Genomic DNA, 72,089 nt, shown 5'->3' with positions numbered 1-72,089 from the left:
TGGAGGTGGGCGTTGAGGATCTTAAAAGTCATGTAAGAAAGAAGAAATGACCATCAATAGTTCCCAAGGGGAAGACTGGAAATAGATCTTAGTGCATCAGCTTTTCCCACACATTCAAAACCCACATGAAAATGGGAACCCACGCAGTAAAAGCCCTTATGAGCTTGTGCACCACTTAAAAATTTAAACAGTCCTCTAATGGAAAAAGATAACCTATTAAAGGCAAGAATGCCCATCCAACAACGTAATGTTCACACTGCTCAGACTGTTGCACCTCTCTATTTTCCTATTAAAGTCCTTCCTGCTTTTTTCTTTTTGTGTACCAGCAACTGAAAAGCCTAACAAAGGTGTTGTTTCCTAGGAGATACCTCAGTTTCCTTGCTTGCCTGTACCTAGGGAACTGGGAGGCACACAGATATGACTGCTAGGCCATGGAGATGAAGTGCTAGCAGCTTGGCAAAACTAATGGGATCTGATCCACTGGCATTGTATTTCGTAACTCTTCAGTCCTTTGTCATTTGCACATACTAATCCAGCTTTCCACTTCCAATGTGGGCAGCTCTCTTCTTCAAACTTTCCTCTGATTAGCATCACCTCAAGGTTAACCATGGACCAACCACTATAAAGAAACTTCTGGAAGGACAAAATCCACACCTCTTTTTATCCTGAGAATCCCCTGAAGGAATGCAGTCCACAGCAAGGGCATACACTGCTGCTAGAGAGTAGTTGCCCTCATTCTGGTGAAATGTGGCTTGAGAGACAGTGGGAACACTCATCCCAGCTGAATATTCAGGAGAGGATTTCTATGTGAGCACATCCACCTTTCATTCTGGAGGCAGGCTGAGAGGTCACAAATGGTGAGTTATTGTAGTTCAAGTGACGAGTGACTCCACCTTGGTGGAGAACCAGCACAGGACAATTGGGCCCATCCAACATTTCTCTGCCTCTGTTGAAACATGGGAGTCCCACAGTCCCTACATCACTCCTAGACACACTGTCTTGTGTACCTACCACCAGTTGTGATGCTTGTTAGGAGCTCCTGGGAATTTATACAATCCAGAAATCCAGCAGCAAATTATATCAGAAAAATCAATCTTGTTTTCTTCCAAGACAGTGACAAAGTTGCTTCAGTAAAAAGTTTTAGGAGCTGCAGACTCAGCATGAGACTGCACAGCTGAAAGCAGGAGCAGGAGTAGGGAGAACAAGGAGGAAGAGAATCTCTCCCATTCAATAGATATAAGTTGTTTGTAAGACTCAGACAAGACATGGAACTTCACCTTTGGCATCATAGATGTTTCCTCCCATCACTACAAAGGCATCCAAGCAGAGTGGTGATGAAGGAAGGGTAAAAATGCTTTGGAGTACTCTCACAGAAAAAGAGAAATGTGTATGAACAGAGTTGTCCAAACATTTTTGTGGAAGAAAATTGCAGGGTGAGTATTTTAGTAAAGAGGATATTTTAATCCTTTTCTCATTTTTTGGTCTTTTTTAAAAAATATCTGTTTACCATTAATCACAAACAAACATTTGGCGCAAAGAGTTGCCTTGTTAATGATTCAGTGCCTTGATTCTTCCAGTGATAGGAAGTACTGAAATTCAGTGTTTACAGTCTGGATAACAAGCTGTCGAACAGTAGCTGGGAAAACTCCTAACCTTTCAAGGGAGGAATAAAAAAGAGAAAGGAAAGGGGAGGGGGAAAAAGAAGAGAAATAAATAGATCATTATACAGCACAAAACCAGATCACAAACCTCATTCTTTTTTAGTTCTTTGCAGGTTCCTTTTCAAGTAAAAGACATGAGTTTTTAAAGGCCCGAAGCAGCACAGCTTTGCACTTCTGATAAAGACTTCTAAAAGACATTCAATTCCATGTGGCCCACAGCCTTTTCCTATGGGGAAGACATGAAATGGCTGTTGTGTTAGTGAACACTGCTCTCACAGCCAAAAATCTCCCCCTGTAACCAGGCACAGCTGGGTGTTTCCCCAGGAGCAGCGCCCCAGACCTCCTTTATACCAGTGCCATTGGTGAGGCATCGAAAACAAACAGCTGCTACCACCACAGCAGTGAAGTTCTCAGCCCTCCCATCTGGAAAACAGGCCTATGAGGGTAGAAATCACATCATTCAACAGTATACAGCTCCCCATACTCAGGAAAAAAAATCATCACGATAGCAGGTCAGAAACAGAGATGGGTAGCTAAAAGTTTCTTTCTGCGTACCTACTACATCATTGTATGATTTCCTCCTCTCATGGACCAAAGACGAGCTATGCAGCAGCACTCAAAGTGCCCAGAGTGGCCTGCAGGTATTTATTATTTACTGCAGTCTCAGGAGGTCCACACTAAAAGCAGCCTGGGGAAGCAGGCTATGTTTTATCCACCACATGACCCACTTTCCAGCAGCTCTGTCAAGCACTTCTGTCACCAGCGACAGGGATGACTAATGTTCAGTGAAGTAGGTGATGAGTTACGTGGAAGTAGCTTCCAGAGGAAATTAATTTCCACAGAGAGGCTCTGGCTACTTGAACTTTGTTTCAAAAAGGCCGTGCTTTATTGCAGTCTAAGTTAATGAAGAAAGGTAGCTGTCCGGCTGCTGCAGTCTGTGTTATCTCCCAGCCATCTTTCTTGCAGCAGCAGAAGCACTGGAATGTGAACAACCACTGAAATGAACTTCCATTTGCACTCATTTTAATGTTTATCTTCCTACTGCCACACCTACTGCACTACTATTACCATGGGAAATAATCAAACCTACTTTTAATACAATGCTGTGCATATGGCATCTCTGCCAAGACCATTCTTGAGCAGAGGAACAGATTGCAAAAAGTACCACATGCTCAGCCTTCTGCCTGGGAACTTAGGTAGGAGATAACATCTATATAATGCTCAGCACTCCTTAGGAGCACCCAATCTCAAAAAAACCCCTTCTTTTTTCCTGCTTTTTTTCTGCCAGACTACAATGAATCTCCCTCCAGGGTTTCCATGTCTCTTTGCTCTGTGCTTAACCTAGTCCTTGCATGCTGGAAGATTTTGGAGGCCCTCAGTTGAAACCTTGGTCCAGAGAGCAAGATAAAGATAGTATTAAGTGTATCAATCTGAAGAATGTGTTCTCCATACAACATCAATACCACAAAATGTATCCTAAAATTTAGGATAAATTACTTTGTGCACACCTGCGTACCTCAAGCTCTGCATTCACACCCAGGTAGGTTAGTGCTTCTAATAGGAATTACCTCAAACATGTCAATTACAACCTCTATTGGCTCTCAACATGTTCAAAAGTATGACTTTCTATATTTCAGTCATGTGGGATAATGTGGGAAAAATGCAAAAATAATCTTTTACTGTGCAGTGGCTGTTATTCCACACTGTTAATCTTGGCACAGAAAATCAGGCACACACAGCTCTGCTTGGGATCCTTTGCATGAACATTGCTGGAAAACACACTTTGGTGTGATCAGATCCTTCACAGTAGTTCTTCACCAAATGAGTTAAAGCACAGCACATGAGTTAAAGTAGACTTTGCAGGATGGAATTTTCTTATGGTATTTTACGTTGTTGTTTCAAAGGAAAAATGATGAAAATTTGAAGGTGCTTTAGTTTGCATTAGTTTACATTTAGTTTACATCCCTTTGAGGCCACATGTGTTCACAAAGAATCAGGTAAAAGCAGATACAAATTGTAAAAATAATTTTAAAAAGCAATGATCAAAAATACCAGAAATTGAGACATGTTTAGGCATATGCCTAGTCACAGGCCAGAACAAAAGGACAAAAATCTCCCACCTACCTTTTAGCTGGTCTAGGAAATGTTGGTACAAGACTAACAACTTCTCAGTCTTTATCTATCTTTACCTGCCTCTTTTACACAGTATTTTACATGTTTGGCTAGATACCATGGAGATGCACTTCATTACCTGAAAAGCTTCTCAAAAGTGCAATGGCAGGGGTTTCTGCAGTAAAAACCAAATGTGCAGCAGCTTTCCTTAACATTTCAAGATCCTCTTATCAGTATTAAACTCAGCCATGTCTGCTTCATTGAAGCACATACCCAGCCTTCTCACCAGTACTCCCTAGCTCTTAGCACTCAAAATTAATGACTCAGTTTCTCATCAGACTGCTGAAGAAATAAAGCAGGTTTTTTAAACAATTATGAATTCTTCAGATTTTTGATGTCGATGATTTTTGCTTCTCAAACGTTTCTTCGTGATCACCAGCACCATTATCTTACTTTTTAAAAACAGACACCTGAAGGTCACGTGAAATAATATTATTCTAGAAGTCCATGATATGTTATCAAAATATTTTTTTTATTTGTTAGCTTCACAAACTTTGTATGTAATCTAGAGCAAATAGACTGGACTAAGCAAAGGCAGTCCTTGTTTATTGTAGGGACAGGAGATAGTAGTGGGATGGCCTCAGGAGTAGGGAAAGCAGCAGGTAAGAGCAGAACTGTGACTTCACATGAGCAACCCATGGAGGTGCAGCGGATGAGCTGAACCTTTTGCAGCAGTGGCATGAGGTAAATAAACAATACACATGGTCCCCAGATTTCAACTGCAATGAAACTAAAAGCAACAGCCAGAAGCCACTAAGTGAAGGACAAAATTTTAATTGTCTTCTTTGAGTCTAAGTGGAGATGTAAACACAGACCTAGGTCTTGATGTCTCACAAAACACAGCAGATGCACACATAGTAAAACTCTGCTACAAAAAACTAACTTCAGACCTGGGGAAACCTCAGGGTAGTATTCTTCCAAGAATAAATTTATGACAAGTCATTTATTCCTGCTCTAAACTATTTTGGCTGCTAGAAAGCCAAAGGGCAGGGGAGAGCAGAACTTGTTTTATAAAACAAAGAGATGTTTTCCTTTTCCTTTCTACTTTTAACTAGAAACATTTGACCAGTGTCACTCAAAATAGGCTGTATTTAGTTCCAAGAAAAAGATCAAGTTAGATTTTCACTGGCAGCATAAATGATCTCAGAAAAATACATGAATGAAAAAAACAAATTAAAAACCTGAAAAGACACAGAGGACTAGAATCAAAATGCTGATGTCGCTTCAGCCTTCAAAGTTTTTTGCTTTCTTTCTGCGGGTGCATGTCAATTTTCTCACCATTTCACTGCAATTGTCATGAAGGTGGGATCTGTTTGTGGGAGAATGGTGTCATGGCAAAAATTATTTCTAAGAATTTTACATATGATGGGACAAGAGGTGCTATACTCCAGGTGTAATGGGCTGTAGTACTGCTGCCTGCCTTGTCCATCTACAGAACAGTGGTGGCAAGACAGCTCCAAAAAAACAGTGTGATTCCAGCTGGGAACTGTAACTAGGCAGGATGCTACAACAAAACAGCAGCCCAGAGTAGAGGAGGGAATGAAAACTGTACTCTTACCTAGGGTAGATCAGGGGGCCTTTTGTGTCAGAAGGAGGTGGAAGCCCACTGCATGCAGCAATGTGCATAGCCATCAGAAATGAACATATGTCCTAAAAATTAATCCCCTGTCATAATGAAACAAAGCAGAAGTTCTCGTGTGTTTCTCTGTGCTTATTTCCATAATCTTAACCACATTGCTGTCTTGTGCACCAACTCTCGTCTGCACAGTGGGAGCAGGTCACACAAATAAAATCCCTGACATTTTGCAGCTCCTTTTGAAAGTCTGCATCCATGCAGGGATTGTGACAGCTGCTGGACCAACAACCCTGAAGCAGCATGCTCCTGCAGGTTGGAGCAGCTGTGGCACAGTGGGCAGTGCTGTGTGTCCCCTCTGTGCCAGCCTGATGCAAAGGGACCACAGCAGGGGAGAGTCAGACTTAGAGCCAGTGCTTTAGCTTCTTTGCTGAAAGATGCCAAACTTACAGTCACCAATTAATTTTATTCAGGGTCTCTCACCTGGGGAGGGACAGGAGTCATCACCTCATGTCACCAGCTGGTGAGCAGGCACAGCAAATTTGTACCAGCAGTCAGGAAGTGCAAAGGCAGATTCTGCTCTCTGCTGCATGAGTAGAGGACAGCTCTGATCTGCAAAGCAGCCTCTGCCTGTCCCTCCAATTCAAGTAGTTCAGAGCCTTTTTTCCAAGGAGACAAATGTTTCATTTGCATTTCCCTTTCCCACGTCGGGAACTAGGAACAAATTGCTGACGGCAATCACACGGACTGTACATCATACAGCACTTCTGAAATCTACTTTTGTGTGTTTCACAATAAAAATACTATGAAAATCCACAGTGGCACAGGTCATCCTCTAAGTCACAGTATTCGCTAAGTGAAGAAAAACAGGCAAGGCCTATGGTTGTGTCATCTGACTGCATGCTGGAAGCTTCCTCAGTACTGTAATTGGTAACACTCGAGTTCTTTTACAAATTATTGAAACTGCTGAAATTAAACACATCTGCTAGCAAATATATAAGCTATTTTTGAAATCTCAGGGTATATTACACATGTAGAATATACCACCACTCTACTCCCGCCCTTCTTTGAAAGGTGGGTAAAGGAAAGGGTCAGACTTCCAGATGTAGCCATATAGTGAAGTCTTCACTTATCATGTACCAATCTCCTATTGCTTGATCTGCCTCCCTCAGCTAGGACCTCAAACATCTCCATGTATAAAACCCTGGATCAATCCCCAAACCTCTCTGCACCCAAGGGCCTGGAGGACCCCAGCCCTGCCACAGGTGTCACCCCAGGTGCTGCTTGCCCCTCTGAAAGCAGACAGCAGCCACACTTGGCTCTCCCCCACAGAAGACAGCTCCTGTCCTGGGCAGAAGAGCTACATATCAATGATTCGAATTCCCTGGAAGCCCAGAAGTAGCTTCTTGCCCACCTGGGGATTGGACAGCATTAACAATAGGCACAGACTGGTTTTTGTTTTGTTTTGTTTTTTTTATAAATGCACAGGTTTGAATCTTGCCGTCTTTTCATTTGCTTTCAACTCAAAAATTATCCCATTACTTTGAAAGCTAATGGAGAAACAGTGGAAAAGTGCAAATATCATACAACCCCTAACATCACCTGTGAGCAGTCAGTTGGAAAGGAATATGAGGAAAAGAGATGTTTTGGGCCTGAGAATTTGTGTCCAAGCAAGCTGTTTCCCAAAGGGCCCTTTGCATGCAAGTTTGAAAGGATAGGGCTGAAAATCAGCATAGGCAAAGGAATCTTTTTGTCAGAATAGTCCTTCATTCAGTTGTGGAAGACTAAAGATACACTTTTGTGACTTAATTTTCCTGAATACCATTTCACAGGAGGCCAAGCACCCTGCATTTTTAAGGAGATTTCATAGACTGTTGAGCTTAATATAATCTCCCACAAACGTTTATAGGGAGAGTTTTATTTAATACAGTCTGTGATCTGTCTAAACATCACCATGGTTTTAGGCTAACCAAACTCTGAGCTGATCTGGAAGTCGTGTGGGAGCTTTATTTGGTATACTAAAGTAGCACAGTTCAAAGTATGATTTTATTTGCAGTAGACTGCTGGGAATTAGAGATTAGTCATATGAGGATTTTAAGAGTCGTGTAGTTATTAGAGGTGGAATGAATGGCTTTTGTCTTGTAAAATGTCACCAAACTGTCTTGTTACTTCAAATTACAAGACTAAGTAGTTACATACTTAAATCTCCAAAGAAAGACTTGAATTTTTTGGGATGGGGATGGCAGAATAAAAGCACAGAAGGAGAAAAATCAAAAAGTATCTGCAAACAAAATTCCACACTATTCACTGTTCTTACAAGTAACTAGAAAAAATGGCACTATAGCTTCCAAATGTAATTTGCTCTCATGACCCTGTGTCAGGTTCATTCAGTTTACAAGTCTATTTCCTATTATTAATTGCCAGCCTTGAAAAATCCACTTGGGATCCACAAATCAAGTTGCATCTCTTTGTGCCTCCTAAATCACCAGTAATGAAGATTCTGCCCTTTGTAATTTACCTGTCAGTGCTTTGGAGATCCAGACTCAAATCCATCTTACTCCTGCAGTGCCTGCATGTGCTGGCTCTGGATCTTTTCTAAGGAAGCACTTTTGTTTCAACGTGGAGGAGACTAAGACAGACATTTCCCAGATTGCCTCACTTTTTTTCCTCTACTCTCTGCAAACAACCTCTGTGGGTTTTATGTATATTTCTGGGATGCTCAGAATATTTGCAAAAGATAGGTCTTAAAATATTGGAAAAGATAAACTAAGTGAAAAGTGAGGTGTGATTATCTCTTGCATTTCCCTGATGTATTTCTTGATGATTTCAGTAGAAATACAGGCAGAGGAGAAAAACAAAAAAGGATGGGGACAACTTGACCACTGTAGCAGAGTTTCAGTACACCCTGCATTCACTAGGTTTTATGTCATGGGCACACAGGAACACAGGTTTTTGAGACATCAAACTGCTGGACATTTTGCCACCAGTATCAACAGGGAGCACTTGTCCTATTTAGAAGTCCATCCTTCTTCACTTTCTAGACTTGGTATTGATTTAATTTGCCTGATCATGCAGTTTATTTAAGCTTGTACTTGTAGGAAAGTGATAGTCCTTTAGATTAGGAAGTGTCACTTGGTAGATTCACATATGGCAATTGCATGGTGAGTTGAAAAAGAAGCAATCAAGGGCTGTATGTGGGAGTTTCTGATTTGTGCCTTGGAGTTACTGCCTCTCTGCCAGGTATGAAGGCAGAGACAGAACAAACTCTTCTAGCAAAAATATCACTATTTTTGGCTTATCTCACATAACCAAGATCAGAGACCAATCATGATATCTTAAGCCAACTCTAGACCCAGCATATTTAGATCTGTGTTATTCTGCCTGCACTTCAGTTTCAGCAGGTAATCCTGCTGACCTAGAATAAATCTCCTGATGGGCAGAGGTAATCTGCATGCAGAAACTTTGTATTTACTCCCCCAAACATCAAACCAATTTGAAAGTCCATATAAACTTAAATTTTTTTGTCATACCACTTTGGGGGATGGAAAAATGCCAATGGTCCATGACTTCATTCCATTCATTGATCAAATTATTGGGATGGTGGAGCCAGGAGGAAGAAAATCACCTTGCAGACATTAAACAAATGTGACAGAAAGCTACAACCTGTTAAGAAAAGTTAGCTATATAAGACTTCAGCAAATATTAAATGTAGTTTATTCTCTACTGATGCAAGAGTCTCCTTGGAAAACTACCTTCTCCTTAGTATGTTGCTCGAAAGTGAACAGTATACAAGATATTTAAATAGTTGCAGGACTGAGGCCTCATATATACTCTTACCATCTTGGCTGTATTTAATTTTTTCCCAGCCCTTATTTCCAATTTACAGGGCTCTAAAATAGCCACTGTACTTGACTACGTAGAACAACACTTGTGTAACTTTAATCTCAGGAATTCCCAAAGCACCTGACTTAAAGAATGCAGGGGAAGTGTGTCAGGGCATCAACCTCTGACACACCATGGCAGTTTTCATTTTCTCAGTCTCTTCAAGCAGGTGGAGTTATGATCATACTCTTCCTCTGTGATAAAATACACCTCAACCAGTAGTGTTTTGGGTCTACACTGTGTAGAATTTGCAGCCACAAATAGAAACATCTTAGTACCTACAATATCCTTGTGGGTCGTCCAGCGATGCCACAAGCACTCCTAGAAGCACAAAGGATAATAATCTGTTATTCCTGCTTTGAATAACCCAGCCTTACTTTCTTGATTTCCCTTAATCATTGATGAACAAGCATCAAAGTAACCCATGTCCTTCTTTTAACTCTTTTTAAATATTTGGACTTGCCCATACACTGTGGCAGTGAGTTCCACAGCTTATCAGTCACTGAGACGAGACTTCTTCCTTGAAGACTTCCAAACCTATTCCTTCAGGGAATTGCACCACACCTTCTAACATTGTAGCAGCCCTTAGCAGTTCCTTACTCACCTTCTCCATGCAGACTGGAGACCTCCATGGCAGCCCTCCACCATCTCCCCACAGACTGGAGAATGTGACTTACTCTCATGCTATATAATCCACATCTATCATCCTTGCCCTTTCCTGCACATTTGCCAGTCCTACTGCATCCTATTTGAGATGGTGTGATCAGAACTGCGTAGATTTATGTAGGGACATAATAATGCTAGATCTCTATTCCTTCTCTGATCATGTCCTTCTATCATGAGGTCATGAGGGAACTGAAATGACAGGTTTTAAAATACAGAGGCAGTCTCTTCTGTACCCCAGCTGAAACAGCTTTTGGTTACAGGGGATCCAGGCTGTATTGGTGTATTGTATTTTATTGGTGGCTTCCTCTCAGATTACTGAGAGGAAGCCACCAATAAAAGCAAAAAAAAAACCCCAAATTAAATCAAATTAGGTATTCAGAGTAGAATTTATTTTGAAAGATAAGATACTGAGATTAAAAAAAAAAAAAGGAAAAGGTATGCAAGCTTTCCTAGCCCAGTGCTTTGGAGGAGTGAAAAAAAAAACGTAATTTATTTTCAAGCCATGTTTTGAAAAAGCGTCACTGAGGAAACCATAGCAGAAATTTAGGATATGTCTATGCTGCACAATGCTAATTTACCTAGCTGAGCTCTGTGCTAATGCAGCTATATTGCTTACTGTACTTACAGCTAAATAGTTTAGGACTCTCTCTGAAATCTGTTCATCAAATTGCACTATGCAATGGAGAAATACTTTTTTTAGCCTTCACCACTGCAGGGCACCTTGAAAAGCCAGGTGTTACACTACTGTGTCCTTTACACAAGTAGAAGAGTGTTTGTGCTACCCTTGCAGACTTAGCATATTAAACATACCTTGCAGAAAAACCACAGCCAAGACAACTCACATAGCTTAAAGGTGCCTAGACGAACCTGCTTACAAATTTCAACAGAGATGCTCTCAAGCACAAGGTTAAATCCAGGAATATGGGTCTTCTGCAGTAGTAGGGCCCAAGACCATTAACCCCCCCATTTCAATGAAAATCAGCCCTTCAGCAGAGCCTATAGAGGATGTTGTGCTATTGAGGTGACACTGCCACACACAAGTGGGTGTTTTACCTTGGATATAGCACCTGCCACACACTTAAATGCACCTTACTCTACACAGGCTCAAAACAGAACAGCTGGACTGTGTCTTGCTCAGTCAAAAACGTCCCTAGAACAGGGAGACCTATGGCTTTAACTCTGCTCTAGAGTTAAAGCTCTTTCTGTCCATAACAACACCAAGCTGTGCAGAGGTTGGTACTCACTGAGGGCCAAGGTCTTTTTCCAGAGAGGAGTCCCATGCTGTTACAGTCTTGTTGCTGCTTTTACCTACAGCCCTTAGCCACACACAAGCCCATAGGGGCAGCTCCACTGCCTTGTGTACAGATGTCTGGTGTTCCCCCAAGTCCACAGGGAACAAAAAATCCTCAGGGTGCCAAGCCCCCTCTGACAGCATGCAGCAACACTCAGCAGTGCTTGGAAGGGACAGACATAAACAATTCCAAGTAGCTCTTCACTGAAACAGGCACCAAGGAATCTCAGCTCCTGGACACCAGAGAAGCTATCTCCAAGTGCTGCTCTGGGAGAAATGCAGTACTAAATTAGCAGCTACCCATGAAACACGCAACTCACACGATGCCTGATGTATTTTTGGCCTGATGTCTGTCTGCCAGCACCCTTTAGTGAATTTTCTCCTTAGCTAATTTTAACCAGATTTGAAAGAAGGGCTGGACTATCACTGATAATTATATTTTATAAGTTTCAGGGATCTGACAGCTGAAGAGAGAGTTAAGACCAAAATTAGTTCTTTCTATCAAGGGAAAGCAGGCAAAATTCAGCCACTATATATTCTAGCAAGCCTGAGACAGCCAACGAACCCATACACATTTGATGGCAGAGTAGCATTGCTGGCATTTGCTCATGCCAGAACTGGTAGTTTTGCAGTAGTGTATGGTTTAGGACACAAACTCTTAAGTGTCCATGTTTAATTATATCTGATATTGTCATAATAGTTTCTATCATTTTGTTGAAGTATTTCTAATAGCAGAGCATCAACTGAAATTAGGCTCATTTGTGAGGGAGCAGTCAAAAATATCTATTTTATTGTAGGAAAAAAATGCAATTATAACACCTCAGAAATTACTTTTATTCCTCTTGAACAGCCTGTTGTTCAACTTTAATCTTGCAGTTACTAGAAAGTAAGATTGGACAGTGAAATTTGTATTTATTAGAAAAGAAACTCAAAGTATGTCAGCGCAATCTCCTGTTATATGTCAAATTAAGGGAAATTGTGTTTTGCCTCCAAATTAAAAAGAAAAACAATTCTTGGGGAATAAAAATGTCATTGTTCAAGGAAGAGCAATAAAGTATGAATGCTTTTCCTTCAGCTGGCTCTCTTTGTAAATGAGCAAGAACACAGAGGTCAATAAATTGTCATTACCCAAGCTTCATAAATCCTTAGTGGTTTGATTTTACCATGTAGTTTAGGTTACAAGACCTTATGAAGGGCCAAGAAAGATTCATTTGGAGTATTAATAGGCAAAGACGAGGTCTCCAAACTTTCGTGGTTGTTACTTGCAGTGTCAACACGGAAAAAGTTGCTTGTCTTGGAAACTGCTGGTTCTAAAACACAGCTCTCTGCACATGAAATCATTAACAGAAGCCTATGGCCACTGGGTAGAATTAGAGGGTTTACCTGTTCATTATCAAGCATAGCTTTGCCAGCAGATCAGTTGCAAAAGACAAACTAATTTCCTGTTCCTTTTTTGGTTAAAAGTAGGGCCAGGACAGATACAAATAGCAAACATCCCTGAAACCTGAAGCACAACACAGAAAAGAAAAAGCAGGAAAGTTGATTAGAACAGGAAGTAAAATATGACAACCTATGCACTAAGTTGCATGAATCTTACAGGGAGCTACCCAAAGACTGCAAATTGGTTCCTCTCGTAAGGATTCAGTCCCTATACCAAAGAACATGTTGAGCTGTAAAGGCTATATAGCAGCACAGTTTGAAAGGGGAAAACCAGAAAAAAAAAAAACCACAGAATGTCTAGTATGCACTACAAAATTAAAAGACTGCTGAAAAGCACTTTCTGCTTTGTGGAAACAAGTCTCAACTTATCTGAATTGTCTTGTAACTAAAGTGTGAAGGAAATGTGTCTGTTTGGGTACAACAACCTGAAAAAAATCTGGAAGTGTATATTCAATTAATTGTGAGTAAAATTTGGGCTTCTGCTTACCCTAACCTCCTTAAATTCGAAGCTTGTGTTACTTGCACACTTCAGATGATTTTTACTCCTTCACTCCCTTGGAGTGAAGTAAGCTCAGCATGTCAGGCCCTGTCTTACATGTTTCTTTCTGTACTGATCCCAAAACACAAGCCATATCTTGCTATCCTTGTCCAGCAGGACAAAGAGAGCCGCCTCTGTGGTAGTGTATAAATGTGAGAAAGCCACCATGACTGAGCTCTGAGCCAGACCAGGGTGACCATAGGAAAGCTGTTAATTAAGCACTGCATCTACCATGAATAGGCTGATGGAGGGCATCATTATCAAAAGGAAACATGCATCTCTTCAAACAAGCTGTTTCTTGTCCTTGCTTAGTTAACAAAGAAGCCATTTGAGTATGTCAGTTTAAGATTACTGTACACACTGCAAGTATGGGAAGTCCTTGAAAGCAGCAACAACTACAGACAGCATGTGATAGCATTCAGAGCACAGCTTTTACTGCTCCCATGCCTTTGTGAAGCTCTTGGTGACTTTGGATATTCTGAGCAGGGACACAGGAAGTCTATTAAGAAAGAATTATTAAATATTGATTTTTTTTTTTTTCCCTGGCATTGAGTATCAAGATAAATGCCAGAAATTCATCTGTCCTGTTGAAACTGACCCAGAAAAGGTGCTTCATCAAGTTCAAGTCCATGGAAAAGGAAACAGGGGCAATGATGCAAGAAACTTTTCTATCTTACCCTCATAGATCACTCATGAGAACCTATGAAAGTGGCCTGAATATTGAGATCACAACATCTGGCAGAAGGGACTTTGCAAGTGCTCAGGAATTTTGCTGATCCTACACCTTGCAGTTGTCTGTCTTCCCACAGAGTTCTGGCCATAATCTCTCAACCAGGAATTCCTCGGTCATACCCAGTAACCTGTACCATCTTTCCACTCATCTGCCATACACTGTCATTTACCCAAGTTGCAGCTGCTTCTACAAAGACTCAAAAGTAAAATATTTGCATCAGATCTCAGTCAGAAATCCTGAACTGTCTTCACTAACAGCTAATAAAGGAGTACCCTTCAGCAGTTTGTTTCATTCACACCAAATTAACAAAAACCCCCATGTTTCTTCCAGAGTTCAGCACTGGATTTTAAGGCCAGTGTGACTTTGTCCAGAACTGGAAGAGCTCCAGGGCTGAAGACAAGGAGGGTGCCAGCACTAGTGATGGCATTGAAGCTCAGCTGCAACTCGAACTAGGATACAGTCTTGCTGGCACCTCCAGTGCTACCAGATCCACTTTTCAGAGGGAAGGCTGGAGGAGATCTTAATGAGTTATTCAGGCCATAGTCTGGTTGTTCTCTGCTGACAGTGCAACACACTCCTTTGAGCTAGGGCTTCAGCTTACCGGTGTTTTTCCAGAAAATTGGGAACAACTGACCTCTTTGGAAGAGTAGCCCAAGGGGATTGTGAAGCTTTTGTCCTTGAGGATTTAAGGACCTGACGAAGTAAAACCCTTAGTAACCTGGTCTAACCTCACTCCCTATCCTATTTTCAGCTAGAGATGGGACTATAGATTTCCCAAATTCAATTCCAACCCGAATTGTCCTATAATTCTGGAAAAAACATAGAAAACTTGTGGATAAATAGTCTTCTGCAATTTTTTTCTCGCACAGAGTAAGAGATGATATTTTTTTCAAAGCTTAACTTATAGAAAAAATTCCTGTTTGCCTTGTGTCTTACTTAGAGTTGTTGTTATGGACTAAACAACATTTGGCTGATCCAAAGCATTGATCCTCATTTCAACCTCTTGAAACCTAAGCCAATTTCTCTGTTTTATTTTGAAGGTTGATATAGTGCTCATTGGCAGACTGTTTAGGCCTGGTGGCCTGAAACTTTAGAGGGGGGAAAAGAGGAGCTAGCTCATCAATTACATGATGAAAAGAGAAGAACCCTCTCTGACAAATTCCCCTTAGCAACATTTGCCAGAGGGAGAAGCTTTCCATGGGAATCTCTTGAGGAGCACAGGGAGATACCTGTAAAGCTCTTTGGCTGAGGTAAGCCTAATTTTTTGTGTGTTTTCATGTACATTTCAGTTTCTTCATTAAAGCAGATGTTTTCAGCTGGAGATGGGTCTTAAAGCCATTTTCACATACAGGAAGATAAAGGCAAAACCAAAGTTAATTGTGCATGGGATGAGGAGTGGAAGTTTGCACAGCTGTGGCAAATTGATCATGGTATGGACAATCTTGAGGGAGTTTTGTTTCTGAAAGGGATAAAAAGACACTTTCTTGGGAGAGTTTCTGATGCCCTACAAAAGCATAAGGATTGTGCAACACACTTGCTCAAACTCTTGAACAAAATCATGGAACCACAGAATAACAAGTACAAAAGAACTTCTGGAGGTCTTCTAGTCCCACTTCCAAAGATGAGATATCACAGTGTTTCTGAACAACTTCTTCCAGTGTTTGGCCATCTTATCTGTGAACATTTTCTTCTTTACATCCAGCTGTAATTTCACATGCTGTGACTTGTGTCTGTTGCCTCTTGTCCTTCCTCTGCTACACCAAAATCTAAACTATATTTGATGGTTCTCACAGTCCAAGTTTCCTTAAGAGATGGACATCAAGCAAAGACATCAGCTGGCAGAACATACAGTAACCATGTCTGGTGACAAAAGTGACTAATGGGTGACACAGAGAGGTGCAGCATCTACTTTTTAAGTAAAAAAGTGAAATCTGCTATATTTATTCTTTCATGCAAAGTCTGAACTTACTTAACTCATGGCTGAAGTACTGTAAAATCATAGTGTGAAATACTGGGAAATGTCAGCTATGCTGTGAGAAAACCTACCCTGAACCAAAATTTAGACACTACCTTAAATAGCAATTTCCATTGTAATTGTCCTCCCTTCACCAAGTTGCTCAAGGATGGCAAACATTCCTCTTTGTTCTCCTAGATCCTAATACAAGTTCATTAATTTGCTCTCCACTTTGGAAATTAACCAAATATTACTAAAAATGACCATTCAGGTACAATTTCTGTCACTTTCATTTGTAGCAAGTCATGTTTTGCCCTATGACTAGTCCTGTTTATTTCTGGGTTGACAGAAGTGGCAAATTCTGGCCCATAATATCTGTGTGCCTCAAAAATAGAGAATGGAAGAGAGACAGTGAGAAGAGATTAGAGTACCATGTATGCTCAGTAACCACCCACACATGCCCGCACCCCCACAGAAAAGAAGTCTCACTCTACAAAAAGTTATTAATTGTATTTTAAAGATCGACAGGGTAATTGAGCTGTTTTGGGGAAACTGACTACAGAATCAGTTTCATTCTGTCATTACATTTTGTCAAATTAAAAATCCAAGTATATATTTTTTTAAATCTATGAGGAAGCCCAATAACAACTATGATGGAGTCTAGGACACCCTCACATTCTTTTCCACACTGCCTGCTTTCATTGCATATCATGAATATTGGCATCAAGTTCCCATACATCTAACTTCCAGACATTATTCTCCTTTTACAAGCTGGCTTTCACTGAGCACTTTGTATTGTAGGGTATGAGCCTGAAAAAACATGAAGAGATAAGTCAAGTTTAAAGAGAATAAAACACAAACAAAAGCCTTCCAAAACATACTCATAAAAAGTAGAGATGAAGCACAGAGAGGTTTAAAGGGTTTAAAGATTTATTTTCCCAGACATATTAGTGAAGCGTCTGGCAGAATGGTGATTAAAGTTTGCAGTCACAAAATACATCTTGTCTAACTCTATTTTTTCAGCAAATGCCTTCACTGTGTTTGGGCCCTTTTGAGGGGACAAACCAAAGGACAGCTATGACATCGTACCTAGGAGAACTAGACCTCTCTGGGGGTTCTTCCAAAACATGCAATAATAGAAGACATACTGTACTTCTATACATACACAAGCAGATATGAATAGCAGAGTAGTGGGCTGTCCATACTCTACAGACTTCCAGTCTCTACAGACTTCACAAAATCTTAAAAAGAAAAGAACCCCAAAAAAACCCTACAGCAAAAAGCCTTCAGATCATTAAAATTAAAGCTAGTTCCAGGTAGTTTGGTGCTGTGGGCTAGTTTATATACTAAGAGTACACAGTAGACCTCTTTGAATAGCAGAGTCTAGACAGTGTCACTAGCACAAAACTCACTCAGTCTCAAAAATTTCCTACCTCTGTTCTGCACAGTGTATAGCAAGAGCTTCACACAAAGCAGAGCATTCAGGTTTGTAGGACCTGGCTGCTGCAGTGCAGCATCAGGTGGCCTGTTACATAGGCACAACACCGTGCCAGGCAAACTGCAATATTGACATATTAACATCAATATTGATATATTAAGATTGACAAGCTGAGATGAAAGAGTGAAAAGATGAGGAGTCTATCTCATTTTTCACTCAGAGGAATTGTGGAGCTTGGTTCCAAACTACCAGCTTTTCTCCTCTGCATATGTCAAGATGACCCCCTACTTCCCACACAGCTACCAAATTTTGTGTATTCACAACTTCCCTCCTTCACTCTAGCTCAGAAACAGCAGAAAATGATCCTGCATTAAATAAAGAGCAGGCAGATTTTGCAGCCGATCCCTCGGGTCTAGGCATCAGAGAGAGGTTTCTGAGTGTACAGAGATGGAGACAGCTTTCAGGTACACCCAGCCTTCTGTATCTGACATGGTCACAATAACCTTTGTTCCTTCAGGCTCCTTCAGACTCACCATCAACAGCACCAAAGGAGAGGGCTGAAGAAGCACGGATGGTTACAGGGCCCTGTTGGCTGGATTGTTTTTTAATTAGTGAAACACAGTGATCTACAGCCCTGGTTATTAGTGTGAGACTTCAACCACCATGAAATCCACACAATCCAGAAAATCCAGGAGTGCGATACTGTTTTACACTGGTGTAAACACAACCATTACAGAGGATGCCTTCCCACTGGCTTTTTGTCAGTCAGTAAGTGAGGAGGGAGACATTGCCATCAGCACATCTGCATCATGCAGCTGGGACATTCTGCTTGCAACTCCACCATCAACAGAGCAACATCCTCCCTCTCAGCTGCAGAGTAAACTACCTTTACACACCCCGCTGCCAACCTTGGTACTCTATCCCAGACTTTGATTTTTTCAGTTAGTTCAGCAATAAAACACCTAATGATGCTGGTGCCTGAATCATCATTGGTCTCTGAGACAAATAGCTTGGGTATCCCTCTGCAGAACGATTGCTCCAGGCTCTTTGCAGTCTCAAGCAGGCATTAACACAGGCATGTGTCCCCTGCACGCTGTGCCCTGCTTCCATTAGAATGTGTTCTAAAAAATTCCATTTTTTGCAGCAAGATAAACTAGTCTCGCCAGCTCCTCTGCTGCAAGTGCCTATTCTAAAGAGGGAGTCTCTGACTCCAGCAGAGCCTCCCTCCCAGAGGTGTGGCACTGCGGGAAGGAAAGGAAGACTGGGGATTGCACTTACAGTGAATGGGATTAGATGGCTGCTCTTGCTGTTTTATCGAAAGTGTCCCTTCTCCAAGCAACACTGATTAACATGGATATTTAAGTAGAATCAAGGTGAGATAAAGAGTATTGTATTAATACATATATGTATTCCTCCCTCTTCCAAACGTCAGCAGTCAGCATGCCTGATGAGAGATGCTGCAAAGAAATGATTTCAGGTTGAGTGCATCACATACTGACTCACTGCCATGAAGCTCTACACTTCAACAGAATTCCTGGTGAACAATGATGAAATATTCATCAGTTCATATTTGTAAATGGCCCAGCAACATACTGAGCAAATGACCTCCAACGAAGTGCCTCGCATTAAAATGGAACAGCAACCAGCTGAAATGAGGGAACTACAAACTATGCATGTGTTTTGTCAGCACAAACAAGCAGCAAACACAAACAGAAAGAAATCTAGTTGGACGCATCATCATCCTGACAGTGAGAAACAAATGAGAAGCCAGCCTGTTCGCTTCAGCAAGACCCACTGGTGGTGCTGCCTGTGGCAGGAGTGAATAGGGCAACCTGGGCTAAACATTACTTCCTGCCCTCTGTCACAAGCAGAAAGTGAACCAGGCAAGGCAGGAGGCTGCTTGTTCTCCCCACATGCTGGCCCTGATTGTTCACCACCTCAAGCACTGCTAGTCCTTAACAGCAGGTCTTGGTCCCTAAAGTGGAAAACACAAGCATATACCCTCCAGAGGAACTGGGAAGCCTGCCCCTCCCCAAGTTGATACGTGATGCTGGGCAGGAGCATCCCCACAGTTAGCATTTCTTGCCCTGCCTGCATGCTTTGATGGGAGCCCCTGTAGACAGCGAGCCAGGTTTGCAAGGGGGGCAGGCTGTGGGCATAGAGGTGCCACCCAGCACTGCTCTTTGTCTGGGGTGCTGGTAGCCAGTGCTGATTTAAGCAGCAGAAGGCTGGATTTTCTGTCCTGCTTTCAGCAGTCATCATTATTCAGGATGCGTGTTTTCCAGGGAGGTTGCCAGAGCTGCACTGCACCGCTTGTGATGGTTAATCCTTGTACGGGAAAGCTCCACAATGGAAACTGTGAGGAGAATGCAAAATAAATTAGGAAAACCTAGCAAGCCATCATCAGCCTTTACAAAACAGAGAGACACCCAGGCCTGGCCTCCCCCAGACCTTTTCCAAGGTACTTTCTTGAAACTGATCTTAAAAACCCATCTGGTGCTGCCCCAAGGTCTCACAGAGAGGTGAGCTCCCACCGCCAGAGCCAGGGGGGCGATGGAGCCCTTTTTTATCATTTATTTATTAATTAAATGCGCTGTGATAAGGCAGATCTACATGCAGGTCCACACACAGCTCCGCAGGCTCGCTGGGGCCTCGGCAGCCGGGAACTTGAACAAACAGCACCATCAGGTGGCTCTCCGGGAAATAGATGTGTGGAAGCACCCAGGGTATCTCCAGGCGGACCTGGCCATCCCTCCGCTCTCCTCTTCCAACCCTCCCAGGAGGGAGGGCCCACAGCCCCTCCTGGCAAAATCCAAGTCCAAAATTGTTAGAGAAAGCTCCAATGGCAGCAAGACACATCCATAAAAAGTGTTAAGGGAAAATTTTTTATCTGCTTCCTTTCCCCTGGCATGCAAGTCTTTTACGTAGTGTCCTTTCCATTGCTGTAGGCTGTGTGTATCCCAGCTCTAACTACATGGTTTAAATGACTCCTTTACAGGCCACCAGGCTTCCAGAGCACCTATCTGAGCATGGTACAAGGTTCAATTCCCTCCCTTAGCCTCTTCAATTTTTGAGGGCACTCTCAAATCAATGTTTTCACCTTGAAAATAGTTCCTGGTATACAACCCCCATTGGTGCACTGCTGGCATTCATCTCCCCCCAGCTGCACAGGGAAGGAGGAGGATGCCTCCTTCAGCCTCAGGCAGGTGCCCTTCCACCAGAGACTGCCTTTGAAATACTTGGCTCCTTCAGCCTGTTTGCTGCCTTCTCCTGTGGCTCACATATTTGGTCAGTGCAAAGTGGGAGCAAAGCCTTTCCCACTAACTTACCAGAGCAGCTTTGATCCCCTGAGTCACAGAGCAGATAGCACCCCAACACACATAAAGACAACAGATTCAGCTTCTAGAATCCAGACCTCAGCCATTTCACAAACTCTGCTCTCAGGCTCCAGCTTGTCACCTTTACCTATCCCCCTAAATAGAGAAGAGCAGTGGATAAGACAATCTGAAGGAAAGCAAAATGCTCTTGCACCCACAATGCTGCAGTGACTGCAGCCATACGTATTCTATTTCCATGATTACCGGAGGAGGGACCTATGCCATCAGTCTCAGCTGCTTTTCTCATACCTGGATTTTAGAAGATTTTTCTTTAGGTTGTTCTCTCTTCAGTGAATAATTAGATATTTCTAATGGTCTCCTAGCAGAACTAAGGTAGTTTAAATATTAATGCATATAAAGAATATGTTTAGTTGTTTGTATATTTATTTGTTTATGCATACATGTTCCTATAAGTAAATATATGTATGCCTTACATTTATATAAGACACAGAAATCAATAGGCACATAAGCACACACACAGTCACATTCACAAACCTAAAGGAAAATTATTCAAAAGTGTGGTTACTCAGTTCCTCTAGGAAACAGCTCAGTTCACAGTTTCAACCTTGAGTGCCCACAGTCTGAGCTTACAGCAACAGCTCTGAAAATCAGGACCTTCCATTGTTATGTTTGTGCTTATGCATACAGAAGGACCGATTTACATATCTAATTTCAGGCCTCTAATTTTCAAAACCTTGCGGCCTGAAGAGACAATCCAGTGTTTCCAGTTATACTGCCTCCAGGGGCACTTCTGCACAAAACACATCATCCAGTCACCTTGAAGGGATGTCAAAGCATTGCAAGTTGTTGACAGCCCATCTCAAAAAACCTCTGCTTTCTGTAATAAAGAGACCTCCCAATTCCCAAATATGCTCAATGCAATAAAATTTTTGAACATCCCATATAAAGTTGATAATAGAGCACCTATCACAAAAGACAAAAAAAGAAGAGGAAATGAGATTATATTTCCCATCATGACATCTGCATTAAGCTCAATAGCTGCTTATTTCTACTATAATTGTGCCAAAGTCATTTTGAATTTCATTTCGTTCATGCACCTTGCTCTGAAGCTGAGATATTTTGGGAAAAACAATGCACAAGACAGTACTTAAATTCAATGGCAACATCTCACCAGTTGCTACTAATGATGTCAGAGGAGGTCAGGTGGGCACAGAAGTAAGAATTGTCCCTACCTTTGTACACTTTTTGAGTGGCTAAATAGCACCCAGGAGAACTGAGGTCTTCCTAGGACAGCAGAAATACAGAACTAAGACAAAGGAATGTCTTTTTTCCTACCACCTTAATTCTCTTTACTTTCAGGCTCTCCCTCAGCCCTTGTCTTCTATTTTTCTGTAAAAGGAGAATGCAGTACTAGGGGAAGTCAGCTTGCAGCAGCACTGGATCATGGGAGAGCCTGCACAAGCCACCTCCAGGCACTTCTATAAGTACCTCTTTTCTACACTGGGCTGTCAGTTGTGCTGCTCTATTCTTGTAGAGCCATGGAGCAAGATGCTTGGGGTGGGTTTGTTGGCAGATCAGTAGGGAATCATAATATTCCTGCCAAATTCATTTTCTCATGTGACCTGAGCTTGACTTAGAACATGGATTTCCTACAGAGACAAGTTTGAGCAGTGCCAGGAATTTGAAAGCCAGGTGGTCTGCAAAGCTTCTCCCCAGGCTCTGAGATCCTATTTCCTCACGTCATTCTTTCCAGACAGCATGGAGTGCGGGCTGGGGTGCTCACAGCAAACTGAGTCCTCAAAACCAATGCAATTGCTCCTTCCACCACCATAATCCTCTGGAAGAGACTGTGACAGAAGTGGGAGGAAAGATAAGCACGTTTTCTGCTAGGAAACAGATTCAGACAGGCTTTGACCAAGAACGCTAGTGAAACTTTTCTCTGCCAGAGGAAACTCTAAAAAAAAAAAATCCCACTTTTTCATCTCAGCAACATCCAAATCTGGCTTAGCTAGTCCAAACTGTCATGTCCTTACTAAATCAGAAATCCTATATTTGCCTATTTGGAAGGGAAAGCTATCAGGCAAAGGCAGATAGCTTTCTTCAGAAAAGTCTATCCATAGGTTCACTGATCTTGTGGGACAAGAAGGTCCATATATTAATTTTAGATATCTGGCAATCTGCATACTAGAAATACCATATGGCTCCCATCCATACTGACTTCTATTAAGGAAACAAAAGCTAGAATGAGCTGGAAACTCTCCCAGATGATGATCTCTGAATATCCATTGAGAAAAAGCAGCCTACCTTAATATATTATTTACCCCATCCCTAAGAAACTCTCATTAAAAAAAATAATTTTGGCTCCCTGAAGAGGAACAATAGCAGTGTTACAATTGTAATGGGATGTCAGACCAGGACCTGGACCAAATATCACAGTCACAGAATGGTTAAGGCTGGAAGGCACCACTGGAGGTCATCTAGTCCAACCTTCCTGGTCAAGCATGACTCCCTACAGCACATTACTCAGGATTCTGTCCAGATGGCTTTTGAGTGTCTGCAGAGAGACTCCGCAGCTTTTCTGGGCAATTTGTTCTAGTAAAAAAAGTAAAGAAGTTCTTACTCATGTTCAGGTGAAACTTCCTGTATATCAGTTTCTGCCCATTGCCTCTGTCCTTGGCACCCCTGACGCTGCTTTTCTCACTGTTTTGTCTCAGCAGGAACCAGGAGTAATGCACGGATTACAGCTGTCTGCTTCTGGACTTCTTAATCTTGTACAGCTACAGAAGGATCCCTGACACAGAGCAGGGAGTCGCCGCATCATCCTAAAATGGCTCCTGTCATTCCCTCTAGAAACATTACAGAAGTGGCAATGGTCCACAACACATATAATCCCATATCTATAATTGCTGCCTTGTTGGCAAATTCCCGTCACAGATTGCACTCAGTTCTATCCCACCCTCACATCAGATGCAATCCACACCAGCCTGTGCCTGCTGGAGTGCCTGGCTGAGGGAGCAAGATGGAGAATAGCTCACTGCACTGGCACTCTTGGGAGACAGAGAACTCAGACTTTGGCAAGTCTGAACCCTGCACCTCAGCTGAAGCCACCCCTGTATCACCTCTGCTTCCTGTGGGCCAAGGAAGGGATGGATGTAGCGTGTCCTTCTCCTCCACTCTCCCACTCCCCCACTCCTTTCTATCCACCTTAGATGCAGTCGCAGCAGCCAAGCTCTCTACGCACAACGTGGAGGGAGTGATATCTCCCAAAGAAGCAGCATTTGAAAAAGCACAAGTCACTGAGAAAGCAACCTCCCTGTGGTCATTGTGCTGATGGGTAGGGGACACTCAGAAAATCTGTGTTTCTACAGTCAGAGAACAGCAGGATAAACTCAGGAATAGCTTTTCTGAGAGAAACTGCAAACTCCCTTAGCACATTTCTGGAAGAATGTAGCTGGGAGAGTGTCAGCAGAAGCTTTGAAATTCATTTGCATCAGACTCACAACTTTCTGGCAGTAGGCTGACCAGTCTGAAATTCACTCCTTAAATCCATGAGAATCCAGTTTAGTCTTTCTTCAGCTGTAGTTCCTCTGCCTCCTTTTTTAGTGTCCAAACAAATCCAACATCTCCACCCATCAGTCAGAAAGGAGAAGAGAAACACAGGTTAGGGAACATTCAGGTACCACAAGGGAACAAATGGCATAGTATGTCAATGAAATCCCAAATTATTGTCTAACTTAAGCCTTGCTTTCTTTCCTGGAAGGGCTGAGCTGCTTGTTCACAATGTCTGCTGCTGGTAAGATAATTCCACTTTCAATTGCTCTCCTTTTTACAGTTCTCTCTCTGAATTGGCACTTCTTTAGGTATCTCCCAGCACATGATTATGAGACCATTTTTAAAGATTGCACATCAGGCCTCTGTGGAAATCAATTAGATCATGTTAGGGAAGGAAGACTATCATTGCCAGGTGATCCAGAAGCACAAGAGTAGCTATTTTAGACATTTATCCCTGCTTGCAGATGGCTGTTCAATCCAAAACCCTGCTGAGTTGCCAAGTTCCCCAACATAATATTTGTGTGACTACGAAATTCCACCGCTGCACTGTGTGCATTGGCTGTAGATACCTGATACCCACAGATATCACTTCCTGCCCTGTTGGGTCACCTGCAAACAGAATTTGTCTGTAGAGCCAGGAACTCTGCTCCTTAGATCAAACATTAACTAGTCCTTGGCTGAGTCTGCTCTGTCACAAGGTCCCAGGGCGTATTATGAAAGGAGTGTCTGGACACCGCTGAGCATTTCCTAGGCAGGAAGCTGAGCTTATTCTACAGAGTCACTCCCCCATGAACACAGAGCAACCTGCCAAGATGGAGAAACATTTCTACCAGGAATGGAGAAACATTTCCACCAGAGTTGCAAAAATGGATGGATAGCACATGACTCAATGCAACTGTCCTGGTGTGCTGTTCCTTACTGCCTAACATGCACTGATCTGCATTGATCCAAAATTACGCTCCAGCACCTGAGTGTTGGCAAACAAATTCAGTCTGTCCAGGAGGGCCACTGGGTTTTGACAGAGGCCATTGATCCACTGTGATCCTGATTCAACACCAATTTAAACATATTGCCTGGCTGAAGACCCACTCACGAGCACTGTCATGAGGCAATGCATAAGAGACTGACTTCTGACATAATGACACCTGCCAAGTTCATGCTGAACCAAAGGCTGTTTCCATGTCTAATTGAAGATGCCTCACCAAAGCCATGCACTGAGAGGCAGTTCACAGAAGGGAGAACACACCAGTGTGAAACACCTTTTCTCACTCCTTTGAAGTTGAGGTTTCAAAGCTTCTCCCATTCTGAACTTTATCTGAACAGGACGTCACCTCTAAGGCAGATCAGAGCTCTTAGCCCAGGAGAAGTCCCCACGTTTTGAGCTCCAGCTCTCAAGAAGTAAAAAAGTCTGTTAACCTATACAGGCTATTCTGGATGTGGAGTGTTCTTCTAATTGCAGTGCTTGGTTCTGGTGCTGAGAAAATTCCTCTTCTGATAAGGCATATTTCCACAATATTGTAACAGCTCGTTCATAAGAAGCTTGGAATTCAGTGAAGTGGTATTTTCTAAGGAGAACAGTATCCACTAGAAAATTCCCACCCACCTCAAAACCTAACTCTGCAGCCATAATTCTGCACAGCTACAGAGACTGGTTGGTGGAACTGAGGAGAGGAGAGACAGAAATAAATGAATATTTTTTCCTTTGCACCAAAGCAGTTTTTGCCACTTTTATCCCGGCTATGATTTTGGAGCCCACATGATTCCAAGGCCAGAATTTCTTTTCAGCCTTAGACCACATACATTTGCATCATGAACATGCAATGTAAACCTCAAATAAATGTATATGTCATTGTCTCTGCTCTGCGTAACTAAGTCTGCTTTCTTCCTTCCCATTCCCTTATGTAAAGGTGCACACCGAGGACAAGTTGACAAAAATGACAATGCTAGTCCAAGAATAACATCCCAAACTTTCAGTCAATCCTACTTTTCATGGACATATATTCACCTTAGGCACATCACAAGCATGGCTGTCCTCTCCAGACAGCACCAGAACAAACTTATCCTACATTTTCTCCTTGCATGCAAACAAATGGCAGAGGGATAGTATAATAAAACTCGCCTTTCTGCTCTACGATCACAGAATGGTTTGGGGAAAGTTTGAAGTCATCCAGTGCAACCCCTTGCAATAGGCAGGTAGATTTTCAACAGAATCAGGTTGCTCAGAGCCAGATCTAACATGGCCTTGAATGTTTCCAGGCTCTTTGGGCAACCTGCTCCAGTGTTTAACCAACCTCATCATAAAAAACTTCTTCCTTATACTTAATCTAAATTTACTCTTACAGTTTCAAAGCAATAAATCTCATCTTATTCCTACAGACATTAATAAAAACCCTGCCCCCGTATTTCTTGTAAGCTCTCTTTAACTATTGAAAGTCTGCAATAAGATGTCCCTGGAACTTTTTCTTCTCCAGGCTGAATAAGCCCAACTCTGTCAGCCTTTCCTCACAGGAGAGGTATTCTATCCCACTAATAATTTCTGTGTCCCACCTCTGCAAATGAGGAACATAGCTGCTTCATGACAGCAGCCTAATTTCACCATGTTTCCATGACTGCCCACCAGTCCACTCCAGGAAAGACTAGTTTTTAACGAGAGGGAAAGGCTTTACACTGCATACCTCTATTACAGCTGCACAGCCTAAGGTGTGTATGTTGGTACAAGCACACTCCCTCTCCATTTGGCAGCAGATGAGCCAGGAAACTTTATCCTGTCGCACAGGCTGTAGAATCCAGATGGAGTCCTGAAAAGTTGTAACAACATGCAACTGAACATTTAATATAAATTATAAAGAGAAGAAAGTTCTTTCCTTTTCTCCATACTACTGACTACACCCTTTTCCTTAAAGCTTTAGTTCTAAAATGAGCTGTTAAAATTTAAAAAGTAGCTACCAGAGTAGTCTGCTACTACATAGTAGTAGTACTATAAAGTAGTATAAAGTAGTATAAAGTGAAATTTAAACCTGATGTGTATAAAACCATATAGACTTATCCTATATATTCCAAATAGCACCAGTGTTCCATGAAGAGCAGACAGTTCTGAAAAGCAGTTCAGTCCCAGGCAGCCACTAAGGGCTTGTACTGAGAGCATACCAGGACTCAGCAAAGCTCAGCTTTACGCTGGTTACAAAAATCAGAGAACATCAGCCCCATTTGCAAGTCCTGCTGGCATCAAATTTTGTCACTTTGCAACACTCTCAGCCCCTTGGTTTGGTCTTGGAGCACTTGAAAAGACCAGGGGTGACTGGAGTAGCTGGGTTCCCACCCCAGGTACTGGGTTGGCAGCTAAGGGCTGGTGGATCCCTGAAACTTTCATGCCCTACAGAAGGAAGAAGCCCTGAGGGCCTCAGGCTCCACTGTTCTCTGCTCCTGGCAGGGCTTACAAGGTGCATGAGTCTCATCAGGCACACTGCTGAGGGCATAGCACCTCAAACATCCCCAGCACGAGAAATCACAGAAAACAAAACTCAGGCACAGCTGGAAAGGGAGTGAGAGGGTAGCACATCAGCTTGTATTACATTTCTGGGTGCTGTTCTTTTTAAACTAAAATACTAAACACACTATTACAGGCACAGTAGGAAAATTTTACTTTTATTGAGAGAAAAGGTATCACCTTTGGAAAGTCTTGTCGCTTTGCTAAGAAATTTTCACTCATTGTCTTTGACTAGGAGGAGATCCATGCTGAGAAATATAATGCAGAAAGCTTTTGTTCAGAGTGAATTGCAAAAGAAAGGAAGATAAATCCGCGAAGCTTTTAATATGTAGTTTTCCCTCTGGCAACATTTCATTGTATGATACAGGCATGCAAAGATGCCAAAGGAAAGAAAGAAAGATTTTGGCTTGAAAGAAAGAACTTAAACTTTGGTTAGGACTCACCCGACACTGGACTTGCTCAATAGAGAAAAAAAAAATCCTTAAATAAAACAGGCTCTTAAGAGGAAACCCCACTGCTGAAGTGAAGCACTAGCCAGGTCTACATTTGAAAAAGTTTTGCAAACACAAGTACTTGGCTGGGAGGATAGGAAAAACAACATGCCTATAACTAACTTGGCAAAAGTCACAGTGTAGGTGCAGTTGTATGAGCGCAAGCAACAGGCCCCTTGACCACCAAGCCCCGTGACTAGCTAAGCCTCTGCAGGGAACCCAGAGAGTAATTAAACAATTCAAGAGCAAGGATGCTGTATGAGCACAAGTACGAGCACAATCCATTCAGGGATGGGGGGGGAGGGGTGATTGCTATATCAGCAATCTTTTTTTTAAGACAACCTAAGTTACAGACATTAATGCAACATTATCTGCTTACCAGTGGGCCTTGTATCTTTTTACTCTTCCCAATTACATTACAGATAAAATAATCTTCTTGATAGGGAACAAGAGATTTTTTTCACTCTTTAATATGTCAAAAACATCTGATCAAGGTCAAGAGTCCTCTAGGTATAAGAAGCCACCGCCCCTCAACATCCTTTGCAGACATTTTTGAGCTGTTTATCTCCATGGTCAAAACCTTCAGTCAGGCAGATAAAGAAACACACTTGTTGGCCAGATAAGCAATGTGCCAAAACAGAATTCCCTCTGCCAGAACTGATACCATTTCTTTTAGATGTAGTTTCTCATGCCACAGGCTTTGGCTGTCTGAAGGGAAAGTAGTTCTCAGAACATATGGAATTGGTAATAAAGCTCTTTCTAGGAGATACAAGGAATGAAATGGCGAAACAGTGTCTGCAGTACATGCTGTAAAACCTGAAGTAAAATTCCACTCCAAGTAAAATTCCCTTCCCACTGAGAAAGAACAACATGGTGGGACAAAGTGGAAGTGACAGCGTGGCTTTCCAAAACATTAGCTATATCATGGCTGTTTCCCCTCAGAACATTGGCTACCCAAAACCTGCTTGAGACACACATTCCAACCTCGCACTCACAAAAAAAAAAAATCTTGTGACTTGTCATTTTGAGTCAGTGTCAGGAGCACTGCCAAAAAACAAGGATGAAAAAGCTGTCTTGAAAGAGCAAGAGAGAGTCTATGCACCAGAAGGGGAAACAGTGCCTGTGTATATCAGAGTTCCCAAGCTCAGCTACAAAGTTGTATTTGGTTTCTGCTAGATCTACTCCAGGCATCCTAGTTCCAGTGAAGCTGGAAGACTTGTATCCCACAAGTCCAGTGTTGTTCCATGTTCCCAGGCTTAGACCAAAATCTCTACAAGGCAAAGCAAAGACACTTAGATGCAGAGAGGCTGCCTTCTGCCAAGAGGACTGCTTGGAGTCAGGCTTTGAAAGCCACAACCAATGGCAACACTGCTCCAACAGGATGGGCAGGCAGAAGGAAGGGTGGTAAAGAAAAGCCCATTGTCCAGGAAATCATTCTAGTCCAGATAAAAGTTTCATTTAACCCATTAACTTGTTCCCAGTAGTGTGGGCAAGTAGGCATGGAAAGAAGAATAAAAGTAGGCCAAGCCCATTTGCTTTCTCCCATGTATTTTTGCAACTTTCACTTGATTCTCATCTCAGGGGAGGTCCTGGTCCTGATTTGGTTTGTTTATTGAATGATCCCCAAGAGGTCTCTCTTTGAAGCATGTATCCTATCTTTTCATTCGCTTTGTTCATTGCTATTGAGCATTAGCCTAATATTTTAAGTGAAAGATCATGATGGTGTTTCCTAAAAAACAAAATAAATTTGGAAGTTACATTCTCAAGGTCCTGATCTGAAGTACTTTGTGTTTTGTAATATATCACTATATACAATTTTCACTATCTTTATAGACTTTTGTGGCAAAAGATTTTTATTTTATGTGATTTTAGTTTAAATGTATTACAGTAATCCTAGACATTGTCTCTCCCTACCATACCCTTTTCAATTGCTCTTGCTTTTGTCAACTATCTGCAGGGTACAACCTAAGTCCAGTCAAATCAGATCTGTAATTCAGATCTCATTATGTGACTCATATATGTTCCATGCCTAAGGACAGTTGCCTGGATTCTCACTCTGGCCCTGGACAGAAAATTTACCATTATGATAGCATCCAAAAATATGAAGCAAGCTTGAGCCTCATTATTTAAAGCAAGGTCTCTAGGATTGCACTGAATTGGCTTTTAAATTTAATACATCATGGTTGAAATCTTGGCTGTCTCTTTAATCTGTGGGATTACTTTTATTACCTTCATTGAGGCCAGAATTTTGCCTGAAGAATAGCCCTACCATTTAGCATTATTTCATAATTATCTTGTTAGGTGCTTTCCTGTTTACTAAACAACATAAGTTTTCCCCTGTTCAGCTTTACTTAGTGGCAGAGCAAATGATACTTACAGCCTTCAGAGCAAGAAAGACTGAAAAGGCCAAAGTGATCTTTTACCCAACTCTGTTATACTACAGAGCCAATTTCTCCTTGTCTTGAGCTCAGAGAAGACTATTGCAGACATTTGCTTTAGGGTTGAATTCAGCTTGTAGCATTTTTCCAGTTGGTGCTCTGTCCAGAAAAAGACCTTTCTGGCAACTGCAGTTTGAAATTCTATTCCAGCCCTGGATCTTAAAACTGAATCAGGGAATTTTACTGGAGATGAAGGAATTCTCCCTCCTTCCCTTACTCCTTCCCTGCCATCTGCACCAGCCACTAATTTCTGCATAAAGCACAGCTTTAAAAGAGCTAGTGCAAATAACAAATGTACATTTTCACTAGAGGGCCATTAAGTAACCAGACAGAGAGGAGGAAAAAATTAAGTTTAGGTTTATCCGATTGGGTACACTGCTAAATTGTATATTCCCAAAAAACCACTGAACAAAATCAATGTAAATGAAGGATTTAGCATAGTCAAGCAGAAAGAATTCATTCCCAAAAGTTTCAAGTCTTGCTTATGTGGTGTCAGCTTTATCAGACACACCTCCCTTCTCTCCAGACGACAGATTTGTTACTAGGAAAAACATAGAGACCAAAATGTTCATCTTCCAAAATTTGGGCTGACTTTGTGTGATTAAGATGGGGCAATTTGGATTGCAACTTTTTTTCAGCCAGAAGGCTGCAAAATAAGTCTGTTTGAAGTTTTGTCCCAAATGCTTTGACTTCAAGAGAAGAAACTGGCAGCAAGAGCAGAAATAAACACATTGCTGCATTGTTCCAGCAGGCACCAAGGCAGGACTATGCTGGGCAGTGAGTAGGTGTGATTAGCTCATTTGTCATTAGTTGAACACCAAGCAGAAAGCAGAAGTCGAAGTACACGGAAATAACACCCTCCAATTCTGATTAGCCTCTTATTTATACCGCATTGTGGGAAGCTGAGGCTGCACTGGCTCACTTAACCCTTTTGCAGGCACGGATGTTGTAAGTCCCGTGTCCCTTGGAGAAAGGAAGGAACACCTCCCTCCAGAGTGTTAGCAAGAGACAGAAGTGATCCTGCAAACTACCACCACCACCATGAAGACATCAAATGCTCTTCTTTTCATCTTAGTCCTGCTTTACATCAATGCCAGCACACAGTGGCCTACGCACACAGTCTGCAAAGAGGACAACCTGGAAATATATTACAAAAGCTGCGGTGAGATTTTTTTACATTTCCATTTTCCTTTCAGCTGCTCAGCAGAGTTGTTCCTATATGTAGTGAGAGATGCTTATAAAGCCAGGCAGTGAATGGAAGGGTTACACTCCCAAACTTCCACTGGGTTTCAGATCTAAAATATTTTTCATGTTTCAAGTACAGCTGGTTTTGGTTCACACACACACAAACCCAACTGTATTTAGAAGATAATAAAGAGGAAATAATGTAACTTAATTCAGAATAATAAACCGCTGTGAAAAACCCAGTTTAGCATGAAAGAGATGACTAAGATCTTTATCTTGAAGTTAGGTTAAAAATATATACAGGAAGACCCTAGGTCTTTACCTTTTTTACCCTTGGGATGAAACAGGCTCTTCAATGCACTGATCTGCTGCTTTCCTAATGTGCGATGAGGCTGTGGTGATGTGCTTTCTGTCCTCCCACTAGGAATGACAAGGGACCCAGTGTGACAGTGGGAAGGATTCATGTTCTCTGCCATTGCCACTGTGCTTAGTGAGACTTCAGCAGCAGCCCTTACCAGAGGCATTTCCCAGGGATCACAGGGTTTTGTTTGTTCTTTAAATCTGTAGAGAAGAAAAGGAGCAAGCAACACTGGAATTGACTGAAAATGAATTCACTGAATGGTGCCTGCTTTTCACCTCTTGCTTTGCTGGCCGTGTGCCTCGCCTATTGTGCTGATCTACTTTACAACTGGGACAAAGGGAATTAGATTCACAGACGCCTCATTCATTTTCCGCACGTGATTTGAAAAGCGATTCATGGCAAATGAGCACCCTAGAGTTTGTTTTTCCAATTCATCCAGTTACAAAGGGTTTTCCCGGGGGCTTTTCCTCGCCTGTAGCTTTCATGCGTTTTTGCACACCCATTAAAATAAAGCCAGTGAGGGACAAGAGAAGTAAATAAATATTTGTAATGCTATTCTTTACTGGCCTGCTCCCAGGGGACTAAAGTCAGGCTTCACTTCTATAAATGGGTGTAATGCATTAAGAAAATATTTAATTAGATATTGAATACAGACTTTGGTGTTGCCTTCATATTAGTAAAAATCTATTGCGCAAGTGAGTTCTGTTCCCTCAACAGGTCTCAGTCAGCATGAGATGCCTTGACACAGAGGCATAGGCTACACTCTGAGTGAATTCAAAGTATGATGAATTTGTCTGCTGGCATGTGCCAGTTCAATGTTGCTTCTTACTGTGCACATCACTGGCCTAGCTAACAATATGCATTTGTTTAGAGTCATTTGTCACTTCCTTTGGTTTGCCATGAACAGAAAGATAAGAGGTACATTCATTCAGGGAGAATTCACAGCTTGAGAAGCACGAGCCCGAGATCATAAAGGTCAGGTCCCACCACTTAGAGTGGTCTTCTGTTCTCCTGGGTACAGCTATGGGAGATGAAAAGATTACATAGATGTAGAAACAATGCAAGAATTAAATAAGATTCCTTGTTTGAAGTCAGGTTCTATTCTCCCTTACTGCTCTGTCAGATTAAAGTTCAGGCAACTCACAACTGCCATCACAATGTCCTGCCTTGCCTTTTTCCAGAGGCTATCACATGTGCAGCATCAGCCCAGGATACACCATCTGCATTGCTGCTGATGCAGTTCATAATCCAGCAGTTTGCATAAAGAAGAATTTAAGGTGCTTGGGGTCAAGCCCCACAATCTACAGGTCAGGAGGATCAATCCAAGTACACTAGCCCACATCTGCTTCAGAGAAGACCCTGTCCTTACTGAGCTCACTGGCAAGCTCACAGTGGTGCACAAGGTGCTGATCACCCTTTCAGGAGAAGGGGAGCTTTCTCCCTACTTCATTTCACTGTAAGCCATAACTAGATGGGCAGAACATAACTCCATTTTCCATGTGTCCTGCCAATTGTTCTCACCCAGGAGGACACAGACTTGTCAGTGTTTGACAAGACCCTTTCCCATCAAACCTTCCCATTACAAATTTATAATGGCAGCAACCACAGAGTTGATATTAGGCAACTTCCCACACTCTTTAGCTATTTCAGGGGAATACTGCCCCATATGTCCCTCCAGTCTGAGAAATCCCTTTGGTATTTCCTGCTCCACCAAAGGTATCAGAGGATGTCCCATTTGGGGGATAACAGGAGACACAGTGAAGTAACAAGTACAAAATCTTGGGTAAAGGATTGCCTGTTGGCTACAAGAGGGTGAGGATTTCACCTCTAATGTTGTTACTATAGACTCTAGGATGCTATTAGGGAATTAGGATTGAATCAAGTAAAATATAAAGATGTTAAAAGATTTTTTTATCAAGTACTTCACAATTTGTTTCTAGAGCATAATGTCCTCTCTCAACAAATTATTAGAATTCAGTTTGAGCATTTAAAGAGGAGCCAAGTACCCATTTTTGCTTTGCTGTTTATCAGATCCTCTCCTATAATGCAGTAAAAATCTGACTAAATTCAAAAATATGGGCTAATATAACTGTGATTAATGCAACAGAGAAATTTAGATGGATAACTGAGAAAGTGAAGCCATCTCCTGTACCCAGGAGTAAGTTGCAATTGCTGGTCACAAGCAATTGTTCTAGCTGCATCTTGCTCCAATAGCATGATGCATCTTGCTCCTATAGCAGACATGCATCAGGCCCCCAGCCTCAGCCCATGCTCTGGATCCTATAGAAAGCATCCCCATTCCCACTCAGCCACATCAGACTAAATGTTGTGTAACCAGGACTCCAAGTCATGCATCAAAAGAAGGGGCTAGACAAGATCCTAGTGATCCGTATAATGCAACCGTAAAGAAGAAATCAGACAAAAAAATCTCAGCAGCAAGTCCGTGGTAAGAAAATCAAGCTGAGGGGCAGGTGGTCTAAAAGTAGAGTAAATAGACTGTGTGCTGCCTCCTCTATGTAACCACAGGAGACATAACACTGAGACAACCTATAAATAGCAAGACATTTCCTATTAGGGCCACTCTTCCTCCCAGGAACAAGTGACAAAAATGAAGGAAGATCTCAAATGACCACAAATCTCTTTAGAAACCTGGGCAGAGATCCTGAGATAAAAGCAGCACAGGTTAACATCTCTGACTGAGAAAAGAGAACAGTAATTGGCAAGTCTATGCACAGACATGAAAAGAACCTGCTACATAAATGGCCAATTTCTACCCCTTTTAATTTCACTGTAATAATGCTTTTGATCTTTCTAGCTACATTATAAAAGGCAATTGTCTGGGAAGGGAAGGGCAGGTAGGCAATGGTAACAAATTGCCCTGGGCAGATTCCAGTGTTATTTGAGTAATAGGCATCCACTTGGAAGTGCAAAGTGCAATGCAGTCAGAGACAACAGAACATAACTCCCTAACACGTCTACCAGCACCTGCTTCTAGATCATTCATGTAAAGCCTAATTGTCTTAATTAGCCATGAAAACATTCTTAATATGTCATGTTCAAATGGGACTCCCTTCATAAGGGAAAGCAGGTGATTGCTCCTGCAGACATACAAAAAATATTTTCCAACTATTTTTACAGCTCTTTCTTGAAATGTTAGGTAGGCCTGTATTAACACTTTAGTGCTTCAGAATGCCTGCTTTTGTTTCGACCAGCAAGCTTGCTAATTATTTAATTAAATTATTTAGATTAGGACCTGGGAGATCTTAGAGCTGCCCACTGCCTAAAACTGTAGGTTTCTTTACAGTGCAGATAAGACACAAGGTTCTAAAAAAGGGTATGGACACCATCAACCATTAAGGACTCTGTTTTCTGTGCACTGGAATAAATAACAGGGAACTTCAGGGAGCTCTTCAGAAGAGCCAAAGCAGTAATATTCAAAGATGACATCTTCAGAAATATTCCCAAGACTATATAAAACACTGCTTAGACCACATGAGATTTTTAAATATAGACAAACATTTTTTCCCAATTCATATCTGATTTTTTTTTCTTTTTCTTCTGTTTTTCATCTGAAGCAAGGTTAATAGCCATTAAAGTTTCAGGAGAAGGAGCAAACAATCAGTATTCCTTTCAACCTTCTGAATTAAATATGAAATTTGCTGCACCCTTCATAAGATTTATATCTGTATATCTACAAATTTTAAAATAATAAAACTTATATAGGGATGTGGGTAAACATTTGCTATAATTCATGTCTTCTGCTAGACAAAGAGCCCGGGCAAGCTGGTCATCTAGGAAATTATTTTTACATGACAATGCCTCTTCCAAAACAGAGGAAGGTCATGCTGAACTTATGTCCAATGAGCTCCATGTATGCTTGCACAGTTCTATGTCACACTTGAAGCAGTGTCATTTATATAAACCTTTTCTCTGGCCTCCAGTGGCACAATAGGAGAGAGTAGCACTGCCCACTTCAGTACACACTTGCATAAATTGCATTCGTAGATAGAGGAACTCTCATTTGTATGGCTTTTCTTTAAATGTCTGAGCTCAGATTTGGATCTCTGTTAAAATGGCCCCTTCGAACTCAACAGGGTGTAGAACCCACTCTGGTCAGACAGTACATTACAGACATGCTCCTGTTAAACTCTGTATTGAGGGAACTTTTCAGTGCTTAAAATAAAACAAGTGGAGACAGAGATCAATTAGCTCACAATTTCCTGATGATTTGTCAGTCCTTCCTGAAGAGTTTCAGGCTTACTAGGGTTCCCCTCACACACTCATTATACTTTCTCCTTCATACTGAGAGACCAAAGATACTATTTTTCTTAAATTCCACTTGTTCCTTTTTTAAAAATACAACTGTAACATCAGGTGTATTTTTAAAAATACACCTGCTCATTCATCAATATCAACTTGTAAACAGTACTGTTAAATTGGCACTAATTTTACAGCATATCACCTTCTGTTCTCTATGTCAACCAATCTAACTAGTCCTTTTCCCTCCCTGACCACACGCTTATATTATTTACTTAAAGGATGTAAGTAATCTGATAGCTTCAGCTGGGAAAGTAAGGTCTGCAAAAAGTTCTCACTCATGACGCTTCAGGGCAAAAATTCTTCCAGACACTTGGTAAAAAGAGGTTCTTTTTCCATTATTCTTTGGATTTTTGGCAGACAGATTGAGCCAGATGCTTCTCTTGGACTTATTTATTTATTTCCCTCAAACAGTGTCCAGCAATTGCTTCTGCTTCTAAATTATTTAAAGTCACACGACACCAACTCCCCTCTGATTTTTTGTTGCATAGATTGCTAATGGGCAAACAATCAAAGAACTTAAGAATTCCACTTGAAAACAATTTTTGTGTGTTTACTCTGTCCAGGCCATCTTACTGTCATAGCTTTGCTGTTGAATTCATCTGGTATAACTTACTTATTCCAAGGGGAAGACCAGATGTGTACATGTATATTTCTGGCACCAGATCCTAACAAACTGAAACTATCATCAGAATCAAGGTAGCATAGTTATGAGTGTGCATGCAAATCTTTTTTTAAAATTTTTGTCCCTCCATGAATTAAAACTATCCCATCTATTTCATTCTCCACATCTCATTAGAGGATTTAAACTTTCTTTTTTCTATGTGAACTCTTGAGGTGATTCTGAACATCATTTTACCCTTCTTTCAGGTGAGGAGAGTACTTAGTAAGTTTTAAAATGTAAATGACATTGAGGAGCAGGAGACAATTTCATATCTCCAAGGTACTCTGGCAAAAAACATTAGATTCAGTACCTAGACTTTAAATCTTTCAGTAAAATCAATATTAATGCTTTCAGTGAGACTAGTAGTGGAGAGAATTAACCTCAGCTGAACTTCTCCCACCAGGATTTAAATTCTCCCAGTTAATTTAGTTCTCAGTGGTTTCCTCACGGAGCCAAATTCTTCACCAAATCAATTAAGGTCCTGCACCACGGACTGCAAGAGGGTTGTTTATGTTAAGCACAGACAGCCTCTCCTGCTTATCTCCAGCTGATAAATCTAAATTGGTTGGCATGTTTTTCACCTACTCACTTTTGCAAGGTCTTTGGTTGCTGTAGCCACTGAGTCACTCAGGTAAATGTAAGAATAGGTGGTAACAGTTCAGAAGGCAAGCCATAGACAATTATGTTCTATCCTTTGGAAAAATATAGGAGAGACATACCTAAAAAATGGTATATTACACAGCAGTCAAGAAATACTGTGGGTAAGGAAATATTGTCATTTGCTATTGGATACTGAATCTGAGCCTATGGAGGGAGCACGCTAATACACTGAACAGGTGAGTCACAGCCATTTTAACAATTTGGTAAAATTTGAGATTAGCTCCTGTATTACATAAAGCAGAAATTATCAAAAGGCTGCATAAAGTCAGGAGCAAAAACAAACCACAGCTGATGATGAGTGCTCCTATGCAAAGCTTTCTTTGTAAGCCTCCAAGCAATAAAGCATTGCTACGCTTTCTTGACATTGCCACATCATCTCATCGAAAGCTGTCATCAAGGCCTCAAAATATATCTGGACCCTACTATGCTTACAGTTTAGCAAAGAAAATAGAGACAGGAGATCAGACGCTCACAGCAATTTAATATCCATTGGGAAAAACATCCAAAGTATTCTAAGAAAAATTAACACCTCAAAATGAAAAAACTACATCAGCATTATTGTGTGTTGGTGTCACTGAACCAACTTTAAGGAGGCAACCTAAAACTAGGGAGAAGCAGTGGCCACCAGGGACAAGATGCCAAATGCCCTTTACAGATTCACCACATACCAAATCGAAACTCTTTGGTCTGTTCCAGATGCTGTTTTTAGGCTCAGGAGAGCTTCTAGTTGCCAAAAGCTAGCATTTTGAAAACTACCACAAATTATTTCAATGTTTCAGTTTCCTCTTCACCTGAAGATGGATGGCTCCTGTCACATGATCCAGCAGTGATCAGGCAGGTGGGAACCCAGCTAGTTTCCTCAGCAGAGGGAGCGTGCCATTCCAACTGTAGCTTACTGCCATGCTCCTGTAGTGGATTTAAACCCATCATGGGAAAATGGGAACATTTAGCCCATTTATGTACTGCTGATTACTGTTCTGTATAATCAGCGGTGTAGCTGCTCTCTCAGAGCATGGCATGTGTCTGACAGCAGGGCAGTTTCCAGCAATGTTTGGTTCTATTTCTGACACAACTCTGAAAGTCTGTTGTGAATCCCCAGTCATTCTGGCAAGCACTGATGTCCAGAGACCTCAGTCTCAAGTAGGGCACTATGAAAAAATTATTAAAAAAAAAGCCAACACATTGAAGAGGGAAGAGACAGCTCTGATTAGGAATACAGGCAGTTACTGTAAGCATTTTATTCATCCAGTGCACGGTGTTTTCTTACCAACAGAAGAACAAAGACTTTCTCTCTCTAATACAGTCCCTGCTGGGCCCAGATTAATGCAGTATTTTCTTGTTACACTGTTGTAGTTGAAGCCTGCCCTGCCTGCCTTTCTCTCTCAAGCTAACTAGGACAAATCAGGATTATCAAGTACAGATCTATATGTGCTATCTCTCAAAGCCTGCATCTTTCAGTTTTGTCCTCTTAAACAGGCTTGGATAAAGCTTTGTCATACCACACAAAGCACAGAAACTCCCCTTTCCCAAATACCACCTCTGGCAAAAGCAAGGAAAGAGCCTTCAGATACCGAGCCTCCCCTCAAGCCTCAGCCAACAGCTCTAACAAGCTTGCTCTCAGGAAAGGTGGTTCAGGCAGGAAAAGGCAGGGAAACTCAGGGCATGTCTTTGACAAGGCTGCTTGATGCATGCCAGTGACACCCCCATCCCCAAACACGGCCCTGCACAGGCAGAGAGCCCCTCATATCTTCTGTCTTCACAGGGGCTTCCCTCCACCTCATCGCATCAGCCTGCTGCCAGAAAATCTCTTCCTCTCCTCTCTACCTGACATTTGGAGAAGCCTTCTAAGTTACTGTTTCTTAATATTTGTACATTTGGACTTCATTTATACTTCCCAATGAGTTTTATTTGAAATATCAAAAGACAAAATCTTTGTCTTTTATTTAAACTGACTTTGTAAGGCACTGAAATCACCTTGCTCCGAAACTAAGGTCACAGGCATCAGCCAGTAATGCCTGTGCCTCAATCTAACCAAGAAATATATAAATGCTCTATGCATTACCAGTGTTCAGTATTCTTGGGAGAGGATTGGAAATTATTTAACTTGTATAAACCTTTTTTTTTTTTTTTTAAGTTACATTTTAAGTTGCTTTTGCTAGTGTCCTGGGCTTTTTTAGTTTATAGATATACTGAAACCAAATCTTCAGGCTTCCCTCTACAGCCATGTAGGTTTTATCAGAGAGGAAGCAGAGTTATTCACTCCATTGGACATCTCCAAAAACTTTGGAGGTTTGGGTTTAAGCAACCTCAGAAACCACAAGTTGATAGTACTGTTTGCAAAGGGGAACTCCCACAGTCTGTAACCCCAGGACATTAAGGATACACAAACTGTAATCTTCTCTATTCCTTCTCCTCTATGTTGCCTAAGCGAGCCAGAAAAGTTCAGGTGATGAAACATACAGTGACTTCTGCAAATGAGGCCAGAGTGACTGAACTGAACTGGGCCAGAGTTCCAGTCTGAGTTAGGCAAGAGCCTGGAGCTGGTCATGGCTAAGTCAAATGTCTTAGGATGAAGTATTCTGATGATAAAGTAGACACAGCCAGTGTGAGTCTCACAATTTATTCTGCTTTTCTCTGAAGAGAGGGTCACTCTGCCCTTCCCAGTCACATCTGGAGGTGGCAGTGGCATGCAGTGAAGGCAGGCCTAAATGGAAGTTCATTAAACGGAAGGTGCTCAGGGAAATGCAGATGCATAACCAGAGAGCTGCTAATTCACCTGATGCTTCTTCCTCAGTAGCCCATTCCAGTGTCAAATATAACCTTGAGCATTCAGGTTAATTTATTTAAATAGACATTAAAGGGAAATTGTTGAACGAATACATAAAGTCTGAAATCCCAAACAGTTCCTCATTCTTTCCCTCTCCTTTCATCATCTTGAATGTTGTAAAGACTAATGATTTAATTTTATTAGGAGCTTTGAAGGTAAGGAGTATTGGGTAATTGCTAAATGTTTCTTCCTTGTGCTAATTTCCATCTCCTCTAGCACCAGCTTGTCCTTACCTGACCCTCGCCAAGTGCAATTGTGCTCTTTCATTCCATTCTGTTGCTTATCTGCTCCTAAAAGTATTATTTTGAAACACCCAAAGCTAACCAGTTTGGAGGGTCTTCTTACCCCTCCAGGGCTTACAGATGTGGACTTTTACAAGCAAAGCTCCTCTGCTTGCTGCTGCTATTCACTCATATGACTGATTTTCATGCTCATATGGAAACAATGTGATTTTAGAGCAGATTCAGAAGAGAGGAAAATCAGTACAGGATCGTAAAAAATATTGGGGGGGGGGAAGGGGGAAGAGGGGGGAAGGGAGAGAGAAGAATAAAAGACAGAGGCTGTTGTACACCAGCACAGCAAAATTCCTAGAACAGGTGCTTCCCATCTGGCCATGCAGTTTCTGTAATGCCCAGTTAGTAATGTAGCAGCACAGGGTCTGAAGGACATTGCCACAGTGGGTTAGCATATTATCATTCCCAGCTGTCCACTTCATCCTGTGCTCTGGAGATCCCCTCCCAGGAGGCTGTAAAGGCAGCCCCAGCTCACAGCCCTGTGCCTTTGTGCACACCCATGTTCAGCAGGGGCAGGAGCCACTGGCCCCACAACTGCAGTAACCAGGGCACAAAAGGCACTTCCCACCTGTTGTCCTTGTCACTAAGGTTACACTGCTGTAAATATGTCCAAGCTAATCTACCTATGAACCTTCTACCAAGAACACAAGCAAGGGGGAAAAGCTCTAGAAAGAAAAGTTCAGGAACTCATCTGAGCTTCTAGGCTGTACTACACACACCTGCTCAGTCTCCTAAGAGAAACCCAGCCAAACCCATCACTGTGAGCCCCTCAAATAGTAAGTCAGGCTGAAATCTTGCACTGTGGTGCCAGTGCATGTGGAAAACCTCATCCCAAATCAATATAGGAACAAATCTTCACCAGGGTACTTGGGTAAGGGTGAAATAGGTGGTGGGATGCATGGGCTCAGCTGGCACTAAGCCGTGTCAGGGGTGTTTGGTAGCAAGATGCCAGGTACAACCCAAATTCACCTCTCACAAAGCAGGATTGTACTACAGAAGTCAGTCTTCAGCGAAAGCTGGACATTCAGTGCTAGATACAGTTGGGAGCTCAGCCTCAGGCACAGCATCAGGTTCAAATAACAGGTCTGGAAAATCTTGGAGTGCATGGACGGTTCACAAAGCCAAAGGCTTTCTCGTTCCCAGAGCAGTTGCCCAAAATTTAGTATTGCCTAGAGAGAAACTTGAGTCAAAATTCTCCTTCCAGACACTTTTCATGCTAGCTGTAAATATGTTGCAGCCTAAGTCCTTCTCACTAGATACACAAAAAATGTCCTTTTCCCCCTCAGTAAGCAGATTTTCACTGATAAACCTCAATATGTTTGCAAAATTTCCAACAACATTATGAGTGTTGGTGATTTATCAAAGCTGAACTGGAAAAGCAAAATTCTGCAACCAGTTAAAGAGTTTCTAGCTTTAATTATGGGAGAGGGAGCAGATTGAAGGGAGTAGGTGGAGGAAAGTCTGGGAACATACAGTACTGTGCACCATGAAATGTTGCAGGGAAGCGAAAGGCTGAAGGGCAGCCCCACGTATTTTAGAGATTTAACAGTAAATGTTATTGCTCTGCACATGTGAAAGACATAACATGTATTTTTTTCAGTCTAACCAGCTCACTTCAGATTGAAGCAAACACGGAAGAATAAGTATTAAACCTCCATAAGAGACACACAGTGACTCATAGTTGTACATCTAAGAAAAACAAAAACGGCAATTGCCTTGAGTTGCCTTGGCCACAGGAGGCACTCCTCACGATTTAAGGAAAGAGGGGGATGGCACAATCCCTTAGTGCATAAAGCCCAGCTGAATTTACAGTTTTCTCCACTTGTCATGCAGCTAAAACCCAGAAGTTTCATAAATTTTGTTATAGTAGCAACGTTTCTCCCTATTTGTTTGGGAATCCAGACTCCCTGGCACCATAGCTTTAGCAACACAGCCATTCTTTCAATTGATTTCAGCAGGAGGTCCCCATATATGCCACAGTATCTAAGATTGCAAAATTGGATTGCTAATTCTGAGCAGGAATTTCCACAGGGATGGTCAGAAAATTAATTTGGGTTCTTTTAGCAGTGGAAAATTTTACATTTGTCAGCAACAGAGTAACAACAGAAAATTCAAGAATTCAAGTGCTCCAATTCACAAATTTTTCTGGAATTCCTCATGTGAGTGCTTCCACACTCTCTTCTTTGAGGACCAAACAGCACCTCCTGGATATGCCAGGATCCTATGCTGCATCACAAGCAGGGCAGTAAAAGACATCCATGGCTACAATGCACTATGAAATGTATCATCTGTCAAAGGAGCTCAACCCATAGAAATAAGCAGACATCCAAACTAAAATTACCCTGAGATCAGGGTGATTGTAAGAAGCTTTCAAAAAAATCTTGGTTTCATGAACATACCCTTTCCACTCAATGCTGAGAAATTTTAAACTAAAAGTTCAAATTCTAGCCCTAACACCACAATTTAGTTTGTTCATTAAAGTACAGCCTAGTCTCTTTGAAAAGAAAAGGACATTATGTATGTTCTACTGCCATGTTAGACCGTAACTCCCTCTTGAAACTGCAGACCCAACAATTTTAGTAACTCGACAACCAGCACTATTTGTAGGCATCAATGCCCAAATTGCTCTGAATCTGAGCAGCTGCTTCCTGAACCTTATCATCACACCACACACAAAACAGAAACAAGAGGGGCTCTAGCAGAAGTCCAGAGGAATGCGGAAGCCAAGCCCTGAAAGATGGTAGAAACCAGAGGGGAAGCAGGAGTAACGGCCCTGGAGAAAAGAGAAGTTTGACATGCTTTCCAGCTGGAGCAGGAAACTGCTCTCCTAACCGATTCCAACAGCTTCTGAAGCTGCAAAAACAAAGCTGGAACTGACAGGAATAAGAAAAAAGAGGAAAGACAGCCCTCTGACTGTGGCCACACTTGATAAACAACTGCAGGCACTAATTTTTTGTCCCAAGCAGATTATGCAACTGCAGAGACTGCTTTAGTGGTGTGGAGGACAAAATCCAGCACAAGGACACAGAGCTTTAGAAATATCAGTTCTTTTAATCTCCCTCCTTTGAACAGTCATTTTAACTTACCCAAATTTAGGGCTCGGCTGTTAGCTCACACTGATAGTCTGTGGGCTCACAAAGCCTGGCTTAGTTAGAGCCCTCCAGGTCCTCTCAACACTTTCATTCATTCTGTGATCTCCTCTAAGCAATCAGGTTTTGGTCACACAGGCTTGCTGATTGCCAGCTGCTATAGCTGTGGGGCACTGCTGCTAAAACAGGGTTAGACTGTGGGGATGCTGGCTCAGCCTCACAGCGGACACTTGTGACTCAAGTTTCACCACAGCATCTAAGGAAAATTCTCCCAACCTGTTATTTTCAACTCAGTGAGAAGATTAGTTCAAGCAACAATAACTTAAAAAGAGAACTCAGTTCCCAAGTCTATATTTATCACTACCAGATCTGAGTAAACCAAGGAGCCTATGGCTGCTTCTGTACATGCCACAGTTGCTTCTCTTTTTTCCACAGAGAACTACGTTGGATGAACAGGCTGGCTGGAAAGCCATAATGAGGGACAAAACTATGCCTAAAGCAAGTTTGAGGCTCAAGGTATTTTTCCAAATTGGCCAAATCTTTCCCCTCCTGCCACAGCTTTGGAAAACAATTGCACATTCTATTGGTTGTGGCAGCTGAGCTGTCAGTGGTTGCTGCTGCCTGTCACCAGAGAGTGACATGTCAGCAAGCCTTCAGGCACAGCATCAAGTCTCATGGAGGCTAGCAAGGAAGAGGGTGGAAGTAGGAAAACAATTATGCTTTTACAAGAGTTTTAGAGCTTTTTGCAGAGAAAGGGATACTGCAGGAATTGGAAAGAATCACGTTCATGATAATTATCAGTCAAAGGGCTTCCTTTGGTCCCACAGCTCTGCTGAAATCTCACAGAAAAGGAGAAATGTAGAATATTTTCTGGCTTAGAAATATCACAGGATGATGGACCCAGAAAAAAAATTGCTGCAGTATCTCAGTTAACACAATTTCACTTTCAGTTTTGGACTTTTCATCCCACTGCAGAATTCAGTTTCCAAATCAGCTTCACCAAGCCATCTTGTAAAGCAAATTAATAAACATCTTCATAACCAATTGCTCCTCAGTGCTGAGGAACGAATGGCAATGTGCAGAGTCTGGGAAAAGCAGTTGTGCTGAGATTTCATCATTGAATAAGTATTGGCTATCCACCATTGTGGGGAACTTTCCTTCTTTGAGCTTGGTTAATTTTCCCACACAATGGATTCTAACCTCACACAGGTGAGCACCTGAGTGCACTTTAGACTGAAGGGGCAGGAAGGACTCAAGTAGCTATTGAATGCAGGGTATGGGAGCTCTAATCACTTCTTGGAGAACTTGTAAGAAATATGTAATTTGTTTTTTATAACATTTCTATATTTTATATATTATACATACAGTCTCAATAAAGTATCTCATTAAAGATACCACTTGTAACCCCCTACTTTGCATCTTCAAACAGATCCCCAGCAAGATTTTGCTCTCAGCATTGACCATTGTCCTGATATTGCAACCCACACCTTTAACATCAGAGCTGCAACAGTCCTAGGTAAGTGAATTGCTATTTTCTCATGCTGTACATAGGTAATTTATGTGTGAGTGATGGTATTAAGAAGTAAGCAAGGCTGACAATCTCCTATAAAATATGAATCGGCTTCATTTCGTAGAAATTTCAAAACCCGTGCAGGGTTACAAAAATGTCAGTTCTGTTATCAGCTTGGCCTCAGACTACATCTGTCACCCTAAAGAAGTCATATCAGCTTTCAGCCCCTATTCCGCTCCTTCTCTTCATTTGTACACATGGAGAGCCAAGGGGGGGCTGCTCTAGAGCTCATTATCCTCATAGCTAAGTCTTCTGGGGAGAGTCTTGCTGACTCTCACACACGTTCTTATGTCAGTACCTCACCAAATTTCCAAGGCTGTGACCCTTGCAGGTAGGGGTCTGAATGGACTCCCACAGAGCAACGTGGGGATACCCCTCTGTCCCTCCTGGGTGTACAGAGAAGTGTTCTGGGAAAGTGCTGGCCTGAGGCAGCAGTCACACCATCAGTTTGCCACCTGCACTAGCTGAAATTACATCCTTCAGCACTTGACTGATTAGCCATAAAAGGTAAAAACTGGGTGCACACTTTAATATTAGCCATTGCTTGCTTTGTGATTTTTTCACGGGAAAGCCACATCTAGCCGACCTGAGCCCCAAGCTCATCTAGATCCTGTACTACCAGAGCGTAAATATGAAAGAACTGCAGTATGCTCTTGGTGTTGAAAATAAATTTGTGTGCCAAGTGTCTTTTAGCTCCTGGGAATGCTTCCTTGCATGCAAAACGTCTCCCTTCCTGTCAGACATGCAGGCTATTTGTCCAGGGAGCATCAGTTTTCAGGGGGCTGAAAAGGTAAACAAGCCTGAAAAAAATCACACTACAGACATTTGCAAATAAGTCAGAGCACAGGACCTCCATCTAAATCCAGTAGCCTCATTGGCTCTGCCTGCATCAGCAAGCCAGGTACAAGGAGGTAACCTCCTAGAACTGCCAAGCTGCTGTGCTGGTCCCTGGCACAGGTTTGGCTCAGGCCAGTTACTGTTTTCCCAAGCAGCAGTTTGAGGTCACACGTTGTTCCCAGGGGCCCATTGGATGTGATCCCTCTGCTAAGAACACAAGAAAAGTTTAGATGTAAGGACAGGAGATTTGCTACACCACTTGACCTGAGAGTCAGAAAATGGTCATGAGCCTAGTTTATTTAACACTCAAGACAACTGCTATTATGTCCCCTGTCATATACCTTGAAGGGCCTAGAGACCTCTTCCTGAAGCACAGATTTCTATGTATCAGGAGTCCCCCGTGAAGAGAAAATGTCTAATGGCTCAAACAGCAGGGAGGAAAAAATAGAATATTTTTTAAAATAAAGTTAATCCTTGCACTTTCCCTGAGGTCTCGCTCTCTTTGTGTATAGGACACAGCATCAAGGAGCTCTACATCAAGCTGGACATGATCGTAAATGGAAAGACTGTCCTAACCTACAGAGAGACGCTTTGTGGGCCGGGTCATTCTAAGCTTATTTTCTGTGGAAAGAAGAAAGGAGGTAATTTAGGTGGCACTCTCAGTGTTTGAAGGCTACTGAATACTCCAAGCAGGATGTGCCTGCTGTGCTGTTGACTGCACTAATACATTGTAATGTTCTGTTTACTTCACCAGCATGTTAATGGTGACAGGAACGCAGTAGGACAGAGACATTTTAATTTAAGGGCCTGCTTTTCCCCCCAACCTGTTTGCTTGCTTTACTTTTAATCACAGAATATTGCACACCCATGGGAATTTAAGTCCATTAAAAGTAACTGTGGTTATGTGACCCCCATCCACCAGCAGGGAGGTTCATAAGCCCTATTTAGAGGCACGTGCTTGTCATGTGAGCAAGAAGTATGACAAAAATAAAGGCTAGCTCTGTAAAAGAAATGGCTGAGCAAATAAACAACTATTTCTGAACATGTTCTTCACTATTAAGCAAGTCACTCCTCCTGTCCTTAAAGGCAATTCTTAAATCACTTTATGAGGAAATAGGCTTGAATAAGGATATTTGGATTAAGATATTATTTGCTACCATCTATGGTTTGCATCTTTCAGTTCAACATGTGCCTGTGCAGCAGTCAGACGAATTCAGCTCATGCCAGTCACACTGCCAGCTGGCAAAGACTTGCTCTAGTTGGTTTAGAGTGCTATTGCTTGCCCCCAGAAAACCCCCCCAAGCATCTTTGGGCCCAGGCGAGCCTGGGCACCTAAAGGCCCTTCCTGCCACGACCCAGGCTAGGTAGTGCGAAGTTAGCTGTGCCATGTCTGGAAGAGTTGTGGTCATGCTTCTGGACTGCAGTAGGCATGTATCCATTAATTTTTAAATCCCCCTCACATCATGATCATCTATTTAGGTTGATTTTATAAAAAACCAAGTAGAGCCACAGAGCAGTTTGAATTGTCAGAGCACCAGCTAGTTACAGAAGCTCTGCTTTCCTTGAGTCACTGACATCTTCAAGCTGATAACACTGCAATAACTCATGTGCAAGGGCCATGAGTTTAAAGACCATGCACAGCACTACTGTGAAGACAGTTCCTGGAAAATTACTAAGACATTTCACACTGCACAAAACTATCACAAAGAATAATAGAGAAATGCTGCATGAGCAACCAATTATGTAAATCATGTAAGCCAGATAGACAAAAAAATTAAATTCAGAAGTTTCTTCAATTGTGTATTGAATTACAAGAGGAGAAAACCCACCCACAGACCTACTGAAAAACTATCTTATTCTGAGGAAGTACTTAATAACATCCTTTACTGAATACATTAAGGAGAAGTAGAGTCAGTCCTGAGCTGAGCACAAACTGCTATTCACTCATTAAGCTAGAAAGCCAAAACCTCCTGGGGTTTCCAAGTCTCTTAATCTTAAACTGATAGGCGATTGTTTCTGTTAATTGAAGTACATTATGACATAAACACATAGTTGGTTGTTTGAATAATACTATATATCTTCATTTAGAAGTACCCCTACTCCAATGCAAAGACGTCTGCCATGCACTTTTTAATATACACCCTCTCATCCAGTAGCTGTTTTTATTTAGTAATTAAGTCACAGTGGGAAAGTGAACTTTCTCAGGTTCAAACTGAAAATGGGGTATTTCTTTATTAGTTGACAGTTGAATCTACCCCATATTTTAGGACAGAGAATTGAGCTGAAGACAAATTTAAGGCAGTTCAGGCAAAATTTACCATATTAGCACAGCTGTAAATCTGACCTAATGCCTGTGCAGGAAGGACAACTTGTGAAAGGCCAAGTATGCAGACTACTAAGACACAGGAGAGCAGAGAGCCCTTTCAACTGAAGCTTTTCATGGAGAGCCCCTTTTTTCCTGTTGTATGGGCAACATTTCCAACATCTGGCCAGACCTGACCTGAGTTTAAATGTAGTTTCACACAGAATTTGCTTGCCTTTCATAAGGAGGCCAAAAATTGCCTGCCCCTCCCTCTCCCAAAATTAGACAGAACATCATCCTTCTACAGGTTTTGTTGATCCACTTACTTGTGGGGAAAAGCAGAGCAGAAGTTACAAGAAAAAGAGAGTTTTAAGAGCCGGATGTGGCAAAGTCTTAGTTATTTGAGGGAAGTTTACTTTTTTCTTTATTTATATTTGCTCTCCTATAATGCTACAGTTTTTTCATGACTAGAAATACTCTCTGTGCTGGAAAAACTTAAAATAGCTGGAGATTTCATGTTCATCATAATCATATAGTGTTTACTATTTTTGTTAACCAAAGGTCATGTCTGGCAGTGCTCACTCAGGCTCATGAATAGGATTCCAAGATCTTTTTCTTTGAGCTATGTGTCTGTTGTGAAGTTGCTAGCTCAAAGTTTGCAAGGAAATTTGCCGTTATCTATTTAGGAACAATTGCAACACAATTGCTAAATTCTTTGTGGCATAATGTGAACTCAGGCCTTCCTCTTTTTTAGTAGAATGTGCTGGTTATTCCCCATTTCCTCCAAAGAAAACAGTTATGTAAGATTTAACACATTTCCCAATGCAATCACTAAAATCAGTGTGGAAGATCTACCAGGCTAATATTAAGCAATGTGCCAACTACAGCTTGCAGGCTTAAGCAAAGCCACCTGACAAAAAGATAGCTGCCTCCTCTGCAAATTTTCTTTTGGGCTCAACTGACATAGGCACCATCAGAGCACCTGCACAATTCCTTATGCACACACCCCAGACCACAGAGAAACCCTCACCTTGCTTCAGACCTCCAGTCTTTTACATTATTGTCCCTTTCAGCAGGTGTTACAGTGAGCAAGTTTCTAAAACAGCATTTGTGAATAAAAGTAGGGAACATAACATGAATTAAAAGACTGGCTATCACATTAAGAATGTTGGTAGCTGTTTCTGAGAAAGCAGCTATACCACAAAACTAGGTTTTTGGGCTGACACACAATGCCATCTTGCTTAGCCCCTTCACCTCACCTTTTCCTCACCAGTAAGAGAGTGAATCTTTCTCACCTGGCCATGTATTTACATATGTTTTTTCCCACTCAACTAGACATCTATAGCTGGCAGTTATTCACATCATTCCTACATCCATAGCACCCACAGAAGCTTGTGTCAGTTGCATCAGTGCAAGATTGTGTCCTAGAAGAACTCCAACATGGAGCATTGAAGTTCTAAAAATATTTAAAACAGAAAAAGGAAGAGGTGGGTGCAGATGTACAGGGCCTTTATATAGTATAAGAGTGTGAGAATGCATAAAGATTTTCAGTGAAGGGAAGATTTGAGAAAGAGGAGTGAGAATTTCATTATAGGTGTTTAGTCAGGAAGGAGAGGCATCTTCATGACAAATGATAACTAGTAATTTGAAGTAATCCTCAGGAAGTTCTTACTTAGACATTTGAAAGCTCTGCCTCAGACTGGAAACTATTAAAGGCATGCTCACTAGCAATAAAAAGGACTAAGTTCCTTTTGGTAGAAAAAAGAGTGAAAAGCTGGTATAAAAATACAGTAGTATCACCTTGATTCAGTGGTACAATAGCAATATTTTCTAGGCAGTTCTACAGAAATCACTTTCAGATAAATCTATAAGAAAAAGGGCTGAAAGCAAATCACTGATGACAGCATCCTTGACAGGTACCATAAGTTACCAGCAGACAAAAAAAGAAAAAGGGGATTATTTAATTGGAAAAACGCACTCATGGTTTATGCTCTTCCAAATGTGTGAGCATTTTTTGCAACCATACTTTGGCTTTTCTCTAGGAAGACCATAGAATTCTTTCAATAAGATAGGCTCAGTGTTTGTGACAGTTATACTTACTGCAGCAGATGTGTTCATCCTCTTTGAATGGAGGAATGTAAAAATGTATGAATTGTGGAGAAAAAATGCATAATAAGGATGCTGTGATAAACTGCAGTCCTTCAAGCCTTGGAGGATGTTTACACTTCAGGAATTATAGTAGAAATCCCCATGCAACTGGAACACTGAATGGTCTTTGAAAAGCCTGATCCACTGAGGAGGTTGCCATGGTCCAAAGTGAATATGAATGATAAAATTCAGTAGATTTAGGAATCCATCGTATTTCCTGACAGGTCTCAACTAGCTGAAAATGAAAGCTGCCCTTGCTTTCCTATAAGGACATACTTTCAAAGCAGCATAGTTTCCCCCTCCCCACTGAAGCAAGGAAGGTTACAGGAGTTTTCTAAAGGACTGGTTACAGAATCACAGAATTGTTGAGGTTGGAAAGTCATTTGAAGGTCTTCTAATCCAGTTCCACATAGTTCAAACAGGGCCATCTGATAGCCAGTTGCCCAGGACCATGTCCAGGGTAAGGTTCTTAGATATATCTAAGGATGGATGTGCTACAACCTCTCTGGGCAACCTCTGCCAGTGCTCACTCACCCTCACAGTAAAAAAAGTTTTTCCTGATGTTCAGGTGAAGCCTCCTGTGTTTTAGTTTGTGTCCACTGCCTCTTTGCCCTGCCACTAGGCACCAGTAGAGACAGCCTGGCTCCATCCTCTTTTACAACCCCACTTCAGGTATTTGTACACATTGATGTGCTGTCCCCTAATGTTCTCTAGGCTGAACATTCCCAGCTCCTTCAGCCTCCTCATTGGAGAGATGTTCTAGTCCCTTAATTATATCAGTGGCCTTTCACTGGACTTTCTCCAGTACCTCCATATGATTCAGCTGAACCACTGCAAGACCTCTGGTTAAAAAGAGCTAAATAAAGGTAAAGCTGAAGCATAAAGCAGTACATGTGGACCTCAAACTGGACAAGCAGCACCTGCTGCTCTACATTTGAAGGCTCCCTAAAAGATAATACAGCCCATGACAGTGATTTCTTTGATAACAGAGCAAAGGCATAGCTACAACATATCAGAGCAATCAAGGAAAACTTCTCAGAGTGGGCTGAGGCAGAGCCCTGAGACTGCATTCATCTAGTTACTTTATCACAGTGAAGTGTGTGGGGAAAAATAGCTTCTACCTACACTAGATGAGAGATTAGCATTGCCATCATTTCAGAAGCAAATTTATGGCCTGATGACACCTACTTCATTTTAAAATACAGGCTTTGCAGATCCTGAATGCTGCATCTATGTTTTTAGATTCTGGATGGCTTTCTGAGAGCCTAGATGAGATCCTAACAAGCCATGTGATCCAAGAGAAGCTTCCATGTCCCCATGCAGAAGGGCTTTGGGTGATTGTTCACAGCCCAGTTTCCTCTCCGCCCTCCTCTGCTGTCACCCAAGATTTGCTAGGCTGTGAGTTGGCTGAAGAAAAGGCAGTCCTGCAAGGCTCTCTACTGAACAAAAGGACACGCAAAGCATGAGTCCCAGCACTGCATGGCCCACACCACCCTGAGGGGGCAGCTCCCAATGTGCCTTAGATCACATTGACACACACAGCTCCCAGGGTAGTCACTCATCATTATGCAGTCTTCAGTGCCTTTAATTCTCATTTAGAGTCTATTAAAGCTGTGAACCAAGAGGTGGGCTGTACTGTATTTTTAAAATTTTTGAGTCACTGCTCACTGCAGTGGAGATGTGTCAGACTCCTGGGCTCTGGCTTCATGCACAGAAGTGAGTGGTGATGGTGACGGCTCTCTGAAAACAACAAGACTTCTTGCTGTCCACACGAATTAGCCAGGGATGCAGAGGGGACTGAGTGCAGTACAATTGCTGTAGCATAGTTGATCAGTTTGAGATTGACAAACCAAGACATACTTATTCTGTTCTCTGTTTTGGGATTAGGTTTTTCAGGGCAACACTAAGTTGTTTTGCATCTTCTCCACGTCCCAGGATCATCAGGGCATTACATGAAACAAACTTCTCGCTAATGCAAAGGTGTAGAACACTGGTGATATCTCAAGTTTCTCCTTTTCCTAGTTTATCTTATTGTCATGATTGTTTCATATAATTTTGTTACAAGACTAACATTTCTCATTTGTGGGAAAAACTTTTGTGGACTGTTTTCCAAGTCCATGCATGGTGAGATGGACCATACAATCTAAAGATGTTACAGAGCTTTTATGCAGCCTTTCACAAGAAACAGTTTAAGCCAACAGTGAGACTAGACTAAAGCTCTCTAGAAGTGACAAGCATCAAAATGCCAGCACATACTCATATAAACATGATGAAACACTCCTCTGTCACTGTCAAAGTAAGGAATATTTCATGACACCTACAAAAAAGAATCCTTAAACAGTTCTTAGACTTTTCCATGACTTGTGTGGGGCTAGTTGTGCAAGAAATTCTGAAATACTGAAACATCTACAAGTTTTATTTTCAGTCAAGTCTGCACAGTTTGGCCCAGTAAGCTATGAAGAAGTAGGAGGAACTGCAGAACAGCTTGCTAATTCTCTCCATTAATGCCAAAGTTGCCCTTTCTTCAACAGCCAAGAGCAGGCATGCCTCGTACGAGGCTCTATTCCAGTCACCAACACAGTTGTGATGGCTTTAATACCTCACGTAACTTCTTGCTGAACGCTCCCTCAGCAGAGAGACAGACATGTTCTTATTACTTTAAAGTCATGTTCAGCTGGCAGTCAAGAGTCCACACCTACACAAATACTTAGCTCAGATTGGTTTTTCTAAAAGTTATCAAAACAGTACAATTCGACTGCTGCAGCTGCAGGTATTTAATAGTTCATGCTAAAGTGTCACAGACATGTTTTATGAAAAATCCTTTCCTTAGGACTTTTTCTCCTGAGAAGCTGAGAGGCCTCAGGAACAAAATGTAAACAATTATTATCTGCTGCGTAGAATGCAACAGCTGCATCTTTGATTAGTCTCATGTAGTTGTTTCTAATTAATAGCCAATCACATTCCAGCTGTCTTGGACTCTTGGTCAGACACAAGCTTTTGTTATCATTCTTCTTCTTGCTTGCTAGCCTTCTGATGAAATCCATTCTTCTATTATTTTATTATAGTTTTAATATAATATATATCATAAAATAATAAATCAAGCCTTCTGAAACATGGAGTCAGATCCTCATCTCTTCCCTCTTCCTGAGACCCCTGTGAACACCACCACACTAAAGGACTTGAGTCTGGCAGTCCCCCCCTCCCCTTTCATTTTCAGGATGTGTGATGACATAGATATTCCCACCTGGTTGTGCAAAGATGTGCCACCTTTTTCATTCACATAGGCTGCAGATGCTCCTTGAGCCCAAGCTCTGCCTTGCTTTCCCCATAAGGCAGTAGATATCCTGATATTTCCCCCGAGGGGGCTGTTGCAGGACGGGGTATGGAGCATTTTGCAGGTCCATAATACTTGTCACTGGAGGCTTTGAAATGCCATTGCCAAAAAAGCATCTATGATCAGCTTTTTCCTTCCTGTGCTGCATGTCTAACCATCCATCACCATTGTTGCTTTCCAGAACATCTCTATTATGAGGGGCCAGTCACACTGGGAATCAAAGAAATCCCTCAGGTAAGTTGGTTGCAGCTGAGTTCCCAAGCAGAAGGGCTTCCCAGATGAGGTATGGTCAGAGGACTACCAGCAATCACTCTAGCACATTCCAGGCTTCCCCAGCTGGCACACTGGATCTGACAGTGTTTTATATGAATAATCCTCTTCAATATGAAATTAAGTGACTTTGCTTATAAAGAGTTACAGGGGCACTACTATCCAGCAACAAAGGTTTTTTTCAGGATAGCAGGTGTCTGTACCAGCACTAAGTCAGACAGCCATAGAGTTCTTTAGTAGGCTCCCCCTCTCTTACTCTTAAAATAGCAAGAAAAGATGTTGTTCCAGGGGACTCCCAAGAGACCAAGGCTGCAATTTTGTTCAGCCTTTAGTGAACTGAACAATTTAGAGAAGCTCATTCATCCTCTCTGGCTATAAAGGCATTTTAGATAACTACTGCAATTTAAAGTGTTCTACTGTACATACATGGTGTCAGGCAGAGAGACCAAGGTCTTCTAGGTGGCAACTGAAGGTACAAGTTATTAGGCCAAGAATACTTTCTCTGAATTTATGGAGCCTTAAAATAAGAAAATGATTTCTTAGGAAGGTGAGAAAACTGGCAGTACTCTAGACACTGCTCTGAATTTCCTGGTCATCCATTACAGATGCTTTTTACTCCACACACAGCTAAGTCTCCTAGAAGCTCAACCAAATCACACTGCAAAAAAAGATAGATTCAAATGCTGAATGTAACAGTCTCTTAACTGGGCACAGCATGAAGATATATTTGATCAGTATATAACAAAGGATTTTTTAGAGACATACAATGAAGAGACTGGATTGAAGGGTAGAAGGCAAAGTCTTTGATTATCAAGGCATCTTGTTGAGAATGTAGCAAAGAAAGGATCACAGTCGCCACTGAAAAAGCATAGAGTTCAGGTGGTCAGTCAAATACCCCTTAGATTTACTTGGAGAAGCACAGCATGAGCTCTCAATTCTTCAGCAGCAGACATAAAATATATGTCAGAGGCTCAAAGATGAGGTCTGGGATCTGCTCAGTATTGGATTGCTCCAGGCAGGAAAAGAAAACAGGATCAGAACAGGGATACAGAACAAAGACATGAGTCCCAAAGAACTGAGCTTGCCAAGACCTGCAGAGGTGATAACAAGGGTAGCTGGCTTCTGGGAAGATCAAGCCTCCTTAAGTGCTACCATCTCATATGTCTCAATCTTCCTTTGGTGATAGCAGCAACCAGGACCTTCATTTTTCCAAAGCTTTCACACGGGGAGCTGGACCCCCGTTATGCAGGCTGTTGTCCCGCCCTAACCAGCCTGCTTCCCTAAAGGCTATACCTACAGAGGCTGTGTTGAGCACTGCCTTTTGATGTCTCACACAGGAGTGCCTGAGCTCACATCAATCATCATCCTGCTCCAGGAGCAGCTTTACTAACATACTTACGTAGTAAAGCCTCAAGAAAAACTGAAGAATAGGTTTTTAAACCAAGGAGAAGCCATAGAAACATGCACACAGACCAGTAAAACTCCAGTTCTGGGCAAATTAGCTGAATTTTCAGCTAGTTTCTGGAGCCAGAAACTCCAAGACTGATCACAAGCCTCTTTTAATAACATTTTTTCACCACAAGCAAAAATTATTCTGAAGGAGAAAAAAGAAATCTAACCACTAATAAGCAATGGAAATTAGTTATTATGAAGTCTCTTCCGTGATTTAAACTATAAGCTTTTAGAGAGTTAATAAACTTGTGAGAAAAGGAATAGGAAGCCTCTTTTGTTAATCAATCTTTTGTTAATCAATCAGGCAAATAACACCACAAAAAGGAATTATTCCATACAGCAATCATCTTCTGCTCATTGCAAAGAACAGCCTTATCCGAGAAGCCTGAGGGGTGTGTGCACACTCCACACAGGAATTACAACCAGGCTCTATTCTCAGGAGCATGTTGCCATTGGGCCTCTCTCTAAATTTAGATTTTACTCTTAACTTGAACCTCTCTATGAGGACACAAACCCAGGTATTGCTTTAAAAATCTCATTGTAAAAGGCAAATGCCAAGAAGCTTGACTCATTTCAGCCATGACTCCTACTCCACAACCAGAAAGGCTCTAAACAGGGCAAGAGCATTCTGTGGTTCAAAGCAAGGAGGTCACTGCTGCCAACCTCTCCTACTCTACATTTTGCTCCCCTCTGTGCTCCAGCAAAAAACCCCAGAAATAATTACTGCAGTGCCAGTAATATACAGTGAATAAATCTAGTTCACCTCTTCTTCCAAATCTGTTAAAGCCACCTTGGTCACCTCCCTGTACAGTGCTTCTCCAAGTGGCTGGAGAGAGCCATCTTGACCTATACAAGATAGCCATGGCTTCTTTAAGGTTCAGATTTTTTTTTTTTTGGTAATGATATAAGTTCTCCTCAAAGCCTGTATTCATACTTTCAACTACACAATTGGAAATCAGACTACTTCTTGTTTTATTATATAGGAATTCATTATAGATTGAGTCATCTATACACACACTTCCCCCTGAGCACTCTGTTATAAAAATTCATATCACTAACACTGAACAACAAGATCCATGTAAGAGAAGTGCCAGAAAACTGACCACCTCTTTTTCCAGTTACTAAACAGCTCAGGCCATATTGTGCTTGTTTATAAGAATCATGAGAATTTACAGATTTGAAGGGATTTTTTAATGCATCAAAACATTTCATTCAACTTGCACTGTTTAATTTTCAGTTTGTGCTGTCAGCATTGATATCCCTGAGGAGAGTATTTTGGCAGAAAATATGGGCACATCCTTTACCACCTCTGAAACATTTGGAGCAGGAAGGTTTTGGAGAAACTTGATGGGAAAAGAATTGTTCTGTTTCTAAAAAGAGGAGTCAGAAACTTAAGCAGTTATATAGTATGATGGGCTAATCTCTTGCTTTGCATTTTTCTCATACAGGGAGATTACACTATTTCAGCAAAGCTGACTAATCAAGATCACGTCATTGTCGCTTGTGCCGATTTTACAGTGAAAAATTATTTAGACTATTATTAGCAACAAACCGATTTCATGAAAGCTACAGACTACCAAAACTATTCAAGTCAAGTAGGCTGCTTGCATGCTACAATGATTCTGAAGAAAATAATCCTCACATGGTGATTCTCATGCTGTTCCCCTTTATAAATTTGCTATTTTCAAGAAGTTACTAGATCGTCTAGTGGTAATTTTATCTCTAAACGCACACTGTAGCCTACTTTTTTCTTCTAATATATACAGCTGTAAAAAGAAAGTATCCAATACCAACACTCATCTTAGGATGAAAATAGCATGAGGTAGAACAGGCGAGAGCCTAAACACTTTTTGCAGTAAGTTATGGAGGTATCCATTTCTCACACAGGCTAGAAGATGACTTTCACATATATCACATATTATGCAATTACAGAACTGAACATCTTAAATCTTCTCTGGAGCCTGTCTGGAGATTCCACTAGCACAGCTTTTGTTATAACTACAGAACAAAAGAAAATGGGATGAACATGCCTTTTTTCCAGTGATCGATGTCATGTCACTGGATTTGTATCATCCTAGTCTTCTGGAGTCTACCTGGAATTTTTTGTTCTGTAATGTCTTTTAAGTGATGCGTGAATCATTCTGTACTTAGGCTATGTGTTCTTCTTGCTTCTCAATAAATTCATAATGAAAGACTGTTTTTTCTCATTTTTGTCTTGATTCTCAGATCTCTCCAAACTTTAAGGGGGGAAAAGGATGATGAGGGAAACAAGTTCAAAGAGCACATTTTAAATATGAAGTATCAGTTATGTTTACACATATTTTATATTCACAGCGGAAAAACTGTTCCTTGCTTTGAAGCCCCATGAGAAGTAACACAAATTATATTCCAAGTGCAGCACATCCCCAAACCATCTCATTCCAGGAGCCTTCGTAGCTGACATAACTGATGGGTAGATAGATAACCAAGCACAGGGCAGCACATGGGATTAGGATCTTGGCTTGGAGAGTGTAGAGACCTGTTTGGGATCCTGCCATGGAGTAGGGTTGAGTTATGATTTGAAAAGGTATAGGCAGGAATCAGGGACACAGGAAGCTGCTGGAGCTGAGCACAAGTTTACAAAGGCTGGTCACAAGCATTGGGCTGCACTACTCATGTTGGAGAGATTCAGTATGTACAGCTAGGGCAGCTGCGGCTCTCATCTGGCCACCCACAAGCTCTGACATATGGCATCCATCCTACACACCCACATTCTGCAGCTCAAACAAATTCCTGAGCAGCCAAAGAATCCCTGGTGCACAGATGACCAACACCTCAGAGCGGCCAAGAGCTAGCAGCAAGGGAGAGTCTCTTGTTTTCTTCTTGTGCAGCAAAACCCTCAACTGCTATCCCAGCAACAGAGAGCAAGTCTGAGACCTGCTCACACAGGGAGGCTTACCACAGCTGAACGTGAACCAGCAAGCACACAAGAGGAGATAGAGCACATTAAATACACTGCTTTTCAGCCCATTTCTACTACACCCTGGTTTGGAGAGGGGAAAAAAGAAAAGAGGAAAGAGAGAAGGTCAACATGTTCATCACAGCTTTGACTGCCACTCCCCAAATCAGGTTTCAAATTATACTGTTTTGGAAACAATTCATCTAAGACACCATCATTGCTGCCTTTTAGGTGACATAAACAATAAAATAGTATCACTATACAGACACAGGAACTTTTTTTTCTCCTCATGCCCACAGCTCTTCAACTTCGTCCAACCCCCATGATTCCCATGAAATATCAGAAGAGCCATACCTTGAGGAGAAGCTAACAAAAGTCCACTTAGCAGCAGCATTCATGAAAGAGTCCGCTTGCTCAGCTCAGTTTCACTGCAATCACACAACAAAACCATGACTAAAACCCAAATTCCTGCCACCAAGCTTCTTGGTCTGTTATATGATGAAAGATTCAGCAGATTAAAAACCGACACAGTGCTAGTTCAAGCACTTGTATTTGAAACTGATCCCATAATAGCCAAGATCCTCTTAGTCAAATTCAACAAATTCTTCAGATGTGCCCTTATAGCTTTTGGCACATCTGAAGGAGCCCCCAGGCCCACAACAGCAAACAAGTGAGCTTTTGCCTCCACACAGTACAGAGGCTCCCCCAGAGCATCTGTAGCAGAATCTGCTGTAAGAGGTCTCAGCTGACTGAAAAATAGGAATTCAATCTCTAAAGCAACAAACTTCTGGCCCTTGTGATCTTCTGACCCTTCACTGCCCACCTCACACATGATCATTGCAGAACCTCACTCCCACCACCAGCTGAACAGCATTTGGCTTCCTATCAAAAACCTGTCTGCCCATTTCTATGGGAATTAAACTGAAAAACCAACACTACATCTTAAACTCAGCTCCAGTTTAAGTGGTGGAACGTTTCTCCATAGCAGGAGAAAGGTATGTTTGTCATACCAGAGAGACAGGGAGATGTGTTGTCTAAAGAAATTTCAGGGGTTGGAAGCTCAAGATCTCTGCTGTTCTCTAAAATTAAAAAAGGCCTTTACTCCTTCAGCCTAAGAATTGCCTTGGTTTCTTCCTTGAATTCCTGTTTCTAACCAGACCCTATTTTGGCATAGTCAAGCAACAAAACCAGAGTTCATCTTCACTGATCCCAGCACAGCAAAAGAATCCCTTGCTGTCCCAGAAGATCTATGGTATATTCATGCTAGCACTCCTGAATTCTAGTACATCTGGCAGCTACTGCAGTCATCTTTCTGAAAGAGCCTTAAAAAGCTTAAAAAGGGCTCTGTAGCAAGAACCAGGCTCTGAACACAGCTCAGCTGTGCACAGGTAAGAGCAATATTCTCCAGGGATGTGCAGCCTGAGCAAGAAGGTGGTGGGGTTTTGCTAAAACAAAAATCCGCACATTTCCACACAGATCTCCTTGAAGTGAGGGGTATGAGGCACAAGTGAAGTCAAATTCAGGGCCAGAATCTCAGACCTTGCTGGCAAGACTGCCTGAATTGGAAGTGTCTTTATGCTGTTACTTCTGTTATGTTGAAACACGTTACTCTTTCCATAAAAATCCATTGCTTAAATTTCTCATATATCATCTCCTATGCTCTCCAGTGCAGCTCTAAAATAATCCCAGTGTGGCTGCATTTTGTTATTTTGATGGTGTTCTGCAGCATGAGAAAAGAGAGTAGGGGAAGCAGGAACATCTAAATGATGCTATTGCAACTGAAATCAAGTTTTTGTCCCAAAAGACACAAGGGAAGGTAAAGTACCTTATCTTTAGCCTCAGCTCTTATGTAATGGACCATAATGAAGAATCCACCTTGAGCACAAACTCCAATCTCTTTCATGGATCATTCTGAAGTACCCTTCCCAGGACTGACAAATGCTTCAGTGAGACAGATGGGATGGAAGTCTGCTCCCCAGGAGCTCCCACAGGGCTCAGGCAAACACAATGATCAGTGTGCTACAAATACACTCACTGATTAGCTAAAGCTGAGGTAAAACAGCTACTACAATGTTTCCACCAAGTCACGCACACTCCAGTCACAGGGACTTCTCTGTCCCAGCAGGCAAAGTCCCAAACTGCCAGACACAAACAGATCTCCCCCCACTCCTTCATACCAGCACATCCCCAGCTCAGTGTGAAGGTCCACCCACAAAGCCAGTTCTCACCCAGCCTCCTTACAGGGCTCTAACTGCTGAGACCCTCATTTCTGTGCAGCAGTAGCATGGAGCATATGCTACAGGGATCAAGCAGCTGAGAACAGGAAAGCCCTCCCAAACCTCACATATGGATGCAGGGCCTTCCTCATGCAGTTCAAGAATGCAGACTTGTGGCAGATATGAGGGCAGAAAGTCACACATTTTACCCTGGGAGGGCAAGGGGGAAGTCTTACTTGAATTGCTCTGTCAGCCTTACAGATTGCTTCCGTTTCAGCTCAACACCCACACTGCCAGGAGGCCTCAGAAACAAGTACTCTGGCCTAGCATTGGCTGGATAATGTGGAGCCATTTAAAAATAAAATTGTAAAAAAAAAATATATTATGAAGCAATCCTTTGCAGTCTAACACCCACAGCATTAACTTCCTGCTGCCTGCTCTCTTCCCTTGCTGCTCAGCCCAGTCTCCCCTTGGAGGGGAGTCTCTCTGGTGCTTCAGCACTGCCCTGACCCAGGAAGGAAAGCTGTTCATATCACGAGAGCTACATGCAAGCCCAGCTTCACTCTTGCCTCTCTAGTGCAAACACATTATGAGTTGGCCTTAAAATGAATCTGAACTCAAGCACACAGATGTCTACAACAATCTCCCCAACAGAGTACAAAATAAATAAAAGAAATACAGAATGTACAAAATAGGTAAGGAGAAAAAGAAAAAAAATGGAAAGAAAGTCAGAAGTAAAGCTGCTTTTGTTCTGCCCTTAGCACAAAGTGAGATGCAAGATGTTTGCATAGAAAGATCCCAGCCCTGAGGACTTAAAAACCTTCTCCTCCCTCTGTTTCTCTCATGAGAATACTCTGTTTCTCACCCATGTACCTCCTCCTAGAAGCTCTTCAAGTATCTCACCAGCCAGGGAGACTGAACAAGAACACCACATTCAGCAAGTGAGCCCCCCCCCACCAGACATCAGCCATGGAGCCTGAAAGGATCAGAGAGATGTTTGTTTCAGCCAAGAGACTCATCGCCAAGAGGGATTCAAGCAGCTCTTGTTGGAGGAGAGCCGGGGAACCCCGACCAAAGAGATCAGTCAGAGAAGATGCTCCGGGAGGGAAGAGCCTGGGGCTCAAGGTGATTTCTGCCAGCAGGCTATTTTGTTGATAAGGATTACACAGCTACTCAGTCTGCCAGACATGAGCCTGCAAATGGTAAAGCGTTCCCTGTTGGCCCTGTGATAATACCTATACCATGTAGTTATACAATAAGCCTCAGGTTGTTTTCCTAAACCAGGCAGTTGCTGGCAAAGCTAAAATATAAGCTACTGTTGTCTCACACTGAAGCAGCCTCACAGAATTTCCCTCTCCCTCCTGATACTTTCTTCTATACAGCTGCACAGACGATACTGACGCCATCAATGCAAGATCAGGGCACTCCCAGTCCAAGCAGGGAACAACTTAAAAGAGGTTCAAACTCCAACCGCTTTGATCAGGGGAGTGGTTCCACCAGAGCCAAAATAAATGTTTGCTGATAATCCCATGCCCTGTTTGCTTGTGTGGCTCCCATTTTATTAGCCTTCCTATGGTAAATTTTACAGCTGGGGTTAGCAGAGTGATAAAATGCACAGATTATATTCTTCACTGTTGCTGGTCTGCTTCTCCCCAATTTAATGCAGCTTTACCTTGAAAAAACAAACACTTTGATCCAGGATGCTCTCTTGCCCCTTGCAAACTTTCATCTCCTTCTACTACCTGACAGTCATCAGTTTGGAGAACAACAGCCTGCTCCAGGGTGGGAGGAGAGCAAGTCACAATCAGATTTCCCTACTGAATGCTCTTTACAAGAGCACTCAAATCAGAGATCCTCCTCAATCACTGCACCACTGACAGTGATTTACCCCTCCCTTCCCACAATGTTATGCCTGGGCTCCAACAGGACCCCTCAGATGTTGAAGTACAAATAAATGTAGGATCCAGACCACAGAAACTTATTGGCATCCTATGATTCGATTTCTCACACCATCATCACTGAAGCAGAAACTTCGGCGTCTATGCAGTAAGTTTTGGCCCCACACAGAATACCGTAACTTTCATCTCCTCATTCTTGATTTATTCAAGTTATGCCCCAGCTATTTCTCATTCTGAAAGCCAAGAGAGAAGCCAGCAAAAGAAAGGGACTTGCTTGGCCTTTATTTTTCCAAATTCAAACTCCTTAGATCGAAAACTGTGCTAATCCGCATAATTTAGCTGGAGACACCTTTGTTTTATCTATATAAAAATCAAAGATGAACCAATTTATTAAACTGTGGCACAGCAAAAGCTGAAGAAGCTGTCAGCAGCTCTCTAGTCCCAACATGGAATTCCTATTGCTTTGTAGCAGACTAAGAAATTATTGTTCAGCCTTTAATGTTGAATTTTATGAATGGAAAATGGTTTGCCCCCAGAGTTTGTATTTATTATTCATAGCTTGGTCTGCTCCCTAAAAACAGGAAAGCAACATTAAATTCAAGGCCTCCCTGGATTCCTAGGGAACTACAGACCGACCCAGATCAGGAACACACAATATTTTTCCATTCCTAACTTTTGTCAGCATCTCCAAGGGTAAACAGATAACAAGAAGCATTAGAGTTCAGAAGAACATTGGTACCTTGTGGATGATGAATACAAACAGGCCTAGAGCCACTACTGTGATGAGCTTTGGTACTGTAATTGCAGAAGGTGGGAAGCAAATAATACTGCTGGATTCTTTCACCTCCAAGTCACGGCTGCTTGCTCACACAAGTGAGGGCTGTCTACAGCAATTCTTCTATAGTGCTATCTACAATAGCAAACTGCTCCCACTGGCCAACAAAAAAACAAAAAAAACCAAAAAAACCCCCAATATAAACAAAAACCCCAAGTACAGCCAAGCTAAGAAAAATACTCAAGTAGACTCTTGGGTATCTCTGGATTTAACCACATCAGAGTATTCTATAGGGAGAAAAGAAATTTTTTAAAGATCAGTCTTAGTCCAACTGTGATAACAATTCAGGGACATTTTTCTATGTTGGCTTGACTGAAATAAACTCTCTGTGCAGACTTTCATATAACTGATATCAGCCTCAGTATTGAGAAGTAGTTTCTCTGCTAATTTTCTGGGGTTTACTTTCCCCTTAGGATGAAACCCCAAACGCAGGTGAGACTGAGCTAACAGACAAGTATTAAATTTCAAAGATTTTCTGCTTGAAGTCAGGGGATGCAACCAGATCAAGCAAAGCACTTTTGTCTGGAAAGAGCAGTGGCTAAATAATGGATTAAATGGAGGAACCTCCTAGACACAGACTGGGACCACACAGCAGAGAGAACTGGTACAACAAAAACTCACCACAAGCTATTTGAAAGAAAGTCCAAAACTATAAAGTTGAAGCTTTACAATATGGGGACTTCAGCAGCAAAATTGGCTGAAGGAATTCCTGTTTGTGTCAAGACACTGGACTTGCACTGTAGTCTTATTTGCTTATTTTAGGCTCAAAAAATTCTCTGGACTGGCTCATACCACAAAACCTTCAGCTGGGCTGAAGGATCAAGGTGCCAGGGTACAGCATTGCTCACATCAAAATCACTGCTCAGGCTTCTGCATTGCCCGACTGCAGTGCTGCTCAGGAGGCACTATCACACTACCACAGCAATTTCAAGATGTTCCTGCCTCCTCTCCTTCTTCAATAGTTACTACACCAACAGGAAACACCACAGAATGAGATGAAAGAGAGGAGGATGGGGAACACTGTGAAATCAGATATAAATCCAAAGAACTTTCCAAAGTGGTACATCAGAGGGAAGATTAGAAAGCTAGTCTGCCGTATTGCATAAGTGATTACATTTTGTATCATCTAGAGAAAAAAAACCCCAACACTCATGCTGTTAGTGGAATGCCTGCAAAGCTAAATTTTTTCCTTAGAGAGGGAAAAGTGGCCTATACCTGTAAGGTCCTATACATCTCTAAGTGCTCTTGAGACCACGTTGAAGCAGCTGATGGGCCTCAGGAACCACACACTGCTGATGAAGGCCTGCCCCAGCTGCACTGGGGACCATCACAAACAGCATCCACAGCCGAGCAGAGCACTGAGGCCCCTGGAGCTGTGCTCATGCTCATGCCTCCTCAGCTGTGCACTCCCTTTCCTTCCCTTGCACCCACACGAGGTTCATTGTGCTCTGCTGCACACCTGCTCACAAACTACACCAGCAGAAAGCTGCTCACCTCTGCCTTGGCTTTCTTCTTGGACTGGCTCCGCAAGGGTCACATAAGTTCTGTAGCCACGAGTGGGGGAAAAAAGGTGGGAGGTTAAGAGATGGCTAAACTGCTGTGGGACTGCTGCTCACATGCGGGGCAGTCCTGAATCCTACTCAGCTTCATGGAAACTCAAGTGCAATAGCAAAAATAATTTTGTGAATCCAGTCCTCTAGGGAAACCAAGGTGCCCTCCAAAGCTGAGACTCTGTTCTACTGGCATCCCCAGGGGCAGCTTTTTCACAGTATCCCAAGCTACAGCTTCTTGGTCCCAGGCAAGTCCTAGCTCTCCAGCTGATCCCCTCCCCATCTTGAGGAGGAGCCAAGATGTCATCCTCATGTCATCTTGGCTCAGGAGGTATTTGCAGCAGGACCCAGTGCAGACCCAGCAGGGCTGCCTGCCTACATCCCTGCTGCCTTGTGCAACAGCCCAGGTCCTGTGCTAATCAGAAGCCAAGAGGATGGGACAATGGCTACCCCCTTAAACCAGGAAAATCTGGTTCTGTTCTAAGGAGAAATCTTTACAAGAGTGCCATAGAAAAGGTGATTTCATTTCAAAGTACCTTCTTTTTCTTTTTTTTTTTTTTTTTTTAATTAGCATGAAATTTAAATATCAGCATTTGGACAATAGATCTGACCTTACCAAAGAGAATCTCTCCTGTCATCCCCATCCCACTGTGAGTAAAAACATTTTATGTTCTGACGTCCCTCATCCCTGGGGAAGAAGGTGAGATCAGAGCTTCTTTTCATCCAATGCAACAAAAAACCTTTGAACAAACAAACAAACAAAAAGATGTCGGTGCTTGCATGAAGTGGAAAAATCCTGTTTGGGCCAGCCTATGCACACCAAAGTCCGTTCTGGGCTGCTGCACTGACCGGGCCTAAAGCTGCAGCTGATTTTCCCCTTTGTAGCCCTCAGCGTCCATCGCTTGGCGAGAAGTCCGTGCGTGGGGCTCCAGGGCTGCTGCTGGTAGCGAGTAGGTGTGGGACACGTCAGTGGGAAGTGGACACCCCTCCCTGCCCGGGCCAGCCAGGAGGTGGCACTCTTAAACTGCTGAGCCTTCCCATTACACTGGATTTTTGTCGGGTTTTTTTCCTCCGCTCCTACCTCCCCCCAGTAATCTATTTTCCTGCCTTGAGGATGGCGATACACCATAGCAAAGACTCGGCTAAAAAAAAAGCTCGTTAAACAGACGATGGCTTTGTGATTTCACGATTATTCCCCTCTCGCATAAGGGCTGACCGGCTGAGAGGAAGAGGTTTACTCGGTGTAAGGTGATGTTATACAACTTTCTCCCTCTAGCAAGTGCCGGAACTGCTCTGGTTTAACCCTCTGACACCTTGACCCAGCCCATTCAAAGTCCCTTTTTAAATTTCTTTTAAGCGGCCTACACCCTTAACGCCCAGCAATGCAGAACACCTACCGAGCCCTGACCCAGCAGGCAAACAACAAAAGCGCTTTATCTCGAGGGACGCGTTATCGCCCGGCTCCCGCTCCCTGAGCAAACAGCAGCGCTGGCCGGGGACAGCCAGGCTCCTCTGCCCACTGCCCGGGCTGCTGGACACTGGAACAGCACTGACCTACCCCCCTCGGCAGTTTGTGCCACCATTTGCTCAGCGGGGGGGACAGTCTTTCCACATAGGACTCAACAAGTCCCTAATCCCCGGGGAGGAGGCAGCGATGCCACAAGGTTTTCCAGAACGCACGTCGGCACTTTCATGTCCCAGCAAGGCCCCGCGGGAGCATGGCTTGTTCACTGAAGGGAGGTGACTGAACAAGCTGCTGCAGTTCACAGCAGTGCTTTGACTCACTGTGAATCTGTAATAAAGCTCCAAGTGGGCAAAACATTGTCAAAACTTCATGAAATTGTCTCCACTCACACTTTGATAAAGCAGACACCAATTTTCTTCATAGACACCCCTCCCCATCAGCAACACTCACTACAGTGCAAAGCCCCATCATGCAGGAATTATTAATATTTCTGCAACTTTTTCATAATCTGTTTTTAAGAGAAAGATGAGAATGAGAACATATATGCTGGATTTTTACTTCTCAAACTTGTTTAGCAGCCGTGGAGGCAACAGGTGGGAAGTAACTAGCCAGCCGTGACCTGCTGGCTCTCCCTGAGCTGCATCTGGCTGTGGTTGGAGGGAAATCAGTGGTCAGAGGTTCAGCATGGGAACTGCTCACCTACACCATTTCTACTTTCAGGGCTTCAGAGAGTTCACAAATGAGTGCTGCTCCCTTGAGTAAGGAGGTCCTCAACTGCTCAGCCTGCCTTTTTCAAGTAACAGCCCAGATGAGTCATAGCAAAGATTGCAGTGTCTGTGTCTTTTTTTAGTGAGTTAAAAGTTTTCATGGCCACTTTTTTCTTCCCTGAAACTTGGCCCTTTTTTACCCCAACTGCAGAAACTACCAGCAAATAGGGCTTTGTGAGCCAGGTACTCTGGGACAGCAGTGGCTAGACAGGCCACAGGCTCTTCTCACCACATGAGTACCGTACACCTCACCTTTCCTGAACATCACATGTCACACAGATGGAAGAGCCAACCTGTGTATGTGCAGACAGCTCAACACTTCTCAGGAACACTGCCTTTTTTGTAGGCACTCAGACAAGCCTGTGCCCACCCTGCTTTCCACTAAGGCCATCAGAATGGTACCACCAGCTCAGATGCTGAGCTGGTGGTAACAGAGAAAATAATTTTCCAGGAGCTCCTGGGATTCATTATAGAAACTACCCACGAGCACTGATTTTTCTGGAATCCAAGCCAATTGCCAGCTTTCCTGAGGGCCTGGCAGCCTCTCCTCTCCCACTGAGAGAGCTCACACCTGGCCTCCTGATACAGAAAAGACCATCATGAAACACAGATGAGGCTGTAGTGCCTTAGCTGCAAGAGCACTGCCAGGACACCATTTAAGAGTAGCCCACTGCCTGCTTTGAAGGGCTCTCTAAACAGGTGACAAGGACCAAGCCAGAAGCCTTAGAAATTGCACCACTGGGACCTTACTTGTCAGAGCAAATCTAGTGTCATACACCAACACAGTCCAAGTGCCTTGCAAATAGAAAGTTTCCAGTCAGACAATCATCTTGATTTTTATCAAAGCCACTTTTCTAGGACTTTACCACATGAGGAGATATTTATCACTGAAGTGTTAATAGCTTAAGTATCATTTGTGTCTATAGTAAGAGATGATTTCAGCCTACATTGACAGGAAAGAGCTGTCTTAGAACTAGAGCAACACTAACCCCAGCACTGTACAATTGTTACCCCTTCTGAACTCTGCAGCCAGCCAAAAATGCAGGGAGTGGTAAGTTTCCATTACAAGCAGATTTGGTAGCTGAATGGGGTGTTCCCTCCATTCCTTGCAAGAATGCACAAATTTCTTTTTTCTCACCCCCCCAAGGATGACACAGGAGAGATCAAACAAGCAATGTATTTGCTCACATTCTCATGTCACCTTTTGAAATTCATTTAAACTCTGTTTAAAAGCCTCTTCAGACTTTGACAATGGCCCTGGCTATTCCTGCTGCAGGACTCAAGGACACTGCCAGTTGTGGGCCACTAACCCTTTCTGTGCCAGAAATTACTGCCCTGCAGAGTGGATAACTGAGCACAGCATATATTGCTCCCAAGCCACCTCCAGTAGCAGGCTGGTGTGCTAACAAGCCTGATAATTATACCAGGCATTAATAGACCTGCTCAGCTCCTGCAGCAGGTACACAGCTCCTTCATTAACAGCTTCAGCTGCCAACACAAGAGTCACCAGATTTTGTTTCTCTGAGAATCACACTCAGATCACTGGCCCTTACATCCTCATAACCCTTGTTTGCAGCTGAGCTTCTCCCTCTGGCCAGCACAACCATCCCTGCCAACCCACAGCAAGCTGATGCTACTGAGGAAAAAAAAATACATATAAGGACGAGAAAAAGAAGGGAAAGACAGAAACAGGCAAAAGGGGGCAGGGAGGAAGAAAAAAGAGGGGAAAAGAGGTCAGAGGAGATGAAGAATACTGTGTTTGTGTCTCCTTAGGCAGCTCACTTCATAGTCAGGAAGGAGGAACAGAGGAAAGGGGAGAGTTGGAAAGTGTGTTCAGAAGCAATTAGCCATTAGGATATACTTCCTCAATCATTACAAGAACACCATTTTTCTTTCCTCAATCCTTTCATGCTTGAAAAGCCAATAGCCAGCTGAAGCCCCTGATGCTCATCATTTGTGAGGGAGGAGTTCTGGTATTTCTACCTTCAGGTAGCATTGGGGATCTTAACTCTTTCCTACTTCTGCCACTGAAGGGGAGCAGTGTGTGCAGATTCTCCTTCCACCACCAGTTTCAGTGAGGTTTGCAGTTTGAGCTCTGTTTGCAGTTTGACCTCAGTCTATTCATGTCTGCAGCAGCCCTTGCTGAAATCGATATAAAAGATCCCCAATTAAGGTGGGAATTAAATTCCTTCTCTTTCCAAGCAGCCTTGAAGTATTTCTTTCTGTTCTTTAACACTGCTGCATCCTTCATGAAAGGAGAGGCCTGAAATGGCCCCTTCTACTTCTATTCCATTTCACCAAAGTGAAAATAGAGGAGGATGAGCCTGATCTGAAAATTGTACTCCAATCTGTGGTGCCCCAAATAAGGCTAAGAGATGTTTTCAAGAGGTTTAATTCTACCTTCTTTTGTTGGGATTTTAAGGCTGCTCACAAAAGTATTATTATTAAATTGGGTTTCTGGTTTTTTACAGGGTAGACACTTGTGGCTTGAGAAATACTTGATCTTTTCCCATGAAAGGGAGAAATGAGGTGTGCTTCCGTCAGGTATGGGATGGGATTTCCCTCCCTGCCACCCCAACTCTAGGATACAAAATAAACATGGCCTTATCTGGTCTGGCAGAGATCAAGATGTTTTCAAGGCTGAGTATCACATGCTCTCATGACTTTTGTGAAAAAGAAGAATACTGAATGCTTAGGAAAGCAGTGCTTCTAAATACTCCTAAACACTTGGGCACTAAAATACTAACTGCATTAGTTTCTTTATCACCATGATGCCTTTTAGGCTGTTCAAAAGCTTTGTGTTAAGATATAATAATAAGAACTTGTTTACTGCATTCTAACAAAAGGGAACTCTCTCTTCTTTTTTTTCTATGTTACAGAACTTTTAAAAAAAAATCTTAATCATGCTTGCTCTCACACTTCACTAGCAGCTGACTCAGAAGACCCTGAACTATTTTGCCTCTTGTCTGGGCTAAGTAAATGAAAAAGCAAACAGCTACATTATGAAGAGTCTGTTAGATACCCATGTCATTGTCATTTTAAGTGCCAGTGTTCCTAATAAAAACACAAAAGTGATGGGCCCATGAATATTCCCTTATGTTCAATATTCCAGAGACTGAAATCCATGACAGAGTAATTATTATCTCTGTTTTGTTTCCCAGGGAAGCTGAGGCCAGTAGCACAGCTGGGAATCTCCTACACTTCCAGATTGCCAGCCCAGCATCCCCACTAGAAACTAACTGTCCCTTTCCTGTCTCTGACATGCCTCTGGATCCTCAAGCAAGAGGCTGCCCCAAGAGGAAGCAAGGAGCCAGCCCATGACTCACCTGCTCCCAGACTAGTTTCATCCATCTCTCTCCTCCAGCAGGGAGGGAGAGGGGCTGTGCCAGCTCCCCACCGGCACAGGCCAGGGCAGCACAAGACCTCAAAGCCTTGTGAGTGCCCAGGGCTGGTTCGGCTGCAGCCAGGGCCAGCCACAGGCACGGTGTCGGGGGCTGTGCCAGCACACACAGTGCCTTTCCCAGCCCTGCTGAAGCCGACAGCACCAGGTGTGCTGCTGAACCAGACCGGGCGCGGCTCTCACCCATTACAGCCGGTCCCGAGATCCTTCACCTTGAGTCAGCCGCTGGCAGGGCTCCCAGAGAGGCAGTCTGCTTTGCATCTTCCATCCCAGGGCAGCCCTGGCAGTGGGCAGAGGATGGGCACACAGTGCTGCACCTCTGTTCCAGGACAGCCTTACAAATCCTTTTGGCTAACGTACACTTCTGTAGGAGGGAATAAACAGTGTCTAGAAGGCATTGAATCAAAACAGGGTTAAACTGCTGGGATAAACATGCACCAACCCATATGAATGCACTGCTACGAGCTGACAACCGGTTTTTATCTGGTTAGCACTGTGCTCATCAATTAATTGCAGACCAGCATGTCCACACCATAGTTTTTCTGTGATTTAGTCAAGTCAATTTTCCAAAACACTTTTAACTAACCCAGTCACAACCAAATATGTGGAAACATATTTCATGATCAGGGACAGCAGAGAACAGTCAGGACTCTTAGTGCACATAAATGCAACCCTTCCAAATGCATTACAGAAACTCTCTGGGACTGCTTACACTACCCATGCCCACCCCAACCCTCTTGCAGGGCCTGCTGCTTTCCCCAGTGATGCTGGGGGAAAGGGGTGCATGCCTTCATCTTATTTGCCTTATGTTAGAAAGGGTAACACTAAGTCTAAACTGCTGAGGAAGGTTTGTGTTCAGCCCCCCGCCTGCAAAAGGAAGGTAACAAACAGCTGAGGAGCAGTAGCATCTTAAACAGCTGCAGCTGTTTCCCCAGTGAACGTGATTCAGAGCCACAGTGTTCAAGAGCTGAAGCTCAGAACATAGCAACGATTCTTGCAAAATATTTTGCTTCTTGTCTTTTTTTTTTTTTTTCCCTTCTTCTCCCCCACACAGCTT

At 42.5% G+C, this 72,089-nt stretch overlaps 1 protein-coding gene and 1 long non-coding RNA gene across 2 annotated transcripts; one reads left to right on the top strand and one right to left on the bottom strand.

Moving 5' to 3' along the window:
- Nucleotides 1-9,029: 9,029 nt before the first annotated feature.
- Nucleotides 9,030-11,508, bottom strand: LOC139600491 (uncharacterized). Its single transcript, XR_011682568.1, has 3 exons — nt 11,199-11,508; nt 9,567-9,609; nt 9,030-9,069 (listed from the first exon to the last, which is right to left on the bottom strand). It is a non-coding gene; the product is annotated as an uncharacterized lncRNA (long non-coding RNA).
- Nucleotides 11,509-31,458: 19,950 nt separating this feature from the next.
- On the top strand, nt 31,459-58,158 carry LY86 (lymphocyte antigen 86). Its single transcript, XM_071452449.1, has 5 exons — nt 31,459-31,816; nt 45,480-45,566; nt 46,970-47,098; nt 54,423-54,475; nt 57,412-58,158. Exons 1-5 carry the CDS (start codon nt 31,696-31,698, stop codon nt 57,505-57,507), a joined length of 486 nt encoding a protein of 161 aa, XP_071308550.1. The 5' UTR covers nt 31,459-31,695; the 3' UTR covers nt 57,508-58,158.
- Nucleotides 58,159-72,089: the final 13,931 nt, after the last annotated feature.

The sequence above is a fragment of the Agelaius tricolor genome, unplaced genomic scaffold, assembly GCF_023055355.1.
Source record: "Agelaius tricolor isolate 1412-34295 unplaced genomic scaffold, bAgeTri1.0.p SCAF_2, whole genome shotgun sequence".
In the NCBI taxonomy this organism is placed as follows: domain Eukaryota; kingdom Metazoa; phylum Chordata; class Aves; order Passeriformes; family Icteridae; genus Agelaius; species Agelaius tricolor.
Note: the sequence above shows the minus strand (reverse complement) of the source record. Positions and strands in the feature narration are given on the sequence as shown.

Excerpts from the sequence above, each read along its gene's own strand:
- LY86 (XM_071452449.1), top strand. The coding sequence starts at position 31,696 with ATGAAGACATCAAATGCTCTTCTTTTCATCTTAGTCCTGCTTTACATC. Across the intron at positions 47,099-54,422 it reads CTGTGGAAAGAAGAAAGGAG|AACATCTCTATTATGAGGGG; the intron begins GTAATTTAGGTG and ends GTTGCTTTCCAG. Across the intron at positions 54,476-57,411 it reads GAATCAAAGAAATCCCTCAG|GGAGATTACACTATTTCAGC; the intron begins GTAAGTTGGTTG and ends TTTCTCATACAG.